The sequence below is a fragment of the Polypterus senegalus genome, chromosome 16, assembly GCF_016835505.1.
Source record: "Polypterus senegalus isolate Bchr_013 chromosome 16, ASM1683550v1, whole genome shotgun sequence".
NCBI classification, from domain to species: Eukaryota; Metazoa; Chordata; class Cladistia; order Polypteriformes; family Polypteridae; genus Polypterus; species Polypterus senegalus.
In genome coordinates this window covers 89,870,687-89,942,775 of record NC_053169.1, presented here as the reverse complement: position 1 = coordinate 89,942,775, position 72,089 = coordinate 89,870,687, and the positions used below count along the sequence as shown (strand labels likewise).

General features: G+C 44.6%; 1 protein-coding gene across 1 annotated transcript; it reads right to left on the bottom strand.

Moving 5' to 3' along the window:
* Nucleotides 1–27,249: 27,249 nt before the first annotated feature.
* On the bottom strand, nt 27,250–51,050 carry pkdcca (protein kinase domain containing, cytoplasmic a). Its single transcript, XM_039738361.1, has 7 exons — nt 49,971–51,050; nt 37,858–37,980; nt 36,533–36,804; nt 36,361–36,440; nt 29,461–29,571; nt 28,665–28,838; nt 27,250–28,165 (listed from the first exon to the last, which is right to left on the bottom strand). Exons 1-7 carry the CDS (start codon nt 50,562–50,564, stop codon nt 28,083–28,085), a joined length of 1,437 nt encoding a protein of 478 aa, XP_039594295.1. The 5' UTR covers nt 50,565–51,050; the 3' UTR covers nt 27,250–28,082.
* Nucleotides 51,051–72,089: the final 21,039 nt, after the last annotated feature.

Here is a 72,089-nt window from a genome sequence, read left to right as displayed (position 1 = left end):
CTGAGAGATAACTGGCCAAGCCTACTCTATGATATAAAGTTCGGACTCAGATCCACACTGCAGGTCCATCCAAATCCTGGTGGCGCAGAGATAGTGCTGCTGCTTTGTAGTAAGGAGATTGTAGGTTTGCTTCCTGGGCCCTCCCTGTGCGGAGAGCACTTTAAGTAATGAAAAAGTGCTATATAAATGTAAAGAATTATTATTATTATTATTAAATCCCGAGGTTTGCAGATTGGTAGACCCATCTTCACCCTCAGTACACTCGTTTCCCTCGAATTGTCACTAAAGTCTAACCATCGCCCTACTTCACTCCACACTAGGAATACCCTGCTGGTTTTTACCATTAGTGAAGCCTCACCATCAATAAGACTGCAGTCTTAACCGACTTTAAGTACTCCGATCCCACCACTGCTGCAAACAAATCCCTGAGCTCTTCCCTGTACATTAAGTCTGCCGACAGCTACCCCATTTTAACCGACCATAGTCACACCTTGAGAGTTCTTCCAAACCTGTAACTTCAGTCTCATCCTCTTCTGCCTGGAATGAGAAGGCAGACAGCAAGCAAAGTGGTACCAGGAAATGAAAGAGAACTCACAGTCAAAACATGCAAAGGGGTCAAAAGCCAGAAGTCGAAATCAAACCAGAGTTACTACAAATGTTGACCGGAAATCGATGTTTTCAAAAAAATCAAGTCCCGAAAGTCTTTTTGAAATAACTACATGCACTAGAAAGGTTAGTTTTGACACTGAAAAATGCTGACACTAAGAGTAGTACTTATATAGACGGCAAGTAATGACGCTACCCGCCCAAGTCATGTGACCGGCAATCCAGCAATGGGAATAGCAACTTTAAAAAAAAACACACACACACACACACACAATGGCAGCACCCGTCATCTAAATTATGAATCACTAGCCAACTCCCGCTGTAGCATACGGCGGTATAAGAATAGGAACGGAAAACGGTGAGAGAGGAATTCGGAAGTCAAGAAGAAAGAAATGCTTCTTGAAAGACACAGTTGTGAATAGGTGTTTTGCTGGAGACGACAGATAATGAGTCGAAAGATCTAACCCTAGAAAAAGCCACGTACAACTGACCGTGGCTGAAGACTGGTTGTTGTAGATTAACGCAAATCTTTGCAACCGTAATGCAAGGCGGGATGTTGGGGTCGTGTTTGAAGTAAATGACAATGGTAGCATGGAGAATCTCGGAAAGAGCTTGAATTTCAGCTTCACCACCATAAACTGTAAATATTGCCATGTATTGATAGTACTCCTGACTTGTTGTGATAACTCAACTTGCGTTGGAAAGAACAACAGGAAGAACGTCTCCAAATCTGTCCTAATGTGATGCAACGAAATCTACTGCCCTATGTCGTAGTGAGAGTGCATTGCCTTCGTCATCCATTTGTGTCAAGAAATAACCCACTGATAGGAACAGGCAGTTGCCGGATCCTGGAATAGAGATGATGATGTACAAAAACCCCTCGACAGAGAAGATACTGTCATTCATGGAGTTTTTTTTGTTTTTTCTGTCCACCCTGGCCATCGGACCTTACTCTTATTCTATGTTAATTAATGTTGACTTATGTTTATCTTTTATTGTGTCTTCTATTTCTCTATTCATTTTGTAAAGCACTTTGAGCTACATTTTTTTGTATGAATATGTGCTATATAAATAAATGTTGATTGATTGATTGATTCATTTTATAACAGAGGCTTAGGAAGCAACCATCGCAGTATAACGAAAATAGCAAGGAGCGAAACCAACAGCAAGGAGCGAAACCAATGGCAATGGTCGAGAGAGTACCTTCCTGTAGCAGGCTACGGAAAAGACTCCCAGGCCCACACATGGCCGAAGTGAAAGGTCACGCAGTCAGGCTAGATATCAGGTGGTGACGTGACACCAATGGGGTCATGAGAGAGGAGTGGGGAATGCGGTAGTCCGAAGGAGGAATAGGAATCGAGAAAAGAGGCGTGGGGGTGTATGGGAGGCTGCAGGCAGCGTGGGGAAGGATTTGAAAGAAGAGGAATAGGAATTGAGAAATGCTGTGTGGGCTGCCTGTGGTGGGGGACCGGTTTTGAAGAGGAAGCAGGACAAACCAGAAGAGAAATATATATATATATATAAGAGATAGTTAAACATACAGCCTGGGGTTTTGATTATTGCAGTCTAACTCTGTCCCCAAGTTGTCACTACAGTCTGGCTCCCCAGCTTGACTCTTCTTAGATGTTTCATGCCATCTGCAGTTGAACTATTCAATGTGATCAAAGTGGCCGGGAGAATGTGGTAGAAATTTAACATCTTATTAAAGAAAGAAAGATCTCCTAATAGACCAAATCAGTTATCAGGCAGGAGAAGAGCTGCTCATCGCATGTTTTAATTACGTCTCAGCAAAATGCCTTGGAGGGAGCATTCATCAAAAGCAGTCTGTTACAGCCTGGTCAGAGAAAACAAAGAATAGAGGGTTCATTTTATAAACTACTGAATTTACATACAGTGTCAATCAATGCATACATTTTACTCTGATTGGTTTGTTGGTTTACACCCAAATGATTTATATCAAATAAAAGTCTGTTATATTATATTCTGGTTCTTCTTACACCTTTGAGTGCATATAACAACTGTCCATTCTTGTTTATAGGGCATCTGCTGATTTCTTAGTCACCTCTTAGTCATCCTTCAGTACATTTTGTATATTATATCAACGTTTATTCTGGTACATTCTTTATTTACTTGACCTTCTCAGTATTTTTCCTAAACCAATTGCTATATTTCAGTGTACATTTTGTTGTTCACTTGACCTTTATCTGGTTTCCTGGTGTGCCTGAACAGGTTTCTGACATTTATTAAGCCTTTATGCTGTTTCTTTAACATGAATGCCATGTTACCCTAAAATTATTCTTCCACAAGAATCAACTTGGTGCTGGGAGGTGTCCAGTCCAGCCTGTCTTCATCAGGTATGGTTATTTCCCACCCAACCTTTCTGTCTGAAAAGTTTCAAAGCATTACAACATCAACTGAGTCTCAGTGTACCTCCATCTTTATTGTCCTTACTGCCATCTGGTCATTCCTCTGAACTTTTAACACCATCTCTCCATTATCGCTCCTCTGTTTATCCCAATAATGTTTCTGCACCCCAACCATCTTGAAAAAAAAGCAACTGTAGTCCACCTGACTCAAAGGAAGCTTTCCAGTCGTCACTACAGGTTATCACCCTTGGGTTGCCTACTGCGTGCTAGCTGTCATCAAAGCCTATGTTCAGTCTGACTTAACTGTTCCAGACATTATGCTTACTGGCTAACTGCTCCAGACACTCAATGTTGTCTTGTCTGAACGGAGAGACCGCCACCGGGACCATACTGCAATCTAACAGCTCTGAAGTATTCCCCACCCTTCATCTCCCTACTCCACTCCACTTCCACATTGTTGCAATCGCTTTAGCTGTCACCACATAGAGCGATTGTGCCTATGGTGGATCCACCCAGAAATTTGTTATGTCAGACGAGCCATCCATCCACAGACCCACTAAATCCAACCCACTGTCACAGTGACCTGGGTCTGTGTTACCAGCACTGGGTGCTAGGAAGGAACAGGCTCACAAAAAGGTGTTGGTCCATTGCACTTCTGTAGTCTAAGGGCTAATTTATACTTCACGCTCAGAACTCTTACGTGAACGCATTATGGCTGCCATGCATTCCAAGCATTCATTTGACACGTCCTCTGAGCACGTCCTCAGAAATGAACGTGACACGTGTGTGAGTTGCAGTACCAGCAAAAAATCAGGGGCAACGCAGCATGATCAAGTCAGAATGTGTCGTCAGAGTCTCTGTTTACTATCCACATGTGACAGAAAGCCGCTTTGCAGATCATACAGTCAACGTAGTGACACGATACATTTTAAAGGTCCCACATACCATCTTTTTTTTTTTTGCACATTCACAACAGCATCAGAATGTCTATTTTGTGATTAAAGTAGAAATTTTGCCTTAAATCTCGAAATGTCCACTTTAATCTCGTAGTTTATCTTACCATTGACGTAGACTGTCGTAAACATCATCTTAAACCCGACCCAGTTGTTCATCGCTCCATGCTTCTGGGGCTTCCTCCTGCATTGACAGCAGTGGCAAGCAGCAATCGCTACACAGAACACATTACATTTATGATAGTCCAGTTCTCTGAACAGATTTATACTTGATATCACTTACATGATGAAATGTGTTAAAGCATGTATGTTACATTTTACAGATAAATCGTTAACTTCATTTAAATAATCAATACTGTTAATAGTTACACATGGTGGTGTGGAGCGATAATGCTGCTGTCTCGCAGTACAGAGTCACGTCCCTGGTGTTCCCTGCCTGGAGTTTGTATGTTTTCCTGGTGGGCTTCCACAGTGTGATTCGACTTCTTTTCAACGACATGCAGGTTTAGGGATTTGGTGACACTAAAATGACGCTAGTGTATGTGTTCATGCTTGTGTTCACCTGGCGACAAGCTGATACCCCGTCCAGGGATTGTTTCTGTCTCCTGCCCAATGCTTGCTGGAATGTGCACATCCCTGGATTAATCATTAAACATCCATCCCTTTCGGAGATATTGTTGCAAGTTGTCCTCGGAATTTATTGGATGTTTCAGACAATTTGCAACACAGGGAAGCTGAATGTGCTGTACCTGTTTTCATAACAATTACCTCACCTTGCAATCTCCTTTCTCCTAATAATCAATCTTTTCATAACAATCATTAGGACTAAAAGGTCGTACTTGCCTCCTGTCACCTAATCATGTTTTACATTCCTCACATTCTCACATTCCTAATCTTGATCTAATAAAAATTGAAATTGATTAGTCCTCATCATTAAGTTGGAGCCAAGGGTGACCCACATATGAGAAACTGAACTGTTCATTTAATAATTGCTTGTTGCACCAGCATCCAGTAAGACTAACATCATAGTGCACTGCACATGGCTTCACTGATAAGGGCTCAGCTGCTGGAGCTGAATGCAGACGACTCTTAAACTCCTGTATGGCTCTATCTTAGCTAACACAATGCGGCTTGCTTTCAACTTGAACATCTCTACACAAGATGTGATCAAAAAATATGGTGAATGTTTTAAAAAAGAAACGTTTATTCCAGTAAAAGATTTACAACTTCTAGTCACCCTCAAAATACTCCCCTCCACCTCGAATGCACTTATCCCAAAGCTCCTGCCACTTTGCGAAGCATTTCTGGAAGTTTTCTTTCGAGAGTGTTTTTAGTTGGGCTGTCGTGGCTGCCTGGATGTCCTCAATGGATTGAAATCGTTTGACTTTCTTGGTCATTTTCAATTTAGGGAACAGCCAGAAGTGGCACATGCCAGATCTGGTGAATAAGGTAGATGCGGACACAGCGTAATGTTTTTATTCAACAGTAATTGTCGTACTAGAAGGGATGTGTGACAAGGAGCGTTGTCATGATGAAGAATGAAACCATTTCAACATTTTCCTCGGTTATTGATGTTGAAGGACGTCCTGATCTTTACGAAATCGATCAAACCACTTGTAAACAGTCTTGATTGTCGGTGCAGTGTCACCATAACCCGATTTTAACATCTGATGGGTTTCCTGAGCTTTTTGCAATCAGCTTTTTGCAATGAGCTTTTTTTGAGCTCATTGCTCGATATCCATTATTAATGACAAAACTTAAAAAACACACTTGAACTCAACTCGTCACAAACTCGGCTCTAGGATGGACCTGTCAGAAGCCGCATTTGCGTTGCTCTTGGATGGTGCTCTGCATCATCATTCACTGTGCTTTTTGATCACACCTCATATATATATATATCCATCCATCCATTATCCAATCCACTGAATCCAAACACAGGGTCACGGGGATCTGCTGGAGCCAATCCCAGCCAACACAGGGCACAAGGAAGGGTGCCAACCCACCGCAGGACACACACAAACACACCCACACACACTAGGGTCAATTTAGAATCACCAATCCACCTAACCTGCATGTCTTTGGACTGTGGGAGGAAACCGGAGCGCCCGGAGGAAACCCACGCAGACACGGGAGAACATGCAAACTCCACGCAGGGAGGACCCGGAAGCGAACCCGGGTCTCCTAACTGCGAGGCAGCAGCGCTACCACTGCGCCACCGTGCCGCCATATATATATATATATATATATATATATGCGCATGGGAGGCAGCTAAAGGAATTGAGTGAAGGCAGTTCGGAGGCATGCCGGGATGTGGCAGAGTACACTGACTCTTTTTCTCCTTTGCCAATAGACCATTCCCGGGGGATTCCACATGGCTCTCCTGACATCACTTCCGGGACCGAGCCAATGGAAGGCGACCACACCAGCTCCGGCCCCTCTGATGTCACAAATTTTTAGGCTACCTGGTGGGTCGGGGTACTGTAAGGCCACAGTGCTCCAAAGTTGATGCCATTTTGAAATGGCACCGTCTGCGAACCAAGCGGCAGGTCCAAGCCTTCCTCGGGTTAGCCGGGTACTACCGCCGGTTTGTACCCCGGTTCTTGGAGAGAGCGGCACCCTTGACTGATTTAACAAAGAAGAGGGCCCCGAACATTGTGGTATGGACTGAGAAGACAGGCGCTGCATTTGGTGACTTAAAGCAGGCCCTTACGTCCGCACCTATTTTAATGGCACCTAACTTTTCTTTGCCTTTCATCCTCCAGACAGACGCTTCGGACACCCCATCATGTTCCTGAGCTGGAAACTGTTGGACCGAGAGACCAGGTATGCAGCGGTGGAAAGGGAGGCTTTGGCAATTAAATGGGAGATTACTCAGCTTAGGTACTACCTGTTTGGCCGGGAATTCACCCTTGTCACGGACCACATCTACAGTGGATGGCCCTGCACAAGGAGTCAAATCCACGGGTCACCCGGTGGTTTCTTGACCTACAGCCATATAAGTTTTCGCTCGTTCATCGTCGGGGCGCTCTCCATGCCAACGCTGATGCTCTTTCTCGGGTTCACGACCTTTCGGTTAGGGTCGTCTGACCCGACGGGTCTGGGCTTGGGGGGCCTTGTCACACACGTGCGCATGGGAGGCAGCTAAAGGGCTTGAGTGAAGGCAGTTCGGAGGCATGCCGGGATGTGGCAGTGTAGCGCTGCCACATAAAGATAATGTTTTCTGCTGTCGATCGGTTGTTGGGGGGGAATAGTCTTCTGACAGAGATTGACAGCGGTACCCCAGAGGTGGAACTTCCGGTTGGTTCAGGGATTCATTTGCATAAAGCGTGCCATCTTAGAGGGAAAAAGTGAGAGAGGAGAAGAAAAAAAAAGAAAGAAGAACATCGGATAACAGAAAAAGGCAAATCAGCTTCTGCTCTGGCCATGGGAAAAGCCTAGGAACTCCTTTCAGTCCTGTATGAAGGTGGATGGTCTTCTCTTTAGTTCCTGGGAATCGATCGTTCCGCTATTACCTATGGACTGAGCTATCGAAACGGATGTACTATACGTTAATCATGGCGCTAGTCTGACTTTATGTCTTTTATGACGAAGAGGAGATTGGTTATATAGTCCACTATTTTCAGGACTCCTCATCAGCTCGCCGGTGGTTGCGGGAGTATTACAGTGGACTATCTACGGATCTATTTATTATCTCTGGAACGGGAATTGGGGGAATAAAAAATGTTAATTTGTAAATACATGTATATGTGTAAGGCGCTGCAAATTAAGGGTTACTTAGGTTCGGGTGGGGCGATCCATGTGGAAGTGTTTTTCTATTTGTTGTTTATTTGATGGACCGCAAGGATAAATATGGTCTATGGTGTGCAGTGACCTATAAATGCATTGATATTGAGGGATTGTATTATTAGAATAAAGGCGAAACAGGAACTTTATTAAGGTGTGATATTGGCCTATCCTTTTATCATCTGCCTTTAGCTAGGTCAGAATAGTGGTAGCATTAATCTCAGGCTAGTGCTCGAGACGAATTGTTACAGCAGAGTACACTGACTCTTTTTCTCCTTTGCCTGTAGACCATTCCCGGGGGATTCCACCTGGCTCTCCTGACATCACTTCCAGGACCGAGCCAATGGAAGTCGACCGCACCAGCTCCGGCCCCTCTGATGTCACGTCTGGCTGTGATCCAATGGTTGAAGACCACGTGCACGATCCTTATGACCTCACTTCCTGTCTTCCCCGTTAAAAACCTGCCCCTTTTCCCTTTTTCCTCAGTCTTGTTTTGGACTCCGTTGTTTGCACTTCAGTGCTGGTTATTTTGACAAAAACGACTTTTGCAGCCAGGAAACCAGATTACACGGGTGGCTGCCCCAAACCTTTATCTGTCTGTGTCTCATTTTTGTGACTATATATATATATATATAGTAAGTTAGTGGAAGCTTGGTGGCACCAAGCCCACCTTTCTCCCAACAGACAGATACAGACACTGTTTAAAAACACTCTGAAGTATTTTAATTTCATCTTTAAAGTGCACAAAGCACCTACTCCACCACAATACACAATAATCAATAATCAATCAATACAATAATCCTCCTCTCCTCCCAGCAGCTCTGTCACACTCCCTCCCAACTCCGGCTCAGTCTGCTGGGTTTCCCACAGTCCTTTTTATATTACTTGACCCGGAAGTGCTTCTCTCCTTCAGTCCATGTGCTTCCATAGCACTTCCGGGTCAGATGAAAACTCTTTTTCTTCAGCCCGGAAGTACTTCAGTTCCTCCGTCCCCGTGAGTTAGAAGTGCCTCTGGGCTATAATAGAAACAGAAGTCTCCATGTCTCCCTGCATCGTCCCCTGGCAGCACTCACGGTACCCAGCAAGGCTGTGAGGCCAAACTCCATTTTCCATGATTCCATGCGGGAATCCGGGGTACCTCTAGGCTGCAGGGAGGACACCACCTAGCGTCCTGGATGTGTCGACCGGGATGAACTGCCGGCCGTCCATCACAATATATTTATATAAAATCCAACGTCTGTCTGTCTGTCTGTCTGTATGTCTGTCCACTTTTCATAAGAGAACTACCGTATATACTTGCGTTCAAGTTCTCCCTTAAATAAATCGAGGCTTGATGCTACCATATACAGTAATTTCCGGTATTTTATAATGTCAGGCATGCAAGTTGAATGCGGAAAACTGCCGCTATTGCTCCAAGATTTTACGATATGCTAACACCCACCTGAGAGAGTCACCACGGAGCACACAGCCTTTTTTTTCTATGTGTTCTGCCTACATGACCACACAGTAATACCCAAACTATTCCGAAACAATGTTTGCACTGTTCTGCATTTTTTTGTATCTGACACTCTCGTACACCTTTATCGTAAGAGCATCCCTTATCTATGACGGAGCGTTCGATTAGAAGAAAATATGAAGCTAGTTTTAAATGAAAAGTCGTTGAAGTGGCGAAAGAAATTGGTAACAATGCTGCTGCAACAAATTTCGATGTGTCTGAGAAACTGATGTGAGATTGGAGAAGGCAAGAAGATGTAAAAAAAAAAATGAAGTGTATTTTTGAACAGGCATATAAGTCAGGGTCTGATTTTATGATCGATTTTTCGGGTTTCAAGACCCGACTTAGATGCGAGTATATACGGTACTTAACGGATTTAGATCTGGGTTTTTTCTATAAATTGCTGGTACATTCTGGTTGATTTTGCAACTCATTGTATTAAGTATTATAGTTCAGCTGAGGCACCAATTTATTGGCGCAAATCTGAGAGACAGGCTGTGGGCCAAGGGGAGTGGGAGGCGGGACCTCAGGAGTAGGGAGCTGGGCGTGGCCATCCTCACTCATGCACCAGCCTCCGTTTGAGTTGCTCCACCTCTCGCCATGTGTTGGAGCGCACCTTGCCTCTGCTTAGCTAGCGATACTTGTTTGTTCAGCAGACAGATTGTTAAGGAGTAACATTTGACATTTTTGAGAGAGAGAGAGAGAGATCATAACTATGTGTGTTTTAGTGGGTACCTACTCATTGGCAGAGATATCACGGCCAAGTGCTCTTCTCCCCACACTTGCGACGCTCTCCCGTTAGAGCCGAACACGATCAGATACAGTGGCGACGTTTCACGATGGAGCATCCCTACCTTCCGCTTGGCCAGAGATACCTTGCCAACTTTTTACATTTTAGGCAAAGAGATCACAGCTATATTCTCGCCCCCTGATAGCAAAACCAAAAATATTGTATATCAAGATGCCCTCGGATACAAAAACTATCAATGAAAATTCTTCTCAATGCAAATTGTTACATTTTTTTTATTATTGATTTTTAAAGTTTGTCCTGTTTCACTACTATGTGGGTGGAGCTGCCAGGGACAGCCCGTTTAGAATATTCATAAGCCCTAATATATAAAATGAAATGCAATTGAAAACGTTTATATGTTGTGGAACTTGGCTTGGACACAGACAGGCAGACACATTTAAATCACCCCACACACATTTATTTACAAGGTGCTCCATATTTACAAAAGTGCTTGAACCTCAAAAGACCCCAAAAGTCCTGGCCACAACTCAATGCCTTCTCTTCAGGCCGCCTCCTCGTCTCTCCTCCCAGACCTCGTCCTTCTTCCACCCGACTCAAGTCATAGTCTGAAGGGAGGTGGCCCCTTTTATATGCACCCGGATGTGCTCCAGGTGCTTCCCGGCAATCTTCCACCGACACTCCCCAGTGTGGTGGAAGTGCCGGCTGCGTAACCGGAAGCACTCCGGTTGTCCCCGCTTTTCTTCACCCCAGCACTTCCGGGTGTGGCGGAAGTGCTGAGGTCCAGGGCTCCCAAGGCATTGGGGCGCCCCCTGGCAGTGACCATGGACACCTACAGGGTTGAGCTTCAAAGCTCTGTACCCGTGGTCCCCATACAAACCAGGGTGGTTGCCCCCATGTAGTCCAAGGTGGGCGTAAGCTCTCTTCCGGTCTTCCAGGGCGTCCCGGCCAGGTCGCCCCCCCCAGCCCCCTGCGACAATGTTGAAAGTGTTTATACGCTAGTTTAAGGGGATTGAAGGTTTGCAGAAACTGTTTAGACTTTGGTGAGTCAAAAAGCTCAGCAGAGCCGCCCTGTCCCAAAACAAAAGATTGTTAACTCAGTTCCCTCAAAAACACAGTGTCCTTGGTTCATAGAGAACAAGGCAAGTGAAAAGCAAGCAGGCCATATTAAAAACAAAAGCAGCGTCCTGTAAACTAATAGTGCCTGTCTAAGCCACTTAAGAAGATGTCAAGCAACTCCTTTAAGCAGTCAATAGTTCTAAAACCAACAGCAAGACATATTGATCCTTGCTTTAAACCTCGACACTGGCAGGAGTTCAGGACCCCTGTTTCAAGGCCCACAGAAGCTGTACTGTGAGCCCTTGCCCCTTTGTGTGTTCATCCCATGGGGGTTTTGTTCAATAAAAACACCATTTTGTACACTTTTGGTCCTTTTGGAAGTATTCTGGAGGCAAAAACCATCCACAAGGGTGTTGCTCCTATTTGTAACCTCCTTACTCTGACAATCGTGGGGCACCAAAACCCATCGTGGAAGCTCTGGTATGACAGGACTGCACAGGGCACCCGTCCACCTCAGAGCACAACACACGTTCACATAAGGCAAATCTGCATGACTTTGGGGATTTGAAAGGGAAACCCCCAGAACCAGCAGGAAAACATGGAAACTCCATTTGAGCAGGGACTACTCATGGGACCCACTTCACCTCCATACCACTCCCTCCTGCAAGAGTTTCCATGTAATTTGTATTAGTGAGGTCAAGCTGCGAGGTACTGTCCATCGGTCAGCAGAGGTGAACCTCCATGACATCAGGCCACTCAGCTACCAACTTGCAATTTCTAACTGACTGAAGTGGTATGTAAACTTTAACCCCGTGGCCACACAGTCTCTGCCTTGGTCAGTACCCAGGGGAGCCTGAGGCCCCCCGTGCAGCTGGTCACTAAGCACTGTTAATTATCTGAGCCACTCTGCTTGCAGTGGGCGGCACACCTTGTCCCTCAGAGAGGGTAACCATGGAAATAAAAGCCTGTTATGAGTGGTCAGTTTGCTGGCATGCCTGGCAAAAGAATGTGCATCACCACCCGTCCGCCCCCCCCAGGAATTCCTAGCAGGCGTAGCTCAGCAAGCATGGCTGCAGCTAAATGAAGACGTCCACTTGGTGGTCTACTTTAGAAAGCATGTCTGGATTGTCCTGCTGTAAATGGGTGGGTAGGATGGGTGGGAGTTTCTGGCAGGGAGTCATATGGAGAATTAGAGAAAAGCAAGTCAAATAACATCAGGGCGAGAAGGAGTGCCCACTCTTGGCTATTAGTTCAACTGTTAATGGCCCCCACTAGTAAATGTGCAAATGGAGAGTTTCTGTCAATTACAGTATGTGGATACCAAGACATACTATTAGTAAATGCCCCCTCAAGCTGGACAAAGTGCCTCTCTGGACAATGGGCTTATATCCATTACAAACAGCAGATGGCAGTGTCACAGCAAAATGGGCAAACTGCATCCACAGTCCAAGCAGATTCTTGCATGCAGAGCAGATGGACATCACTTGTAGGTTGGACATTTTCTTTCAAGTCCCAAATGCCCAACACATCAAAACCAGCAGATCCATTAGAACTCAAAGCCCAACCTGGTCCATGGCTATCATAAAAGTAAGCAGGAGACTTTGGTGTTCTTTGCATGGCGTGATGGACGGCCGGGACGCCCAAAGATCGGAAGGATGAGGGAAGGCATTCCTGCAGCTTAGTGGTACCCTGGATTCCCGCAGGTCACCATGGGATCTGGAGTTCGGCTTCACAGCCCTGCTGGGTACCGTGGAGACACTGCAGGGAGACGGCGAGATTTTTACTTTCCGTATATCCCGGAAGTACTCCCAAGTCACAGGGACAGAAGCCCTGAAGTAATTCCGATCTGAAAGAAAACTGAAGCCCTCCGTTTGACCCGGAAGTCCTGGCAAGTCACGTGAGAGGAAGAACGGAAGCACTTCCGGGTCAAGGACTATTTAAAGGACCGTTGGGTGGTAGTTGACAGAGCTTGCTGGGAGGTGTGGAGGAGAGAATTGCGTTATTTATTGTGTGTTTAGAATTGCTTTTACCTGGTGTCCTGGACGTCTGAGGAGCGACAGCGTCCTCTAGGGTCACAATGGGAAAGCCAGAATAGTTTGAATGGGTTTGAAGGAAGCAAGGCGCAGTGTGGATTTTGAGAAGAGGGCATCGTGAGAGTTCAGATCATTATCTATCAGGCATTGGCACAGCACAGCTGAACAATTTGGAAGGAGCCATGAATCCTCAGCCCTGAGCAAAGGGAAGCCCAACAGATGCACATGCACTTGATTAAGTGGTGACCACAGAGCAGCCCTCGGCCATCCGGCTGCACATCCTGCTGCATGCAAACAGAGCGGAGGTCACTGTGGGAAGGAAGTCAACTTCTGGACAAGACGGTGGCATCCACATGCGGAAAGACATCTGCACTTACAGATGCAGGGCGTGCTGATGAACAATGAGTGGCATTTGACTAGGCCGTGGGTAACACTGGGCTGTCCTCGAGTCAACAGGGGCGAACTGTAAAAGCGCATCTCCAGGTGCTTTTGTTAAGACCATGTCATCTGCGTGGCATATTTGCTCTTGGAATGCCTTCTCAAAAACAGCATCCAGTGAGTAGGCCACAAGTGGTATTCGAGGTCACCAAATGGCTTTGTTTATGCCATGTCCAGTTGACCTGGATGTGTTGATGTCGCTAACTATCATGGGTCAGCTTATAGAAGTTTGAAATGACTCCAGGTGGAAGTGAAGGTGGTTTGGATAGCGTGGTGTGAATCTGTGAAGTACATGGATATGAGCATCTGAGCAAGGCTTTGTGTACGTGTGTGTGTGTGTGTGTATTCTGAACCTGCATGTGTATAACTGTGGCGCCAGACCTCTGTGTGTTGATAGGATTGATCGGATTTGCCCTAAAACTAGGAGAGGCTCAGTGATGGGGACAGAACACACACCCTGGGATAAAACCTCTGTCCTTCTCTGCCCGTTACTTCATGTATCCAATAGTGTATGTGTGCCAGTGTGCTGGTGTGGCTATGGAGGTGAGTCTCTGTGAACATGTGTACAGTTGTGCTTGAAAGTTTGTGATCCCTTTTAGAATTTTCTATATTTCTGCATAAATACGACCTAAAACATCATCAGATTTTCACTCAAGTCCTGAAAGTAGATAAAGAGAAACCAGTTAAACAAATTAGACAAATTATTATACTTGGTTATTTATTTATTAAGGAAAATGATCAGATATTACATATTTGTGAAACTTTGCTTTCAGTATCTGGTGTGACCCCCAATAACTACAACTAAACGTTTCCGGTAACTTTTGATCATTCCTGCACACCGGCTTGGAGTAATTTTAGCCCATTCCTCTGTACAGAACAGCTTCAACTCTGGGATGTTGGTGGGTTTCCTCACATGAGCTGTTCACTTCAGGTCCTTCCACAACATTTCGATTGGATTAAGGTCAGGACTTTGACTTGGCCATTCCAAAACATTCACTTTATTCTTCTTTAACCATTCTTTGGTAGAACGACTTGTGTGCTTAGGGTAGTTGTCGTGCTGTATGACCCACTTTCTCTTGAGATTCAGTTCAGATGTCCTGACATTTTCCTTTAGAATTCTCTGATATCATTCAGAATTCATCCATCCATCCATTTTTCAACCCACTGAATCCAAACACAGGGTCATGGGGTTCTGCTGGAGCCAATCCCAGGGCACAATGCAGGAACCAATCCTGGGCAGGGTGCCAACCCACCACAGGACACACACAAACACACCAAGGCCACCTAACCGGCATGTCTTTGGACTGTGGGAGGAAACCCACGCAGACACGGGGAGAACATGCAAACTCCATGCAGGGAGGACCCGGGAAGCGAACCCAGGTCTCCTTACTGCGAGGCAGCTGCGCTACCACTGCGCCACCGTGCCACCCCATTCAGAATTCATTGTTCCATCAATGAAGACAAGCCATCCTGGCCCAGATGCAGTAAAACAGGCCCAAACCATGATACTACCACCACCATGTTTCACAGATGGGATGAGGTTCTTATGCTGGACTGCAGTGTTTTCCTTTCTCCAAACATAACGCTTTTCATTTAAACCAAAAAGTTCTATTTTGGTCTCATCCGTCCACAAAACATTCTTCCGATAGCCTTCTGGTTTGTCCACGTGATCTTTAGCAAACTGCAGACGAGCAGCAAAGTTTTTTTTGGAGAGCAGTGACTTTCTTCTTGCAACCCTGCCATGTACACCATTGTTGTTCAGTGTTCTCCTGATGGTGGACTCATGAACATGAACATTAGCCAATGTGAGAGAGGCCTTCAGTTGCTTAGAAGTTACCCTGGGGTCCTTTGTGACCTCGCCGACTATTACACGCCTTGCTCTTGGAGTGATCTTTGTTGGTCGACCACTCTTGGGGATGGTAACAATGGTCTTGAATTTCCTCCATTTGTACACAATCTGTCTGACTGTGGATTGGTGGAGTCCAAACTCTTTAGAGATGGTTTTGTAACCTTTTCCAGCCTGATGAGCATCAACAACTCTTTTTGTGAGGTCCTCAGAAATCTCCTTTGTTCGTGCCATGATACACTTCCACAAACATGTGTTGTGAAGAGCAGACTTTGATAGATCCTGTTCTTTAAATAACACAGGGTGCCCACTCACACCTGATTGGCATCCCATTGATTGAAAACACCTGACTCGAATTTCACCTTCAAACTAACTGATCATCCTAGAGGTTCACATACTTTTGCCCCTCACAAATATGTAATATTCGATCATTTTCCACAATAAATAAATGGCCAAGTATAATATTTTTGTCTCATTTGTTTAACTGGTTTCTCTTTATCTACTTTTAGGACTCGAGTGAAAATCTGATGATGTTTTAGGTCATATTTATGCAGAAATACAGAAAATTCTAAAGGGTTCACAAACTTTCAAGCACAACTTGTAGGTGTGATTGAGCAAATACTGTATGTGTGTATACGTGAAAAAGTGGCGAGTGTGTATGGCTGCCTACGTGATTGTGACCCAAAACTCACAACTGATGATCGAAATACAAATTTTTCCACAACTTATTTAACAACTGCCTAGATAGAATACACATACACCAACGATCATTTGTTCATTGAACTGAAATCATCCGTTCCAAATAACAAAGCTTAACATCCAAGTATTATCATTTCAAAATGTCTGTGTGTGATCTAAATATCAATTGATACAACTGCTCTAAATGATAAGTAACGTTTGCATTCCCCTTAAAGCATAGTTTAATGGAAACTGAGGAGCAATACCCCATGTTGACTTCAGGATAACGAGATCCACTGACACCAATTCGTTACTGATGATTGATTTCACCTTGTGGTACGAGTATGAATAAGTAGGAATCCACGCAGGGTCATCTTAACAGCATTATAGGCCCCCGGGCAAAGCAGTGCACTGGGGTCCCTAACCTACACAACCACTCAGCAAGTTACAACATACACAGATTAGCATGGGGCGCCTATGCGCGACTGCCCAGTGTGCCTATGCGTTAAGATGGCCCTGAATCCGAGGAAACTTAACGATACTCTAACATGGAGCCGGCAGGTGGTCAAGCAGGAAAAGAAAGATGTGGCAGTCACCGGGAATGGCAGGGGACAAGCACCACATCCGAGAGGTGATCATGGGCCTCGTCTTAGAGGAGGGCGAGAAGTGGCCATGGGCCCCGTTTGAGAGTTGTGGGGGAACGTGGTCAAGGACAAGGCCACATACCAAGATAACGGCAGCAACAGCAAAGAGTATTTCACAAGATCAGAGCAATGGTTGCAGACCATGCCATAAATCATGGTATGACAATGACTGAGGCAGCTAGAGTGATTCGATCAAACCTCAGAAAAATCAACTGTGCCCTCAGTCGTCAGAACCTTCCACAATGAGAACCGATAAGTCTTCAGCATTCGAGTACCGTAGGCTACTCTTAGACGTCAGATGACTGTACTGTACACTGCATGCCAATGTGTAGCACAGAGTAGGTTATGTAACTACTGTATGGAAATGTGTTCCACAGTATGACATCACGTTTCTCCTGTCATTTTGCCTACAGAATTGAGACCAAACCAAATAGTGGAGGCAGAGGCAGACTCCTGATTGACAAACAAGAGCGGGCTGTGGTCACCTTGGTCAGAAATGACATTCGTCTTATAGAAATCGGACAGCACATCCTGGACAATGAAGACGTCTGCAGTGATGTGGAAGCCATAAGTTTGCCAAGCGTTGCACGCCTGCTGAAACGGCACCGGATGTCCCTAAAATCTGCAACACCGTGTGCCTTTTGAGAGAAATGCAGCTAGAGTGAAGCAACTGAGGACTGAGTATGTTCAGGTATGTTCAGTGTCTTGATGCCTGTTTGTGAAAGATTCCCCATCATTGTGTTGCAATCAGTAATTTGTCTTTTTTCGTAGAAGGTGATGGCCATGGAGGCTGATGAAAACCATCAAAAATTCGTTTTTGTGGATGAGGCAGGCTTCAACCTGGCCAAGACAAGGAGGAGCGGTCAGAATTATGTCGGCCAGCACGCAACCATCAAAGTACGAAGTCTGTCTATTAAGCAGTGAGAACTGATCATGAGCACTTGTCAAGCAGGTTTAAACCTGTCCATACCTGCACGGTAAATGACAAGACTCTCTGCCGTTTAGTTGATTGTCAGTCACCATTTAATGCAGTTGTGGGCCGGAATCACACTAAGTTTAAAAGTTGAGCAAGTTGTCAAATTTGAAATTTTTAGTAAAATTGAACAAAACACCAACGGAATTTGTTTAAATGCTTACTGAGGCTTACGGGGAAGACTGCATGTCTCGTGCGTGTGTGTTTTTCCTAAATTGAAATCGGTGCTTAAAGAAACACATTTTGAGTCAATGGATACAGTAAAGAAGAAAACATCAGATGTCTTGAAAGAAACAAGACTGCAACGGGGCGTAATTGCAAATGGGGAGTATAATGAAGGGGACGGGCATTAGAATTGCTATATAAATAAAGGTGAGTTACTGTGTCAGTCTCATTATTTAATAGGCACACCTCGTGTATGTATATATATATATATATATATATATATTGTGGACGCGGCCCGGACACAGACAGGCGGACATGTTGTTGAACACCACCACACGTTTATTTTACAACTAATATTTACAAGTTAAACTGCACACAAACCCCCAAACACAGTCCTGGCCATACAATGCCTTCTCTTTGGGCCGCCTCCACTCTCTCTTCTCCTGCCTTGTCCTGCCTCCACCCGACTCCAGCCCCCAATGAAGGGGGACGGCCCCTTTTATATCATCCCGGACGAGCTCCAGGTGTGTCCCGGCATTCCTCCCTGGACATGCCCCAGTGTGGCGGAAATGCCGGCTGTTCTCCCGGAAGCTCCAGGGTCCCTCTTCTTCCCCCCAGCACTTCCTGGTGTGGCGGAAGTGCTGAGGTCCAGGGTCCCCAAAGCATTGGGGCGCCCCCTGGCGATGACCACGGGTTCCTACAGGGTTGGGCTTCCAAGCCCCCAAAGCAACCAGGAAGGCAGCCCCCACGTGATCCAGGGTGGGCATTGACCCTCTTCCGGTCCCTCACGGCGTCCCGGCTGGGTCATTGCCCCTGGCATTCCTGACAATATATATATTGTGGAAGTTGACCCGGACACAGATAGGCAGACATGTTCATGTCACCCACAAACACGTTTATTTACAAGTATTTACAACAATTGGTCACTCAGACCCAGTCCAAAATAGTGCACAAACCCCAACACAGTCCTGGTCACAAATGCCTTTCTTCGGGCCGCCTCCACTCTCCACTCTTGCCTCGTCCTCCTTCCACCCGACTCTAGCCTCGAATGAAGGGAGACGGCCCCTTTTATACCTGACCCGAATGAGCTCCAGGTGCTTCCGACGCTCCCCCGTTGGCCACGCCCCAGCATGGCGGAAGTGTCGGCTGTTCTCCCGGCAGCTCTCCGGGTATCCTCCAAAGTCTTCCCCCCAGCACTTCCTGGTGTAGCGGAAGTGCTGGGGTAACAGGTCCCCAAGGCATTGGGGCGCCTCCTGGCAGTGACCACGGGCCCCTACAGGGTGGAGCTTCCATGCCCTGTACCCGTGGCCCCCAGAGCAACCAGGAAGGCGACCCCCACGTGATCCAGGGTGGGCACAGACCCACATCCGGTCCCTCATGACGTCCCGGCCGGGTCATGGCCCCTGGCATCCCTGACAATATATATATATATATATATATATATATATATACATACATATATAATCTTCATTTGGATCTTGATCTTTGTTTGTCCGCAAATGAATTAGAAGAAGAAGCACTAGATGGCAGTAGAGAGACAGCTAAAACAGGCATTGCATTAAGAATCTCCTCCAGGCTTATACTACTGAAGACTGTAGTACGCCAGTCACACCTCAAAACACAGACATTCAAACTAAACAAATTGTTGTGCTTTAAATTAACTAAAGAGATCTTCATTTAGATCTTGATCTTTGTTTGTCCGCGAATTCCACGCATGCGTAGACCACCTTTCAGTTTAGTACGGTGTTGTTACTCACGGATGTCAACAATGTGCCGGAATAACGAAAGGGGTGGTGGACAGTGTTACGCTGGTTAGCTCCTGAGGCCTGGTTAGAGAATGAGATTGCCAATAAAAGGTACGTGCCTACGTAACATATGAATGAAAGAAAGACAGTGGGTAAAATGAATGACAACGTAACAGCACGTTCCAGAAATTATTATTGTTACGTTGTAGCCGGTGAGTGCTGCGCGTCTCACAGTTGTACCGTGGCTTGCTCACGTGTCAGTGAAGTGATCTCTATTTATGCTTTAAAGAACCTGGATACCTACGTGTCCCCCTTTTATAACCATTGCTCCGTGTATATTGCTTTACTCTTTGGATTGCCACAAAGCAACCTGCGAGATTGGAGAAAGGTTGAGAAGAGATCGTGAGAGGAAACGACAGCGTTGTAAAAATGAGACGGACTGTGAACGGACAGAAACAGAAATGCTCCTACACCACCACATAATTACTATTCGGACAGTGATTCCGAGTAGGCCGTTCCTATCGAATCAATGTCCGAGGGTTTTCTTTTGTAATTTTGTTTCCCTTATAAAAAAAAATCATAATGCTGTGTGACGAAGGGCCCAGTTTACAACTGGCAGCCGCGTTTAAACAGGGAGCCCTTCACAGACAACTTTAACACGCGCAACTTAGTTTGGAGCACATGGCTAGTATATATATATTGTGATGGACGGCTATTGTGATGGACGCCACTGCTGCATATGTTCCGGGGCAGCAACCATGGACAGCTCAGTACCTCCCCTTGGTGGTAGCCTCCCGGGCCGACAATGAATCCCCAGCCTCCCGCCTGGCTCCATGGGAGATGGAGTCCTCCACAGCCAGGTTGGGAGCTGGGGTGGTCGCTAGGGGGTGCTGCATGGAGTCAACAGTCCGGCTGGACGAATCTTCAGCCCCACTTGGAAGTGCAATTGGGACCAGGTGGCCAAGCACCTGGAATGCTTCCGGGTTTGCTATAAAAGGGGCCAGCCACCACCACTCAGGAGCCCGAGTTGGGAGGAGGAGGACTAAGCTTGGTGAGGAGGAGTGGTGGATGAAAAGAGTGTTTTGGTGCTGTTTTCCTTTGTGTGTTTTGCTTTGGGACTGTGTTGGGCTGTGTGACATGGGGAAGACGTGACTCACAGCTGAAGAGAATAATAAAGACTGTGTTTATTTTGTGCGTGCATCTGCGTCAGTCTGTGCCGGGTTGGGCACTATACAGCATCCATTTTATGATATATATATACTGTATATAAATATATATATATTGTGGCAGTAGGGCCAGTAGTGCACCCTCGAACCCTCAGGTACAACTCCGGAGACCAGGTAATAGTCCAAGAATCTTTTATTTTCTTCCAGTGCACCAAGCACCTACCACACTCCTCACAAATCTCTTTAAACACGCACAATAACCTCTCCTCCTCGCCCAGACACTTTGCTCCTCTCCCACCCAGCACAGCTCAGTGTCTGGACTGAGGCACCGTCCTTTTATAGCCCCTGACCCGGAGGTGTTCCTGTCCCAGCAGTCCACAGTTCCCTATTCCTTCCGGGTCAGGGCAATCAGTCTTTTACTTCACCCCGAGCACGCCATTCCTTCCGCCACGTGACTGTGACGTACTCCCGGTCATAGGGCACAACAGATCCCACAAGTCCTCCCACAGCGACTCCTGGTGGTCCCCAAGGTATCCAGCAGGGCTGTGTATAAACACTACAAAGTCCATAAGGCCCTGCTGGACCTCGGGGCACGATCCTGGTGTCGGGAGAGCTCCTCCTGTCGGCCTGGGGGTGCGGACCGGCCTGGGAAGCCGGCAGCCTTCCACAATATATATATATCTGCGGGTGGGATGGCGCCCTGCCCAGGGTTTGTTTCCTGCCTTGTGCCCTGTGTTGGCTGAGACTGGCTCCAGCAGACCCCCGTGACCCTGTAGTTAGGATACAGTGGGTTGGATAATGGATGGATGGATGTATATACATATATATATATATATATATATATATATATATATATATATATATATATATATATATATATACATATATATATATATATATATACAATGCATCATCTGTCTGTCTGTCCATCTGTCCCCTTTAAATGAGAGAACTACTTAATGGATTTAGATTGGGTATTATAATTCGGTGGCGTTACTGATTTATTTGCGCAAATCCAAGAGACAAACTGCAGGCTTGGGGGCCCTCCTCACTCACACACCAGCCTCCATTCGAGTCGGTTGGAGTGCACCTTGCCTCTGCTTAGCTAGCGATACCCGTCTGTTCAGCAGACATTATCATCTACAGATTGTTAAAGAGTAACATTTGACGTTTTTGAGAGAGAGATCAGACCCGTGTTTTAGAAGGTAGCTGCTCATTTGCAGAGATATCACGGTCATGTGCTTTTCTCCCCACATGGGGAATGCTTTCCCGTCAAAGCTGAACATGATCAGATACAGTGGCAACATTTGACGTTAGAGAGTAATGACCTTCTGCTGGGCCAGCGATATTTTAGAGATCACAACTACATTCTATAACGAAACCAAAAATATATATCAAGAGGCACTCAGGTACGAAAGCTACTGTATTAATATAAATTTTTCTCAATACAAATTATTATGTTTTTTTATTTTTATTTGATATTTAAAGTTTGTCCTGTTTCACTGCTATGCGGGGGACAGCTAGTATACATACTGTTTATATAAAGTGAGTTATTGTGCCAGTCTCTTTATTTAATAGACAGACCTCGTACCCAGACAATGGTGGGACGCAGACCTTGTATTGGTTCATACAATGCAGGGCTCCTTGTAGCATTCCCTGATGAGCTAGCTCTGGTCTGTAGAGCTGTTGGTGAGACCTACATTATTGTGCGAGACAAGGTCAGGTTCCACCATGGTCATCTGGTGCAGGCATGGTTTCAGGCCCCTCCGCAATTCACCACCATGTACTTGCCTTTCTTAAACTCAAGTGAGGAATTCTTCTCCACATGGAGGTGGAAACTGTATGATAGATGTCCATATCAGCAAGTGACCCTTCACAAGGCCATGGATGAAGCATGCAGCAACATCACAGCAGACCAGTGTCGAGCCTGGATTCGCCATACCCAAAGGTTCTTTCCAAGATGTTTGGCAAGATAGAACATTCATTTGATTGTGGATGAGAACCTGCAGACAGGGTTGATGGAAATGAATGCGAGCCGTAATCCTCTGGTTTGCTTTTTGTAAGGCAGGTGAGGAACACTGCACTTTGAATTTTTATTTCTTTGTAGTACTCCTTTCTTGTAGCTAATTGCTGCTTTCAATTACTGTAAAAAGAACCTACGTTGTGATTTATAGCATTGTAATTGATCGGTACATGTCAGAGAATACTGCTAATGGGCCATTCACAAGCACAGTGGCACAGTGGTAGCGCTGCTGCCTCACAGTTAGGAGGCCCGGGTTCGCTTCCTGGGTCCTCCCTGCGTGGAGTTTGCATGTTCTCCCCGTACCTGCGTGGGTTTCCTCCCACAGTCCAAAGAAATGCAGGTTAGGTGCATTGGCGATCCTAAATTGTCCCAGTGTGTGCTTGGTGTGTGTGTGCCCTGCGGTGGGCTGGCGCCCTGCCCGGGGTTTGTTTCCTTCCTTGCGCCCTGTGTTGGCTGGGATTGGCTCCAGCAGACCTCCGTGACCCTGTAGTTAGGATATAGCGGGTTAAAGGATGGATGGATGGATGGGCCATTTACAGTGATATTACATGTAGTACCAGGATGAAACCTGCATCGCATATTCTGTGCTGCAGTATTTAATGGCTGTATGAACAACTACACAGTGACACTACTGGCATCTTGTGTGTGGGTGATCTAAAGAAATCTCTCCATGATTCTCTAAGTGCAAGGTTTCCGTAACAACATAAATGCAAAATGCAAAGTTTTGAAGGTTGAGTGGCCTGTGTTACAAGTCGTGACCATTTTGAGTTTTGGGTCTAAAGTCTTGAGAAATGACATCAAGGTTCTGAAATTGTAAGCCGATGGGGTTGTGCTTGTATGTTTGTGTGAAAACTTGTTTGTGTAGATGTAATGGTGTACTTTTACACGTAGACGTGGCTGGGTGTCAATATGTCTGTGTCCAGATTTGCATGTGAACTCTGTGTAGATGTGTCTGTCTGGGTATGTCTTTGCATATTTGTGTGTGTATGATGCATGTAGATGTGGTAGAGAGCGTATGCTTGTGTGTACATTTGTTTGTAAGTGAGCTTTGTGTACATTTACATGTAGATGTGGTTTTGTGTCCATATGTGTGTGTGATATTTATGTACATGGTTGTGTGTGTATGCTTGCATGTAAATCTGTTTGTGTAGACATGATTGTGTCTTTGCACATTTTCACACACATGCGCATGGGAGATGGTTTTACAGGACTCATATAGGTGTTTCTCAGATGGGCCAGGGGTTGGCTCTGTCCTCTGATATGTTCTCCCTTTTTTCTCTGTGCCAACCCTCAGAAGAGCCTGCCTCCTAATGATGTCACTGCCAGCTCTCAAGATCGTGCCTCCCAAAGACACCACTTCTGGTTCTGGTCCCCACAAAATCCCTCCTCTTCCTGTCTTCTCGATTTAAGTCCACCATCTTACCTTCGCCCATCAGTTCTGTTTTAAACTACAGTCTGTGAGAACGTTATTTCTTTTTTGCCTGTCTTCTGTTATAGGGGGTGGAATTCCTCGAATCTTTATGTTCTCTATCAAGTATTATTACAGTGGCGTAGTCGGCAGGATTATTAGATCGTGATGCCAGAAGAACAGGACATTAAAACAGTCCTTACTAATAAGGACTGCAGAAGTTTAAGATGGAAGTGGACGAGTACCGGACACAACTTTCTGAGTCTGAGGCGCGGACAGAAACGCGTGTCACTGTCCAACATAATTGTTGGCAAGCTCTCTCCCAGGTACTGATGCTGCTTCAAGACGATGACATAGAGTTGTACAGTGGAACGTTGGGTCACGAATGTCTCGCACAACATACAAATCGGGTTACGACCAAAAAGTTCACCAGACTTTTTCATCTGTTCACGACTACACACTCGGGTGACGAACAAGCCAGTTTCCCTTCCGGTTCGTACGCGCCGATGATTTTCGCACGTGTTCAGTCTCTCCCAGTGCATTCCCTGTGCAGCGAGAGAGAGAGAGAGAGTGCAAGAAAGAGAGAGAGAGCAAGAAGGCAGTTAAAGAATGCACTGGGCTTGTTTTTAAAGAGCCTGATTCGAGCATTCTCTGTTCAAGGTTTTCTCAGTGTTATTCAATATTTTTACATTTAGTTTACTATTACACTGTGCATTCTATGGTATAATTAACTATATGTGTGCTTAAAAACTAAAATAAAATTATATTTACATACAGTTTGTACAGTCAGGAACAGATTAATTGTATTTACATACAGTCCTTTGGGGGAAATTACTTCGGGTCACGACTAAATCGGGTTCTAACCAGAGTTTTGGAAAGAATTACGGTCGTGACCTGAGGTTCCACTGTACTTACTAATATTTGAGTGCACAGGCATCCAACACCATTGGGAGTATGCACAATGTGCCAACATGCTGGTGCCATTCTGAAAGGGCAAGGCACAGAGGGCCTATTATGACCTCGGGGAGCAAGACACCACCAATTACGACACCGCAAAAGCAGAGCTACTCAGGTGCTACGGCGTCTCAGCAGACCAGCAGGCGACGTCATGCAGGGAATGGAGGTTTGACCCGGAATGGCCTTCCTGTCCTCAGGCATTCGATCTTGAAAGCTGGCAGTGAAGTCATTAGGAGGCGGACTCTTCAGAGAGTATTCAGAGGGAAAAAAAGGAGAGAGTATCAGAGGACAGCGCCAACCCCTGGCCCGGCTGAGAAACACCTATAATTGAGCCGGTAAACCGTCTCCCATGTGTGACAACATGTAAATGTGCTCGAGTGTGTAGGGTTATGTGTTACTGTGTGTAAATGCAGTTTTGTGCTTAATGTGTGTGAGGTTTTGTGTAGCTATGATCTGTATGAGTCGATGTGTGTGTCTGTCTATACAGGCTTGTGTGTAAATGTCTGCAGATCTGATTGTGTGTTTGCACAAGTAAACCTGCTTGCATGGGCATTGTTATGTGTTAATATGTGTAGATGCGGTTGTGTGCTTGATTGCGTGTGGGGTTTGTATAGATACGATTGTGCATTTTGTGTTTGTGCATATGACACATGTAGTGGTTACACCATTGGACGTGGGCCTTTAAACCCCGAGGCTGTGGGTTCCAATTGTATTACTGAGACTTTGTGACCATGAGCAAGTCACCTCAACGGCCTGTGCTCCAACTGGAGGAAAAAAAAATAAAAATAATTGCAATCAATAGTATCTCTAATGTAAGTCGCCTTGGATTAAGACCGCAGTCAAATAAGTGAATAAAATGAATAGTAATAATAATAGTAATAGATGTGGGGATGTGTTTGTAAGTACAGGTGTGCCTCTGTTTGCCTTGTGACAATGTGATTGTGCATTTCCACATGTAGGATACGGTGTGTGAGGCTTGTGCTGATGAGACTGCGGGCGAGCGTGTGTTTAGAAGTGCTCTCGCTGGCATGTGTGCCCATGTGTACATGTGCTTTGTGAGTCTGCCTGTCTGTGCACGTGCGTCGGTGTGCGTCTAATGTGGAATTTCTCATCCCCTCGGAAGATGAGCTGCCGACAAGCAGGACTTTGTGTGGGCCAGCGGGGGAGGGGACTTGCAGGAGCAGTAGCAGAGGGGGTGCAGACAGCTGGCAGGCTGGCACGAGCCCTGATGGTGCACTAAGGCATGCTGGCAATGAGGTCAATGGCCATTCAGAAGAGCATGGAAATATAGCAGCAGTGAGCGAGGAAGGAGGCGTAGTCGCTGGGGGACCATACATGTAATGTCCACCTCACCTTTTGGTCATGACTCGGCTGACTGGCTAGCTGGGCATGAAAAGAAAAGACAGCCATGGCACTAGTGGAGAAACTCCCATCAATGTGTCTGCCCTGTCCCTCCATCTAAGAGCAAGAAGTGTGACTCTGATCCAAAAGTCTGAGATGAGTTGGTGACTTGTGTGTGTGTGTGTGTGTGTAAAGTTGAGAACGTGACAACCCACTTGTGGTGGTAGGGAGTTCATCTCAGTGACGGTGGCCAAACGAATGGCTACTGTGGTGGAGGCCCGGCCGAGACGTCCCTGTGATGGAAGGGCCGAGGGAGAGAGGGCATATTCAGGGCCAAACCTGTCCCCGGAATACTAGAGGCTTACAGTGGAGCTTAGAAGCTCAACCCTGCTGGGGTCTGTGGCCACCGCCTGGGGACGCCTGGACAGTCTCTGAGCCCTGGGTTGCAGCACTTTCGCTATACACAGAAGTGCACCCGGAAAAAGATCTGGGAGCACCTGGAACACTTTAAATGGGGGCCACCTCACTCCATTCGAGGAGCTCGAGTCGGGAAGAGGAAGACAAAAGCTTGCTGGGAGACGAGCGGAGGTGGCAGATTGAGAGAGACAGAAGAAAGGACTGTGACTGTGCTTGTGTAGCGCACTCTGTAGTGGGGAGCAAAGGGCAAATTCTGCCCCACTTAAAATACCACCTGTGTGACAGACAATATTTTATGTCTGCCTGTCTGTGTCGGGTAGGACCCCCCTGGTGGTCCACACTACTTAGGAGGTTCAGTTGAAGAGGCTCAAGGCCCACACGCCCAGTCACAAGAACACAAACTGATCAATGTGACGCTCTTTAATATTCATAGAAAAATAAACGGAATCTCATCTTTTTTACAAAGAGCGGTTTGAGAAAAGTACACATGGGGTAACGTTGAGGTCATTTGTGAACCTTACAGCTTTCACTGAAAGCAAACCATTCACTGCGACTGCCATGGCAGAGAGAGAGAGAGAGAGAGAGAGCTGGACACTCTGTGCCATGTCCGGTCCAGTGCAAGCATCCGAGGATGGAAGGTGTCTTCTCCGGGACAGCCATCCAGATTGTCATGGTCAATTTGCTTTGATCTATCCACTGCTTTGAGGTCAGTCTTGGTCAGTTTGAACCCGTCAAGTCCTACCCTGGTCAATATGTGCTTCTACCCTGAAAGTATCTTCAAGTCCCACATGTTTCTCCCCAACCCTGACATCCCGGTCAATGTTTTTGCGCTTGCGGTGGCTTTTTCCTCTGCTCAGAGACACCTTCATGGTCAGTGTGCGTGTGGTTTTTGACTGACACCATGATGTGTGCCGTTCTTCCTTTTCCTCTCGGTGTCCTTCTTTCCCAGCATTTCAGGGTCAGTATGCCTCTACCCATTCCAGGTGTCTGATTTGTGGTCAGTGTGCTTTTGCCCAGTCTGACCCATTGTGTCCAGTCCGGGTATCCAAGGCAGCTTTTAGTTTAGTGCAGTTGTCTAGCAGGAGCTTTGTGTTCTGCAGCAATTCCTGGGTGAAAATGTCTCTTCCAGGGTACCAATACCTTAAAGCAAGGGCTGCAGAAGATGATTTTCCCCACTTGGACCCCACATCAATCACAGCTCCTTCTAATGGAGGACGACTTTCAAATGGCCCCCAGCTTCACTTCACTTGGAGAAATGTCACTTTACTGGCATCGGGTGCCAGTTTTGCCGAGCCCGACTTGAAGAAGACCAGCTGGCGACCTGTAAAGCAGAGCAGAACCCCCGAGTTAGACATCGAGATGCAGTGTTCCCCCACGACTTGAGACCTAGTGACTTGTGAGACAGAGAACAAGGCCTTTGGCTCCCGTGACAAATCTGAGGGCTGAGTGGAGCAAGCGGGCAGACAGGCCTCACGGAGGAATGTGCCAGCAGTTAGGATTCACGCTTGCAGCGATGACATCTGTGTTTCAGCTGCACGCTTGAGCTAATCATCTAGAGCCCGCGCTCCATCAAGTGGAGGAGAAGGACTTTGATGACAGCTGCCTCTCCTGCAGCTACCCAGAGGTGTCCGTGCCTGCTTGCCATTTTCCCCAGTGAGATGGCGCACTGAAAGAAGTCTTGGCATTTAGTTTGAGAGCAGCGAGGAAGACGTCTCAGCTTGTGCGCGGGACATAAGAGGGCATTTTCTCAATCAAACTGTAGCGGGCAAGCCTCACATTGCAAGCACAAATTTGCTCAAAGGTAAAAGCAAGACCCTCACCTGTCCACGTGGTCTGGTTGGTGAGCACGAATGCACGACACTGGCGGTGACTCTCACAGATGGCAATGGCTTCACCGACATTAAAGACAGACAAAAGGCAGCCTTCGTGGTGGTAGGAGGGCCAGCAGCGGTAATTCTCTCCAACGATGGCAGAACCAGTCACTGGCAAGAAATCTGAAAAGAAGTAAATGCCACCATTAATGGTACAAGTGCCTACCTACAAGCTGCCAACTCTTCCCAAGTAATGTTAGTAGAAAACAATCTGCCCTGTCTGGCCAATAAACAAGTGACAGCCGTTCCAAAATAGGACCCCCTCATTTAGGACATTGACACTCAGTGGCTAAACAAACCCCGTCAGTAATTCCAAGAAGTGCCAGTTGTTAGATAAAAAAAAAAAAAAACTCTCCCAGAAGTGCCAACTGAAATAAACAAATTCCACTCCACCCTGGCATGCCAATCCAAATACATCAACTGCCCTCGGCAACTGCAATCCCACTTTGAAAAAAAAAACACCCCCCACCCTCGCCAATCCATGCCAGTGCAAATAAACATACTACCATCTTTATAAAAGTAACCCTAACAGTGCCCATCTCAGCTGAGCAAAATATTAATCTGGGGAAATAAAAAAGCACTTTGTCCAAATAGTACCAGCCTCAAGCTGTGCCAACAGGAATAAACAAAATGCCCACCAGTGAGTGGAAAGAGCAGTCAGTCAGTCTGGAGGGGTGTGGTGAGCAGCAGGACAACGGCACAGCCTACTACTGCAAGTATCAAGCAAATTGGCATGAAAACTCACCTGAGTGGGGCACATCAGGAGTCGAATTGCGTAGGTACTGGCCACTCTGGTACAAAGTCAGGACCTTCTCTAACTGGGCGAGTGTCTGGTCAATCCCCCATCGCAACTCTCCTGAAGAGAACAGAGCAGAGAGGAAGGAGAGAGGGCAGCGTTAGAGAATGAGCTGGCACGGGTGACACTGGCAACACTGGTGGGGAGAATTAGCATGTAGGACTAGCTTCCTAAGGACTGCTACGGGATGGGGGTCTTTAGTGTTAGGATCTGAGCAGTCACCCCAACAATTGAATGGCTTTATACTGGGATCCATAATGTTGTCATCAGGGCTCACGTGCAATGGAAAAACCTAACAACTGCCATTTTTACTTTCTTGTATACGAATACTGGAATCGTCCAAAAATTCTATTTCGAGATTTGGATGAATCTCATCGTTTCAGACCTCCCAGAGTCTGAAAATACCATTTTTGGAATTATGTCTGTGTGTATAAACACGATAACTTGAGTAGGCTTTCACTTCGGTCAACCAAATTTTGCATACAAGTATTAGGTACAAAAAGTAAATTTCTAACAACTTTTCAGCAATTTCATCTTGCCTGAAGAAGGGGCCCGAGTTGCCTCGAAAGCTTGCATATTGTAATCTTTTTTAGTTAGCTAATAAAAGGGGCCATTTTGATTGACTTCTCACAAACTGTTTCTGCTAACCGAAAGTGGTACGTAACCTGAAACGTTTCCTCCAAAAATATTAAAAATTTGCTTTGCATTTTTTTGAAAAACAAGAGTGTCAGGAGTAATTTACGACAGACGGGTATCAGCAGGAGTGAAAGGGAAGGTCTACAGGACGGTAGTGAGACCAGCTATGGTATATGGGCTGGAGACGGTGGCACAGGAGACCGAGCTGGAGGTGGCAGAGTTAAAGATGCTAAGATTTGCATTGGGTGTGACGAGGATGGACAGGATTAGAAATGAGGACATTAGAGGGTCAGCTCAGGTGGGACGGTTGGGAAACAAAGTCAGAGAGGCGAGATTGTGTTGGTTTGGACATGTGCAGAGCAGAGATGCTGGGTATACTGGGAGAAGGGTGCTAAGGATAGAGCTACCAGGTAAGAGGAGAAGAAGAAGGCCTAAGAGGAGGTTTATGGATGCGGTGAGAGAGGACATGCAGGTGATGGGGGTGACAGAACAAGATGACGAGGACAGAAAGATATGAAGAAGATGATCAGCTGTGGAGACACCTAACGGGAGCAGCCGAGAGAAGAAGAAGAAGACCAGTTTTCGAGATAATCGCAATTTTCCATTTGACGTTCGAACATACATACAGTATTTGAGAACATTTTTGCTTTACTTAAACAAATTTTTGTATACGAGTATTACAGGACACACATTACTAAAATCTCTTACAACCTCTGGCCCACTTCTGCTTACTGAAAGTGGTAATTTACCCGAATTGTTTGCCAAAATAAAATTATCATGGCAAACTATTTATTTGTGCAGCTGCAGAGTCCGATTTATTCAACTTTACTTTGACTGGATACTAATTGTTCAATATATTATTAATTTGATTTGATTTGTCGTTGATGGTTCTTTAATGTACATAAGATAAAAAATCTAATCATTGTCTTGTGGTTTACTCCTCAAATATCCATCCCCATATCTGAGTAGATGAGAAAGTCGAGGGGGGACCACTCCCGACTTTTTTCAAAATTGAGTTTTCTTAGTTTTTGGAGTTACTCGGTCTTTCCTGATGTTATAAGGTAGTGGTGATGGCCAAATATGTCTTCATTCCAGTCACAGCACGATGGAAGAAGCTCGTATGTACTCGGTATTTTACATACTGCAAGACAAAAACCTGGCAACTACACTGACCAATGGGGAAAGACCGCCTACCAATGAAAACGTCGGATTACAATCACGTGATTTAAATAGCAGGTGTAGTTGATTCGTGAAAAAAAAAATAAAAAACAATATTGTGTGCATGAAGCTCAGGAAAAACAAAATCTTGAGATCGTAAATTATAGGGGCGACATCATTTTCTCAATTTGCTGAAAACTTGAAGGATGTGACATACGAAGTTTTTCCATAGTGGGTGAGAGGGCCGTATGGCCATCACAGAACTTACCTTGATTTTCACGGGAAAACATATAATCTCCATTATTGATCAGTCTTTATAAAGCACATTTCACAGAGCACTTTACGAAGCAATTACTACCACACATGGCACCTTCATTGGGGAGCAAAAGGTATTTAGGGGCGAATGTCGCCTTGAGCCCAGGATAGGCTGTAGCCCCTTGCAACGTTAGACTGAGTGGACTGCACCGTGTTTGTATGTATTATGACCAAGGTGGAAACTGGCAAGTGAGAAGAATTGTGAACAACAGGAATCGGGAGATAAGCGGAGCTTTTAACAGAGAAGCAAGGTGAGAGTCACTGAACAGAGGCAGAGAGTCGCACCCAGGAGATCCAACAAAGAGACAGGCCAGAGGTCTGAACGTAACTAAATATTCTGGACCTAACTTACCACTAATCTCTTGAAAATTTGCCATCAATTTTTGTGGATTTTTCAAAAACGTTCACGTCACCATGTTTTATATAATGATGGTTTCACATTGTGATTGGCAGCCGTGCATGGTGACAGTAGACATTATGGCGTGACTAAAAGGTCATAAAACACTGCTGTCTACTGTATGATGACTGAAAATGGCAACAAAAACAATTATTAAATTACTAAAATAATAATGAATCGCAACAGTATATATGCCATATGGCTGCGATTCACACTGTCATTAATGGGATCCATGTGGTCTTCACCAGACACCAGACTGAAGTCTGGTATGTAGTCTACCATGACATTCCAAACAGAGTTCATGGTTTTCATCAAAATCCAAACAGTGTGACCTGAAATTAGATACAGTTCACTAGCAGCAGCGCTGTCTAAACTGAAATCGACATTTTCTTCATCAGAAGTCTAATCTAGCGTATGTTCAATCTTCAAAAGCTCTCATTCCATCCAGTTGGGTATGGGACTTTGCCAGGATCTTAACAGATTTTACCAGGGATTGATGCTCCCATATTGTCCACACTGGAATCCAGTTGGTGTTCAGTTGAAATCTGTATGGTCGTCTGTCTTTTTGACAGACCTTCTTTATCTGTTTCAGATAACAAGGAAGGCACCAAGCCACTGCAGGGCCCACTCATGTCCGCACCCATAGTCACTCACATCACGTAGGCCAACTTAGGGTTGCCAACTAGCCTAAAACACACAGATGTAATGTCATCGGTGATAAATTGCTCAGGTCTCCATCCCGTTCCATTTCATGTCCTGGCCAGGAGCTAAGTATGGACTGCCTATCTGTGTGAGCGTAAGGTTTGAGAAAGATCTCCTGAGCAGAGACCAAACGTGTCATGAAATGGATTCATTCGGGTAGGGGTGAGTGTAACGGTAAGAGCCACAGTGCAAGAGTACCCCTGCAGTTAGAAACATGGTGGGCTGTGGAAATCTCCTTCAGTTCAAATGGATAAGACACCATCTTCTGACTTGAAGGCAAAGACACGGCCATCCTCTCCATGTCAGGACATGAATTGGAAAGGAAGGGGGGGCCATGTAACAGTAACACATGGGACAACTGACATGTCATTGTCATTGCTCTGCCACTGGCTTTAGTTTTGCTTCTTTTTGTAAATTCATTTCTTTTATAATTATTTTTTGTTATTACTTTCTTTTATTATGCACTTTGTTGCATTACGTTTTGTCATTTACATTAATCCTTTTGAAATTATCATTGGTTGGTTTCCTTGTCTTGCTTTTCTCCTTTCGCTCTTTCTGTTGAGCCGAGGGGGGTCGGCCCTTTCTGGTGCTAGAGGTGTGTATCTAATGGGCAGGCCCGGTCTTAGGTATTATGGGGCCCCCCTGGAAGCTCTGCGAAATGCGTGAAAATTAGACCAAGGAGACGTCTTCTTGTAACGTTACGAGGTCATCACCCTGCGCCCCTTTTTCGCCCGTTCGACCCATAGTAATCTTGACTCAAACCGCTCCGCTTTTATAGACAGCCGCCCACGCGGACACGCCCGCGTGATTTAAACATGCGAGGGGAGGGGCGGGCCTGGCCGCCGTTGATTGGGGCCCTAGGCGGTCGCCTACTTCGCCTATGCCTAAAGCCGGGCCTGTAATGGGGGCTCCAGCCTGAGGCCTCCTTAAGGCCTGTTCAGGCCCCGATGTTACTGCTGACCACCGAGTCTGCTCCCCATGTCATTGGCTCTCTAGCCACTCATTTCTTGGAATAATTTAATCTTTTTTATATTTGGTTATCCTTGTCCTTTAGTATTTTGACATTTTGTAGCTCTTAGGTTTTTTGCATTCATCCTTTTGTACTTAGTACTTTAAAATTTTTTGGCATTTAGCATTTAGGATTTTTTGAATTCCTGGACTTTAGCAAATCTGAGCCTTTTAATAATTTGGGATTTAGCAATTCCACTTTCACCTGTCAGAATTCTGGACTTTTCTACATTTTTGGCCTTATTGTAATTTTGAAGAATGTGGCTCTCTGAATACATTGCCTATGTTTTATGGATTTATTTAATCACTTGGCCTATCTTCTTTATTTGTATTATTAAAGTAATGTATTAACTAATAAATCAGTTACATTTAAATCAAGCTTGTTTAGGGACTCACAGCTTTCCTCTCATTTCTTCCATCAAATATCATGATAGGAATTTGCAGTGGCTGGGCCAGGATTCACACATCACCTCCTGGAGTTATGGAACAGCTAGCATTTCATCCCTGGCTCAGATGTCTTCTCTTTTTTAATTCTTTAACATATTATTTTGTAATTGAATGTAATTTTGTACTCATTATTTTGCTTAGTAATCGATATATACTGTATATAAAATACTAGGTCTGTCTGTCTGTCATACAATTGCTCACAAACTACTGGAGCTAGAACCTTCATTGAAACCTTATTATATGATATGCACAGGGAATTCAGAAAATTTGAGTTAATGGTAACCTCAGCAAGATGACCCGCACTTTTGGGTTTATAACAACAAAGTGAGAGCCAAATGAAGTGGCAGAGCAGAAAGAAAAATAAAAGAGCAGCAACATCTGCTGAGCATTGAGCCAATCGCAGAGGTCAACAACGAGATGAGAAACACCATAATATTAGGAGGAAGAAAAAGAAGAACAGGAGAAGTACCAGCTGTGGGATACAGAATGTGAGAATTAGAAAGACGGATAAATCCATGGGAGCTGGGGTCCTTGAGCAGCAACTGGAGCTAGACTAATAAGCATCCAACGAGGGATACAAAATGCAAGAATAATAAAGACGGAGAAATGTATGTGGATGGAGGTCTGTGCATTTCACTAGTAATTTTGTATTTCTGCATGAAATGCTATGTTATTTTTATATCGTCTATTATGCATATTTGGCTTATGTTCCTTGTCTTATGTATGTTGAACCCAAAGAGGCGGGGCCCACTAATGTCAGCGCTGAGGGACCACCCCCATTTCATTTAAGGAACTAGCAGGCCATAATTGTACTGACACAGAGGCAGTTGTACCGTTTAATGGAAATGGTCGGGAAAGTTCAGTCAAGTAACATTCCTCAAGTTCAGAACGTTAACCAAAAAGTTCTTGTCCAATTAACAGGGCAGAAAACGCAAAGAATCGCAACACCAACACTTTATATCCGGAAATGCACAGGTGACCTTCATACAGTTGCTCGGGTGACGTCACACACTGCACATTTCTGAGCCATTCTGGGAATGATCACTATGGTAACTATAGATGTGATTACTCTTAAAGTGGCAGCGCCCATAAACAAACAAAATGGCATCAAAGAATAAACGGTTACTTTTTAACAACTTTCTGCATGTGAACTAATGCCAAATTCAGAGTCCATAAGTTAAAAAACCCCAACTACACGCATATATTTGCAGAAGAAACCTCTGGAAAGGAACAAAAAAAATGAAAGAAACGTGCTAATCGTAACAGTAAGCTGGCAACTGTGGCATTAGTTTTCAGCTCTTTTTGTTTGACTCCCAATTTTGGATCAATATTGTGTTCTGGATTACCGTAAATGTAATTCTGATGGATTTTGGACTTTCTTCTCTGGTTTAGGATTTTGATTTTAGTTTTCAGTTTTGAGCGATTTCTGGATGCTTCTTTCTGAATAAAACTCCACCTGCGCAGGATAAAGCTGATTTAGTAAATGGATGGATGAATGGATGGATTATAACAAGAAAGCCAGGTTAAGCATGCATGACATCCTTCTTCTGCAACCCAAACTGGACTGAAACTGATCTTTACTGCAACTCAAGTGGTTGAAATAAGGATTTCAAATAAACACCTAGACCGTAATCCTCATATTTGTAACTGGGATCCAAGTGGTCTCCATCAGGATCTAAATAACGTTAACCTGGGATTTACCAAATCCTCACGATCCCCCATTTTGTTCTCCTAACATGCGACGTTTAGCACTTTCTCAGTCCCATAGACCATGTTCTGGCAGCATGAAGCACAGCTGGGGGCCAGTAGGCTCAGTTGCGACTCACCCTGGCCATGGACACCATATACACCGATGAGGGGGCTGCATCTCATTCCCTGCACCCCCCCACACCGTGGTTGCAGACAATGATTGCCCTGTTGAAGACGAGATAGCATCATGCCCCGTCTTTCCGGCTGAGCTTCACGCACCAGCAACAAGCAGACGAGCTAAAGTGCCGTCTGACATGCCATCTGTCTGATGAGCGCACAGATACTAAGAAAGGCAATGTGGCACCCATCCAAGTCAGGCAGGGGAGAGGACTAGGAGAGCTGCTGCAACACGATCTACCCTGCAGCTAAAGCCATCAAACCCTGGCATAACAAACCAAATGGTGGGCATAACTAGCAGGGCACAGAGTACTTCTCACCTGTGGAATTGACGATTTCGTCCAGCAGCGGTCTCAGGGATGCAGGGGCACTGTGAGGCAAGAGGTACGTAAAAAAGAACCTGCCAAGACAAGTAATTAGAAGAATGAATACCAGTTGAGGGCACATTCTTGCCAAGGCCATGACTCCCAGTAACCTCAGCATGGCACCAACCTGTAAGCATTGTACAAGTTCCTCTTCTCATTCATGCCCTGGCAGTAGCCTTGCCTGGAACAGTTCAGGGTGAAGTTTCGTGCAGGGAACTCCATGAAACAATCTGCGCTTGAGGAACACAGGGTCTCATCTACGCTGGCATCATCGAGATCTGTCACCTTCAGCTCCCCGTCCACAACTACAAACTGCCGTGGGCGGAAATCCAGCAGGGCGATCGAGCCCAATGGGGAGTGGGCCAGGTATTGCAGGAGTCGGACCAGGCTGAGACAGATCTGGGTGAAGGGGAAAGAAACAAGAAGAGAGGCGTCAACTTGGAAGACGGCAGATGTCTGGTGCCCCATCTGACCCTCTGTGTTGAGAAGGGTAAGGCAGAACAAAGAACAAGCAACAACGCTGAGACAATGACGACGCTGAGGGCACTGCTGGTGCCACAGACACAACAATGCCCTCTCTGCAATCTTTGTTTGCAATGAACAATCTCCCATTGTTGTTCTCTAACCAAGATGCCACACGCGTGTTAGCAATACGACAGTAAATAGGAGGCCAGCCAGCTCTTCTATGAATACGCCTGCTGCCCAGCCAGCTGTGGCAGAGAGGCTTTAAGGATCCAGACGTCCAGTCTCACAGGTGGCGTTAGGATCTCCATAGAGCACCACCGTGTCATGGCATCAGTACCCTGACTACTATCTCCTGGCATCAGCAAATGTTCACACTAGAGTATAAGTCTCTCATGGAGTCAGCTGGTGATTTCATCCCAATGTCATGGCATCAGTTGCTGACTACACAGCACCACGACCACTGCATGGATTTGACTGCTGACCACACTACAGAACCACTGTGCCCTGGTATCAGCCTATGCCCACACTACCCTACAGGTCTGTCATGGAGTCAGCTGCTGATTCACCCCAATATCATGGAATCAGCTGCTCACCACACACTTCATGGAGTTGACTGCCGACCACACTAAAGCATCACTGTCTCTCAGCATTGGCCATTGACCAGGCTACAAGCACAAGTTTCTCATGGAGTCACCATCTGAGCAGACTACAGCACAACAAGTTCCAGCCCTTGGCCACTGATCACACTGAGGCACCAGAAACTCATGGCATCATCTGCTGACCACACTAATCCACACCACCACCACCTCTTCATGGCAGTCGTCAGCTTCCACACTACAGCACAAACACCAAAAGGAGCTGGCGACAGACCGCACTATAAATACCAGAAGGGTGTCCACTCCAGTACTTCTACGTCCAAGCATGCCAGGAAGTCTGAGTGGTGGCTACAAATGGTTCAGAAGTCACTGCTGGCCAAACTGTGCTTACCCTGAAGCGCTCCTCCCAAGATGTCTGCAGTAGCTGGATCATTTCCAGAGGTGCTCCCAGTTCAGTTATGGTGGTCAGGGTGTCCTTGATGTCACTGTTATCCTGGTAACAATATCCATAGAGCTACAGGAAAGAGAACATTTGGTTAAGAGTGGTGGGGTGGTGGGGGACATAAGCAAAAGTCCAACATCAGGTATGGTGACCACACTTTTTACTGCCCAGAAAACAGGACACACATCACCACCATATTGACAATGAACTGAAGTCAGGTGAAAATCCTAAACATGGTGGGCACACGGATGCTATTTGTGGCGGTTTACTGCAGGGCAAAGTCGGGCATTGGGCACATTTCAAAAAAATGACAATGACGAATGGAAATCAGAGACCAGCTATGGCTCAGTCATACTAACATGATGTGCTGCGGCTTCCTCAAACACCTAACTGAGAAACTGGCAACCAGCCTAAGGGGTACATAGTTACCCAATACCAATGTCTAGTGATCCCAGACAAGAAAAAAGATGGCGGTAGTTACGTCATATATATATATATATATATATACAAGGGATTCGTAGTCGGAATCACAATCTGACTGTGTGAGTGGTTATCTACCAGGTAACGCTTGTGGTCGGTCAGCAAGTCGGCTAACGTCCGCCACCGAGCCCTCTTTCAGTTGCGAGAAGCAGATCATATAGTTTTTACTGTCAAATAATGCAAAGAGTACACGGCACGTGTTTCGCCCTAATTCTGGGCTCATCAGGTGTACACACTCACTACACTCCCTCTCGGGAATCGAACCTCGGGTGTCAGCGTCAGAGGCGAAGCCTTTCACGTTACGCCATGGCGTGTGGTTCGTCTATTTGACAGTATGTCAAACTATTTCAACGATTCTATGATCTGCTTCTCGCAAATGAAAGAGGGCACCGTGGCAGACATTAGCCAACTTGCTGACCAACCACAAGCATAGATAGATAGATAGAGAAAAGGCACTATATAATAGATAGATAGATAGATAGATAGATAGATAGATAGATAGATAGATAGATAGATAGATAGATAGATAGATAGATAGATAGATAGATAGATATGAAAGGCACTATATAATAGATAGATACACACAAGATACCGGTAGTGTCACTGTGTAGTTGTTCATACAGCCATTAAATACTGTAGCACAGAATATGTGATGCAGGTTTCATCCTGGTACTACACGTAATAGCACTATAAATGGCCCGTCCATCCATCCATCATCCAACCCGCTATATCCTAACTACAGGGTCACAGGGGTCTGTTGGAGCCAATCCCAGCCAACACAGGGCACAAGTCAGGAAACAAATCCTGGGCAAGTCACCAACCCACCGCAGGAGCTTGCTCATATGGAAGTCAATTATGACAGGAAGCTTGTCTTCCTGCAGCGCCCTCTTGTGGCACCCAGTGACCCCAGCAGGGCAGCTTTACCGGACTACATCTCCCTACATGCCCTGCTGGCTTCTCACTGGGGACCCATATCCTGGGCTGCTGCCATCAGGGGGAGGACATCTTCATTCTTCACTGGGCTGTCTGGGCACCCCTTCTGGTCCTTCTTTCCAGGTGTGAACCACTTCTCCTCCCCAGCCGGGATGCCTTTCTACCTACTAGGAGCCTCCTCATCCCCTCTCCTGGCCCATCCAGCCCATGTGGAATCTACAACACATATTAGGAACCCTTTGAAAGCCCAAAGAACCCTTGACAAAATCAAATGACTCTTAGTCAAACAAAAATTCTACAAGGAGCCACACAACACAGTAAATTGCTATTATAGAACAGCTATATTTAAGTGGAAAAATAGTTTAAGATATACAGACACAGCAGCACGGTCGTAGCACTGCTGCCTCGCAGTAGGGAGACCTGGGTTTGCTTCCCGGGTCCTCCCTGCGTGGATTTTCCAAAGACATGCAGGTGAGATGCATTGGCGATCCTAAATTGTGCCTAGTGTGTGCTTGGTGTGTTGGTGTGTGTGTGAGCCCTGTGGTGGGCTGGCACCCTGCCCGGGGTTTGTTTCCTGCCTTGCGCCCTGTGTTGGCTGGGATTGGCTGCAGCAGACCCCCGTGACCCTGTAGTTAGGATATAGCAGGTTGGATAATGGATGGATGGATGGATGCTATCACATAATATGATTTGAATTTGTTTAGAGTCCTGGAGACCTTAGCCATCAAGCTGCCACCCCCTATTGGCCATTCTACAGCTGAAACATTGCTTGGCCAGCCAATCCAATGAAAGGACCCCTCTACCCGACAATTCCTGCGCTCCTGCTTTAGAGATGACTTTATCTTAGGCAGGCAAAACAACTTGGCAGGTGGGCCGTGGCACTTTTCTTTATTTTCAGGTTAGCTGGTCTCGTTTTGTGTCTCCTTATTGTTTGGCTGCTCACTAAGGAAAAAGAAACAACTAAAGGGTCTGAGTCATGTCAATTAAAACGAAGGCAAAAGAAGTGAATCAACAGCAAAAACTGGTCACTAATTAAGAAGATGGTTAGAATGAAAACCTGCAGCCAGGCTGGGAGTTGGACACCCCTGCCATAGGGGAACCACTTCAGTTTCCAGAAGACCCATCCACATGATGGCTCCTGAAAGAACCTTTTTATTTATTTGGATCCATAAAAGGCTTTATACAGTAAGTAACCATGAAGAGGTGGTAACAGATTTGTGAAATTCCAATAAGTCCGGATTTTAAAAGGACTCTGGCTGCCTACAGTAACAAAGACTAAGCCCAGATTTTCATAATCTGTTATGTAGGCTGCCTTACATTAAAAGAGTTCAGTTTCTTTTTTTCAAATATCACAAAGCTCTTCAAAGCACAAAGCGCCAACTTCATATGTAAAGAAACTTTCCCAGAATTAAATGGTGCTCTGTCAAGCAATGGCAGATTCTGAGGAACCACACAAAGAACCCTAAAGCAGGGGTCACCAATTCCTGTCCTGGAGGACCACCATAGCTGCAGGTTTTCATTCTAACCCTTTTCTTAATTTGTTGCCAGTTTTTGCTGCTAATTAACTTCTTTTTAATTCATTTTATTTGATTTGCTATTGAAGACTCAGACTTGTTTCTTTTTCCTCAATTAGCTGTCAAACAATAAAGAGATACAAAATGAGCCAAAACAGGACCAGCAAACTTTCTCCATCATACAATACCTGAAAATAAAGAACGGTGAAGGTCTCAGGAATGTTGATCTGCTCAGGTCCGCAAAAACATTTGACCAGAGCTCTTAGAAAAGAGAAAATCAACAATTTCAGAAATGTCTGCTAATGTACCACGAGAGCAGCAACAAGCCACGAAATTAAAGAACGGGTTTAAATAACGACGAGCCTCAGCGCCTAATGAAGCAACTGGTTGGCCCTGACTTACAGTGGGTGGTCTTCTGTTGGCTCACTCGCTTCACATTTCATTTCTGTTAGGGTGCCATTTAAAGAAAGAAATGAAGCAATTCAGGGGAATACATCTTAAAAGAGAAGTCAATTAAACTGAATTCACAAGAAGTTAATTAGCAGCACAAACAGGGCACTCATTAAAAAAAGGGGTTAGAATGTGTGGTCTATGGCCGGCTAGTCATCCCGGCCAATACCCCCAGGCCGCCAGATGGAGCTCTCCCTGCAGCGTGGAGGTGCCCCGAATACCAGCAGGGAATTATGGACAATGGAGTTTTCATTCTCAGCCCTGCTGGATACCACAGGGGCCACTAAATGGAGCTGCAGGGAGGAGCAAAGAATACGGTGGGTGCGGAAATTATTCAGACCCCCTTCAATTTTTCACTCTTTGTTATAGTGCAGCCATTTGCTAAAATCATTTAAATTAATTTTTTTCCTCATTAATGTACACACAGCACCCCATATTGACAGAAAAAAAGAATTTTTGAAATTGTTGCAGATTTATTAAAAAAGAAAAACTGAAATATCACATGGTCCTAAGTATTCAGACCCTTTGCTGTGACACTCATATATTTAACTCAGGTGCTTTCCATTTCTTCTGATCATCCTTGAGATCACCTTCATTTGAGTCCAGCTGTGTTTGATTATACTGATTGGACTTGATTAGGAAAGCCACACACCTGTCTATATAAGACCTTACAGCTCACAATGCATGTCAGAGCAAATGAGAATCATGAGGTCAAAGGAACTGCCTGAAGAGCTCAGAGACAGAATTGTGGCAAGGCACAGATCTGGCCAAGGTTACAAAAAAATTTCTGCTGCACTTAAGGTTCCCAAGAGCACAGTGGCCTCCATAATCCTTAAATGGAAGACGTTTGGGACGACCAGAACCCTTCCTAGAGCTGGCCGTCCGGCCAAGCTGAGCTACCGGGGGAGAAGAGCCTTGGTGAGAGAGGTAAAGAAGAACCCAAAGATCACTTTGGCTGAGCTCCAGAGATGCAGTCAGGAGATGGGAGAAAGTTGTAGAAAGTCAACCATCACTGCAGCCTCCACCAGTCAGGGCTTTATGGCAGAGTGGCCTGTCGGAAGCCTCTCCTCAGTGCAAGACACATGAGCACCCGCATGGAGTTTGCTAAAAGACACCTGAAGGACTCTGAGATGGTGAGAAATAAGATTCTCTGGTCTGATGAGACCAAGATAGAACTTTTGGCCTTAATTCTAAGCGGTATGTGTGGAGACAACCAGGCACTGCTCATCACTTGTCCAATACAGTCCCCACAGTGAAGCATGGCGGTGGCAGCATCATGCTGTGGGGTGTTTTTCAGCTGCAGGGACAGGACGACTGGTTGCAATCGAGGGAAAGATGAATGCGGCCAAGTACAGGGATATCCTGGACAAAAACCTTCTCCAGAGTGCTAAGGACCTCAGACTGGGCCGAAGGTTTAACTTCCAACAAGACAATGACCCTAAGCACACAGCTAAAATAACGAAGGAGTGGCTTCACAACAACTCTGTGACTGTTCTTGAATGGCCCAGCCAGAGCCCTGACTTAAACCCAATTGAGCATCTCTGGAGAGACCTAAAAATGGCTGTCCACCAACGTTTACCATCCAACCTGACAGAACTGGAGAGGATCTGCAAGGAGGAATGGCAGAGGATCCCCAAATCCAGGTGTGAAAAACTTGTTGCATCTTTCCCAAGAAGACTCATGGCTGTATTAGCTCAAAAGGGGGCTTCTACTAAATACTGAGCAAAGGGTCTGAATACTTAGGACCAGGTGAGATTTCAGTTTTTGTTTTTTAATAAATCTGCAACAATTTCAAAAATTCTTTTTTTGGTCTGTCAATATGGGATGCTGTGTGTACATTAATGAGGAAAATAAATAATTGAAATGATTTTAGCAAATGGCTGCAATATAACAAAGAGTGAAAAATTGAAGGGGGTCTGAATACTTTCCGTGCCCACTGTATTTGCCTTACGCCCCGGAAGTACATCCGAGTCACATGGACAAGAGGAATGATGTGTTTCCGGGGTGAAGAAAAAGGACTTTTTATCTGACCCGGAAGTGTTCCTAATCACATGGACAGAGGGAGTGAAACACTTCCGGGTCAAGGACTATAAAGGATGCGCTGAGCTGGGTGGAAGGGTGGCAACGCGTCTGGGAGTGGTGGAGTGTATTATTATGTAGTTATTGATTATAGTTTGTGAGTATTGTGGAGAGGAGGGTGCATTGTGCACTGTTGTGTATTAATAAAGTCAACATTTGGACTTTTACTGAGTGTCTGGAGTCAAGTCTGAGGGTTCAAGAGGACGAGAGCGTCCTCTATCTGTCACAAATGAAAACCTGCAGTCATGGTGGCCCTCCAGGACTGGAGTTGGAGACCCCTGCCCTAAAGTGCTGTTAAAGAAGCAGCATTTTTAAGATCACGGGTGTCCAACTCCAGTCCTGGTGGGCCGCAGTGGCTGCAGGTTTTCATTCTAACCATCTTCTTAATTAGTGATCAGTTTTTGCTGTTGATTCACTTCTTTTGGCTTTGTTTTAATTGATGTGACTCAGACCCTTTAGTTGTTTCTTTTTCCTTAGTGAGCAGCCAAACAATAATGAGACACAAAACGAGCCGCCACATGACCAAGCTAACCTGAAAATAAGGAAAGGTGAAGGTCTCGGCCATATTGGTCTGTTCAGGTCACCAAAACAAGTTGTGATATTCAGTAACGGCTTTAATTAACAGCAAGAATTGGCTTCTTATTAAGAAACTGGTTGGAGTTTGAAGCCCCAGTTTTGCTGGTCGTCTGTCGGCTCGTTTCACGTCTCATTTCTATTTGGCCGCCATTTCATGCAAAAACAAATCAATTCAGAGAACTGAATCCTTAAAAACTGGGCTATTAAAATGAATATTATTAGAAGCGAAAACTGATCAGGAAAAAGGGTTTGAATGAAAACCTGCAGCCACTGTGGCCCAGAGCTGGGCACCCCGTTTAAGAGGGCACTCCTGCTGAGACTCCCGACGTGATAGAAAGCACGTGAAGCAAATGCCATGCTCATGTACTATTCATTTCGAAAGATTAATAGAGTCGAGTTTTCACTAAAGAATATTTATGTGCGATGAGTGAGGGAAAAAGGTTTTGAAATCATTTTAATAAAGGTGTGACATGGTAACACAGCAAAACGCAAATCACAAGGCGCGGTACCTCACCACAATCCTGCGAAACTGCCAATCGAACTGATCGCCAGGAAAACATTGGGCTCCGGGTTTGAATGGTTTGACTTGCAGGGCCCTAAGCTGAAGAGACAAATTAAAGTATGCCGGACGGACATTTACCACACGGTTCAGCTGTCACTTGGGGTGATGAGCCACTCCTGGACTGACACCGAAGGGGACACGTCGATAAGAAGCTGTGCACTGTGATTTAACTGATACGGTGAGAAAAGCGCTACATAAATCTATCATCTTCTTCTTCGTCATTAGAAAGATGAGCCCTAATGCGTGGATATTGAAAAATGTGGCTAAGATGGGCAGGTGGGGACCACACCACTGGCAGCGGCGGGCAGAACCCCGAGAGCCCATGAATTTCAGAAAACCAAATACTAAATAAAACTCAATTATTGCATTCATGACATTTACTTCTGAATGCCCAGTGACTCACCTGCATGAGAAAAAATGCCCACATGCTGCATGATACCCCATTCAACTCACCTTGAAGTCAACATATACAAGATGAGAGGATTTTTGGGGTGTCCCCCTATTTTTGGTCCTGTGGACATGAACACCTTCATTTTAGACCATTTTTAGTTTTTGGGTAGAAAAGGACACCCTTATAATAAAGAGCAACCCAATAGGTGCCCAGATCAGAAAGGTTTGAAGTTGTGTGCGCCACATCCACTGACCCCAGGGGCTCACCCCCATAAGTGGGGCCAAAACTTCGTACCGGCCTGCGGAGTGGGCTATTCCGAACTTGCTGATATTTGAGTCTTTACTGGTGGTCCTAGTTCTAGAAGAGCCACTCCCAGAATGTTTTAAACGACAAATTGTCTTAATATAATAGTAATAATAATACCTTTTATTTATATAGCGCCTTTCCCTTGCTCAAAGCGTCTTAGGGTCTTGTTCAGAAAGCGGACGCCACTTGAGACGGCCTTCCCCTCACTCAAACACTAGCCTTAAGGTCAATAAAATAGGTCCCTGATGTTAAGTCACTATTTTAGGGCTAAAATGATAACATAAATGTGAAACCTATTTATATCTTAATTATTGTAAAACAACCAAGTGGCGTCCGCTTTCTGAACAAGAGCCGCGTCTTATACCAGTGATTACCAATATATTATTTTTGATTTTAAATCATTTACTGCTAATCTATAGCTCTCTATCAAAGGATGAAAATGACACACTTCTATTAAAATGGAGAATATTTAGACTTAATTGACCCACACATATTAATATTTCAAATATCTGACGCAACTACTTGTATTTATTACGTCCTTCTACCTCATGAAGTAAATCCTTACATTTCTTTCTTAGAACGCGCCAAAACAGGGTGTCTTACGCTATAATTCGGACTTTTGATTTTTATTTAAAATCTGCCGCGACTTTTAGACTGAAACTCTTTCAAATTAACCGCGACAGTTAAAGGTGCTCCTTCTGTACCAGCGAACGGTGCCGAGTAACGGTTAAGGAAGTTGGACCCGAAACAAGAATGTCGTCTCTGCCTGCGTCAGCTCGTCGGCTCCCTTTCGTTGGCGCTCATACTGTAGAGCCTCTCGTACGGTTATTTTCCTGTTAATTTGTTGCAATCGACCGTGATATTTAAATGCATTAGCACATTAGCAAAAAGGAAGAATCCAGATGACGGTTTTTTTTTTTTTACAATTGGCTTAACTGTGACACCCCCTCTCGACAGACCTATACACACCACACGGGATCACAAGCGCTTCATTAGCGGCCGAAGACTTAATCGGATTTGCTAGAAAGAAAGAAAGAAAGAAAGAAAGAAAGAAAGAAAGAAAGAAAGAAAGGGGCCGGTTTTTCGTAGGCGCGTTACATGCTCCCTTGGGTGAATATTCGCATGTTCACACTCAAGATCACAGATTGGCTTTTGTTTAATTCTGCTTTATGTTTTTTTTTTATTTTTATTATTATTATTATTATTATTATTATTATTATTATTATTATTACAATGATGCCTCTATAATGGATACAAGGTTAACAGTTTCGGGTAGGCCCGGGCCGAGCCCCTCTCTCCAGCTCCCGTAGGTCCCGTTCCCCTGAAGGCCTTTTGATTTCTAATTCTCTTTCTAAATCACACTATCTAAAAAATGCACTTTTATCGGACACTACGTGACTCATCTGTTCGTGGGTGGATGGTGAGAAGTGCGAGGAATTTTGTTGTCTGAACGCATTCTTTAATTTGCACATCAGCTACACTGCAAAGTCAACAAGCCGTCCCTCAAATGCCCTCCCACTTACTGTCCGACGAGTAGTCCGAGTCCACCCCTCGCGTGAAAGATAAGGATCGCAACGACTCGATTTTCTGAAATGAACCCAAGCTCCACACACTCACACACACACACTGCGAATGTGTGGCTCCCTGGCTGACAATAAAAACGATGTGAAGTTTTTAAAACGGGTGTTTGCTCTCCCTGACAGAACAAACGAACCTCAAGTTCATACACATGTGGCGACAGACCCGAAACAAGGCAAAGCTGCAGCCTCGTCCACCACCCAGTGCTGCACACAGGACCTGCTGTCTGCTCCTCTTCATCTTCAGGGTTATCAGTGCTGATAAGGACAAATAATAATCCTGCATGCGGAACGCATTCCCAGCAGGGTACGCTAACAAGGAATGATAATTTCGAAATCTGCCGGCTAGAAGTTTAAGCTGTGTTTCGGTTTACCTTGATGAGAAAGAAAGAAAGAAAGAAAGAAAGAAAGAAAGAAAGAAAGAAAGAAAGAAAGTCGCTTGCCGTGTTATATCACAGATGAACCGTGAGTCTAAAGTCTGGGCAGAAATGGCACCGTCTCTTCGTGCGCTCGTGCGCATCTTTAAGTTAAATGACCCCTATAAACCGGGCACAAGAATAATGAATGTGCCAAACTGTTAACAAGCTAACCTGGACCCTACGGACAAATCGCTTAGTAAATTATTTAGTCGTTTGTGCGCCGAATGTAAAATGTAAAAACACGGTCCATGCAAACACACACATCGGTGAGGGTCCTAAACAATCGGATTGCTTATCCATCCATGTTCTATACCTGCTTAGGCGATAGGTCGCTACACTTTTAAAATATTTCAGCTTTTAAACATGAAGGCTGTATGTGCCATTAATCAATAATATTATGTATACAGCGACGGATCAATGGGCGAAAGGCAAGAAGCAGACACGAACTGGGCGCCGAAAACAGACACGCGCATGAAATACACGCAGATCGTGACATCTCACCTAAGAAGACGTCTTGGAACTGATTGACCCAAAGAGACCCGCGTACGACTTTATTATATGTGTTAGTACTAAATGTGTGGTCTGCAACCGTTTTCATAAGATCAACCGCGGGGAAGAATTATCACTGTTGCTTCTGAAAGAAAGAAAGAAAGAAAGAAAGAAAGAAAGAAAGAAAGAAAGAAAGAAAGAAAGAAAAATTCGAATTATTATTCCAAAATAATTTAGCAGCAATTCCGCAATTTTAAAACGCTGAAACGGCTTTGTAATGGGGACATAACGGCTTCTTGTACGGGAAGTCGGTATTACTGCCGTTGTTTCGATTATTGTGAGAATATTGGAGAAAGAAAGAAAGAAAGAAAGAAAGAAAGAAAGAAAGAAAGAAATAAATTATTAATGATTGTATGTGGATTCCCACGCTTACACATTAAAATGTTTTAATAAATGGTGGCATAACAGCGTCTTGGGCGCTACACCAGCATTATTTCGCTTCTTTCTATTGTTGTACAATTGTTAAAAAGAAAGAAAGACAGAATCTCGGATTGGATCATTAGTGATTATAAGTGGATCCACAATCTTAAACAATAAAACGGCTTTCTAAATCTCCAACAATAGACCACAGTTGACCGCATCTGTTAACGATAAATCTCGCGATCGTCTCTCATTATTCGGTAGTCTCGAGGTTTGCCCATCAGTCTAATTCAGGTGTAGACGACGGCCCTCCACGTATAGCGTGGGTTACAATGACAGGTGGGCGCTACGGTGGGGTCTCTTAGGGTCCTGCAGTAGATCCAGTTGTTTAAGCCAACTCAGTCCATCGAGTTTCCAACAGAATCGAAACCCACGGGAGGCTCTGTTCTACGAGGTGTTTATTTGCTTTGGTTAAGTTATACGGCTACCTTCTCTCGAGGGAAATCACGATCGACTGTTGTAAAAGAAGTAGAACCGCTCACAAAACTGCAACTTTCCGTATTTCTCGGCTCCGCCCGCACCACCGGTGTCGCTATGTGAAGTCAGCGAGTCGCATTTTTACAGTACTTGTATATCCTGCCCGTATGCGAATTTATACACACAAGACTGTTCTGGCTGCATAACGTATTAATTCCTCCCAGTGCTGGCACATATCCAGAGCCGCCAACTATAATAATTATCATTATTGTTGCGATTATGGAGATTGGTGAATTGCTCTGTTATGAACCCCCCCACCCCCCGGCGGCACTAGTCTTCGTTTTCTGATCCCCAGCTGCTTTGGGCAGCAATCAAAACTGTGCAAGGTTCACAGTCCTAGAAGAGCCCGCGCTTCTCGTTTCCAAACAAATGTCCGCTTTAATTTGTAGAAGTGGACGTATGATAAGCAGAAACGTCGCGGGCATTGATGGGAGGGCCGGCCTCCTTAACCCGAGGCGACGCACAAAGGGCGCTCGTTTCGGTTAATTCCGAGGGTCAGAGATCTCTTTCATTCTGTGGACATTCGAGGGTGTTTTAAGGTCTCTGCACCAGCGGGGACGCCAAGCTCCACATTTCTTTTATTTCGTTAAACCACGCAGGCCCACGTCGAGCAGACACAGAAGGCAGCCGTCCATTGACAGCATTGAGGGGAGTTGTTAGGATCAAAAAGAAGTCGTGACTTTAAGTTTCCAGTGAAGTCGCGGTTTCTCGTTTCTGTTTACTTTTCTTAATTTTCATATCTGCTAACATGGAGTGCACACCCATGATAAGGCGACCTTTGCTCCTTTTTGTTGTAGAAGTGGGCGCCGAGCGGTGACAAACTGCCCTCTTGCTGTCGGGCTCTAACAGTAGCGGTGATTTAGACGAAGTCTGTAGCGGTTTATTGGGCCTCACTAATAATATATATATATAATATATATTAATATATATAATAATAATAATATATATATATATATATATATATATATATATATATATATATATATATATATATATATATATATATATATATATATATATATATATGCGTGTATCTCTTGCGAGGTAAAACTGCACTGAAGAAGAGACCCCGTTTTAACTGCGACTCTGGGGTTTCGCGTACGGCATCTGCTGGATTAGGTCCCAGAAACCCAAGAGTGCGTGACATTGCTGAGGTTTCATTCAGAAAGATGCCCATATAGTTGACCCAACTATATGTCAAATCTGTTCTCATCGAAGTGAGCCCCAGAACGTCCACAGCCCCGATATTAGCGCCCGGCGCTTCTGCCAATTCTTAGACATTTTTGGCGTTGCCACGCGTGACCGCACCCTGCTACCCGAATCCGCTACCTTGAGTATGTTTGGGTGCTTCAGCCGCTGCAGGAGGATCATTTCCTTGACGATCTTGTAGGATGCCAGTCTGTAGCAGTCTTTAGGAGACGCGTACTTCCTCACACAGCTGTCCATATCGTGGCCCCCAAAGTCAACGGACTTTAAAGCCACAGAGAACGTCGCGTTGAGAGATGCTTTGTATACGGCTTTGGTGTAGCCAGAGCCCAGGTACTGATGGCTGATGACCTTGTCCAGGTCCCTGCATCCCAGCGGCGTGGTCATCTCCCGGGCATGTTCCCGAATCGTCAACCTGTCCGTTGCGGGGCTCCTCAGAGCCAGGTCCATGAGCCGTCGCCCTTCCAGCAGGCGGGTCGGGTTCGCCCGGTGACGCTGGTACCGGACAACCTCGTAGTAGCGCTCCTGGATTTGGCTGTGCAACTCCGCACGCGTATTGGCGACTGGCAGCTCGGTCGCCGCAGATGGGGTGATGTGCCGCTGGCTGCGTCCTTGCTGGTGATGCTCGAATCCGGGGACGAAGAGTAAATTCACCAGAGTGCCCACGAAAAGAGAAAAGCAGAAGCCAGCAGCCACGGCGACCCTACGCCGCTTCATGCTCTGCCAAATGTCGCCAGAATAGATACGGAGCTTGCAAAGAATCCAGCCACTCGAGCCTCACATCGGATCCACCCCTTATAAGGCAGAGAGCGCAGTGTCACCCGCTCGGCCAGGACAGCTACTGATTGCCGGGGTGGCTGCTGCTGTCCCACTCGCCAGGTTCCAGCCCTCTTGTGAGCCCCGGAGCAAGACCCCCGGGCACTCTGGGACATGTAGTCATCATCCCCGCCGGGCAGTACGGCCGGAGGGGCTAGCGGATTATTAGAGAAATACAACTCCCATGCAGCAAAGCACAGGCGCCACCAGCCAGTCACCGAGGAGAAGGGGCGGAGACGCGAGCGAGTAGTGGACGGCGGAGAGTCCTGCCAGTGGCCTGCCGGAGCTCAGGCGACTCGGCGCAGTGACTTTGAAGGGACGAGAGGGAGAAGTCAAGTCAACGGATAACGGAACCGCGTCTACGTCGGCATAAAGAAGAGGGACGACTTTCGCTGTTACATTTACTCAGCTGTATAATAACGATAGAGTATTTGTTAATATTTTATTAGAAATTCAAGATATAAAATGAATATATCTGTGCTTTATGAAAAGGATCCATTCCAAAAACGACATTAATGAAATCTTTTGTAACGAAATGTTTCTTACATTGGTTCCTTCCATCCATCCATCCATTATCCAACTCGCTATATCCTAACTACAGGGTCACGGGGGTCTGCTGGAGCCAATCCCAGCCAACATTGGGCGCAAGGCAGGAAACAAACCCCGGGCAGGACGCCAGCCCACCGCAGATTGGTTCCTTCGTTCTTGTAAAATTTTGCCTGATATTTTGTTCAAATTCCATCGACATTTACTCATCTTTGCTTATTTTATTACTACATACTACATCCAGTACTTTATGTTATGTCTGTTTAGGAAGTATATTATACTACGTTGTAGATTTCTTGATATGAACTGTAATCATCTTCATTTGGATATAAAAATGAACCAATGGACTTGTGTTTCACTGAAGGCTAAGCATGGATTGAGGTGCTTCCTCTCTAAGTGGGTGAAGATTCTCATTTCACAGCACTAACCTTACCACCGACCTGCAGACTCTTGTATACAGTTTGGATGTTCATTTGGGGCATTTTTGTGTAACAAATATGGATCATTGTGCACATTTAAAAGTCTGTACACATAGCCACAATAGAAAAACCCTGTAATTTAATTGTGACTTCAGCTTCCAATCAGTACATCTCTTGTTTTGTGAAAGTCATCACCAGGTATATACAGTCATAATTCTTTGGGTTTTTGTTTCTCATTGGCTGAGCTTTCAAAGTAGCAACGTCCTTTTAATATCTGACATGCCTTATGGAAACAGTAGGATTTCAGCAGTGACGTTAAGTTTATTGGATTAACAGAAAATATGCAATATGCATCATAACAAAATTAGACAGGTGTATAAATGTGGGCACCCAACAGAGATATGACATCAATACTTAGTTGAGCCTCCTTTTGCTCCTATGAGCCTCTAGACGCCTTTATAGCCTTTGATGAGTGTCTTCATTCTGGATGTTGGTATTTCTGACCATTCTTCCATACAAAATCTCTCCAGTTCAGTTAAATTTGATGGCTGCCGAGCAGGGACAGCCTGCTCCAAATCATCCCATAGATTTTCGATGATATTCAAGTCAGGGGACTGTGACGGCCATTCCAGAATATTGTATTTCTTCCTCTGCATGAATGCCTTTGTAGATTTCGAACTGTGTTTTAGGTCATTGTCTTGTTGGAATATCCAACCCCTGCGTAACGTCAACTTTGTGACTGATGCTTGAACATTATCCTGAAGAATTCATTGATATTGAGTTGAATTCATCTGACCCTCGACTTTAACAAGGGCCCCAGTCCCTGAACTAGCCACACAGCCCCACAGGATGATGGAACCACCACAATATTTGACAGTAGGTAGCAGGTGTTTTTCTTGGAATGCGGTGTTCTTCTTCCGCCATGCAAAGCACTTTTTGTAACGACCAAATAACTCAATTTTTGTCTCATCAGTCCAAACCACTTTATTCCAAAATGAATCTGGCTCGTCTAAATGAGCATTTGAATACAACAAGTGACTCTGTTTGTGTCATGAGTGCAGAAAGGGCTTCTTTCTCATCACCCTGCCATACAGATGTTCTTTGTGCAAATTGTGCTGAATTGTAGAACGATGTACAGATACACCATCTGCAGTGAGATGTTCTTGCAGGTCTTTGGAGGTGATCTGTGAGTTGTCTGTAACCATCCTCACAATCCTGCTCATATGCCACTCCTGTATTTTTCTTGACCTGCCAGATCTGCTGGGTTTAGCAGTAACTGTGCCTGTGGCCTTCCTTTTCCTGATCCCATTCCTTACAGTTGAATCTGACAGTTTAAACCTCTGAGATAGCTTTTTGTAGCCTTCCCCCAAACCTGGAGACTCAACAATTTTTGTTTTCAGATCTTTTAAGAGATGCTTTGAGGATCCCATGCTGTCTGTCACTCTTCAGAGGAGAGTCAAAGGGAAGCACAACTTGAAATTGACCTCCTTAAATACCTTTTACCACTCATGATTGGACACTCCTGTCTATGAAGTTCAAGGCTTAGCGAGCTCATCCAGCCAAGTAATCAGCATTGAGCAGCGACAGGCATTCGAATCAGCAAAATGACAAGGGGACCCACATTTTTGCACAGCCAGTTTTCACATTTGATTTAATTTCATACAACTAAATACTGCGTCACTAAAACTCTTTGTTCGGAAATCACCGCAGTACTCCAATATTCCTAGGAAATGTTCTAACAGGAAACTGTTAACGTTTTAATATGAATGGCATATCAAGATCTCCTTTGGTGTCTAATGTTATCCCCTGAAGATTTACGACATTACCTTTCTTGGATACGCCCTTCTTTCAAAGGTAATTTGTGCGGTGGAAGACCAGACGGTGTTAACGGTTGTCGATATTCTTCGGGATATTATAAGTTGATGTTTTCATGTTCCGCACCATCACCACCAACTGTTTCAGCAGCCTATTGATACGCATTTAACCAATTTGCCGTGTAACCGATCAACATTTTTGGCGTTAATTCGTTTGACTTCATTGTTTCTTGACGCTAGGATTGCCCGTGTACTCATTTTTACTGCTGATAACCCTTTGTGATGTAATTCTTCAATAAGATTTGGACATAATACGTCTTCTTTAATTGGGACCATAAAGTGAGGAAAACATAAAAATTTAGAAGACCTGAGAGAGCAAGAGCTGTGTCTGACAAAAGCATTGACACGAATGAGAGGTGAGAGGACCGTGGGCGAGGTTTAAAATGGCTGAGAGGAGGGCGGGACTTGAAAGAATCCATCCATCCATTATTCAACCCCCTATATCCTAACTACAGGGTCACGGGGGTCTGCTGGAGCCAATCCCAGCCAGCAGAGGGTGCAAGGCAGGAAGCAAACCCCAGGCAGGGTGCCAGCCCACCGCAGATATATATATATATATATATATATATATATACACTTTGATAGACCTTTTAATTTAATTATGATTTAACAATTAGTAGGATGGATGTGAACTGTAAAATAAAAAAAAATTATGAATGGGAAAAGTGTACCAATGCACTTTTGGATATGACCTTCGGGTTATTATCCCCTACCTCAACCCTAACCCTAATTATTATTATTATTATTATTATTAATCCATTATCTAACCCGCTATATCCTAACTACAGGGTCACGGGGGTCTGATGGAGCCAATCCCAGCCAACACAGGGCACAAGGCAGGAACCAATCCAGGGCAGGGTGCCAACCCACCGCAGGACACACACAAACACACCCACACCAAGCACACACTAGGGACAATTTAGAAACACCAATCCACCTAACCTGCATGTCTTTGGACTCTGGGAGGAAACCCACGCAGACACGGGGAGAACATGCAGACTCCACGCAGGGCGGACCCGGGAAGTGAACCCAGGTCTCCTAACTGCAAGGCAGCAGCGCTACCCACTGCGCCACCATGCCACCCTACTTGAAAGAATCTCATGGCCAAAGTCTCTACTTGCGGGACTTGAAAAAATCTTCAAAAACGCCTCATTGCAGGATTTTTTCTACATAATAGAGAGATTAGTTCATTTCTGTTTTAACACTGTTGCTTCTGTGTCTCTGTGAGGGAGTGTGTCGAGCCAAGGCTGGGTGCCCAAAAAAATAAATAAATCACCGTCGAAGGCAGTGTGAAACTCATCTGGGTTGTTTAGACAAGTTGCAATGTACAACGACAAAGAACAGCAAAGGTCAGACAAATTTACAATGCAATACAGAAAAAACTGAGACATTGGGGTCCATGCTAGTGTACAACATGACAGGGTTGTGACTACCAGCATGAAGAGTGGGGTCTACTGGAACTTGTAAAGAACAAATAAAAACTGAAAGAGAACAGACTGGTCTTTAGTTTGGATGTGAAGGCAGACGATTTAAGAGAGCAGGGACCACAAAGCTGGAAGTCTTGTGGGACAGCAAGAAGGAGACATCACAACTACACTGAAAAGATGAACAATGTCGCAAGCAGCGTAGGTGAGTATTGTGGAATGCTGCCATGTTGGTGTACACAGCTTTATTCTGGTTTATCCAAGACGACTTTCAAGTCACAAGCGCACAGTTGGGTGGGTGACGGCTTGCCTGGGTCAAAACAGGACCATGAGAAAGCAGGGCGGTAACACTGTCTGCCATGTCTCTCTTAAAAATAAAGATGCCAGCGTGGCCTTTTTAGAGTGATGAAACAGAGTAACCGTTTTTTGGTTCCCAAAAACAACCATCCACTTATGTAGATCTGTAACAGGCTCCATAATGGATAGATGATGGATAGATGATAACAGAGGGATGGATGATAACAGATTTGTCAAAGAGCAGGACTCTTGCTGCCATTCAGTTATGTAGGCTCAGTTCAGGATTTCTTCATCTGTTTCTCTCCCACTCGGTAGCCTGCTATGCACTAAAGATTTGGGTTTTATCCACATATTAAGGTCCCTTTTTGAAGCCTAAAGAACCAACTTCATATGCAAAGAATGAAATGGTGCTGCTCAAGCAATGGTTATGAGTGCGATTTTAAAGAATAGTCCCACCAGTTAGACATCCTGTCTGGCGCAACAGAATACAGAGAATTAAAATTATGTTTGAGTCATTATTTGCGGCCTGATCCTGAGAGTGATCTTTACTAAACCAAGGGTGTCAGTCTGACAGAAGAGCCCCAGAACTCATCAAAGGCCGCTGCTTCTGTTTCCAATGTTGGAGGCCCAGCCTCAATGTCAGTCAAAATTAAAACTTTGAGAATGGTACAATAATAAGACTATCTGCTCCTTTGTTAACAAAAAAAAACAAACAAACTGTAAACTGTGTAACCATTTTCAGGTTAATATATATATTAATATATATATATATATATACATACTGTGCTTTCTAAAGGTCACAAGTAAATGATTGCACACAAGTAAATGTTTAACACGCATGTTACAGTTGTGAGGCTGGATTTCATTCCCACCCTCCGGCCTTTTTGTGGAGCAGATGTGATTATTTTAACGGCGTTGACTGGACTCTCTCTGCGGTGGGCTGGCGCCCTGCCTTGCACCCTGTGTTGACTGGGATTGGCTCCAGCAGACCCCCGTGACCCTGTAGTTAGGATATAGCGGGTTGGATGATGGATGGATGGATGGATGGACTGGACTCTCTCATGTCCGCCATTACTTTGTAAACCTGTGGTACTGAGATGAGGGGGCTGCAGTCATGCAGCAGTGGTGGTGAGCAGATCAGGCTGAATGTTCCCATTCCTGTTATGAACCCACTTCTTCACATAACATGCTGCTGTCCTAACATCTGGACCCTTTTTGATAGCCCTTTTAAAATATGCTCTCAGCTTTGGTACCACAGAATCTGACATCATGTTTGCAGATATCACGACTTGCGTTATGATTTTCAAAAACAAGTCTCACAAATATCCAGTCCAGGGTGAACATCCTGGGGTAAACCTTGGACAGGACGCCAGCTCACCATGGAATACATTCACCTTCATGCCCCTCTAGGACCAATCTAGAATTAGCAATTGATCAAACATCCATCCATCCATGCAAACCACACTTTACATAATGTAGACCCTAACCCTAACCCTGTGTTTCCAATGTCGGACTGTCTTCCCCATTCCTTTCCTGATCCTAACCCCTGTAAGCAGGGCCCTGAGGCTAAAGAAAAAATTACTCGGGTCCCTGATGCCATTGTCTTCCCGTCTCCCTCCCTTTTCAAAATCCCTTTGAGAACAGGGCCCTGAGACTAAGGATAGTATTATCACTCAGGTCCCTGAGATTAAAGTTTTTGTTTTCTTGTCTATTGTGTAGTTGTGATAGTTTGTGGTTGTTGGTGTCATGTGTTTGTTTGTTGTGTAGTATTTAGTGTTTTAGAATTTAGATTTGTATTTTCAACAGGGAACCTATGATGGCCGGCAGGGAAAAGAAGGACAATTATGGTCTGGTTATGGTTTTTAGTATGAATAGTATTGTAATTTTAAGGATTTACTGTATCTAGTCTGTTTTTAGTGTTCTTTTTATATCAATTTTAAAAAAAATGTATTTAAAGGTCCTTATTTATTACTGTTTTTAAATATGTTTTATATTTTAATTTTGATTGATGGGGGGTATTTATATTTTTAAACCCTCTATTCAACAACAGAAATATTTAAATATTTTAATAGTAATTTATTGGACATTTTATAAATTATTATATGGATATTTTAGGACACTTTGATAGACCTTTTAATTAAATTATAATTTAACAATTAGTAGGATGGATGGGAACTGTAAAATAAAAAAATTATGAATGGGAATAGTGTACCAATGTAATTTTTGGATATGACCTTCGGGTTATTATCCCCTACCCCAACCCTAACCCTAATTATTATTATTATCCATCCATCCATCCATTATCCAACCCGCTGAATCCGAATACAGGGTCACGGGGGTCTGCCGGAGCCAATCCCAGCCAACACAGGGCACAAGGCAGGAACCAATCCAGGGCAGGGTGCCAACCCACCGCAGGACACACACAAACACACCCACACCAAGCACACACTAGGGACAATTTAGAAACACCAATCCACCTAACCTGCATGTCTTTGGACTCTGGGAGGAAACCCACGCAGACACGGGGAGAACATGCAAACTCCACGCAGGGAGGACCCGGGAAGCGAACCCAGACGGGTCTCCTAACTGCGAGGCAGCAGCGCTACCACTGCGCCACTGTGCCGTCCATTATTATTATTATTATTATTATTATTATTATTATTATTATTATTATTATTCATCCATCCATCCATCCATCCATCCATTATCTAACCCGCTATATCCTAACTACAGGGTCACGGGGGTCTGCTGGAGCCAATCCCAGCCAAAACAGGGTGCAAGGCAGGAAACAAACCCCGGGCAGGGTGCCAGCCCACCACAGGGCACACACACACACCAAGCACACACTAGGGACAATTTAGGATCACCAATGCACCTAACCTGCATGTCTTTGGACTGTGGGAGGAAACCCACGCAGACACGGGGAGAACATGCAGACTCCACGCAGGGAGGACCCGGGAAGCGAACCCGGGTCTCCTAACTGTGAGGCAGTTACATTTACGTAGCGCTTTTCACACTACTCAAAGCACTTTACATAGTGAGTGGGGGGCTACTTCAGCAACAACAACAGCAACAACATTTATTTCTAGAACACATTTTCATACAAATGATGTAGCTCAAAGTGCTTTACAAGATGAAGAAAGAAAAGTTATTAAAAAATAGAAATATAAAAATAAGGAGGAAAGAAAAAACAAAATCTGCAGGGGTTCCAAGGCCACGAGAAAACTCAGCCTCCCCACTGGGCATTCTACCTGACATCAATGATCTCAATCAGTCCTCATATTTTTCAGGCTTCACATGGAAGAGTTAGATGATGATGGTCATGTGGACCTCACGCCTTAAGTCCATTAATGTAGCGACTGCGTGGTGCCCTGATCAGGTGGTGGTGGTGCATATCGCCAGAAACATGATATTTTTATATAAAATGAGTGAAACTTTTTCATTCTCTGTTAAATTAATTATATTTTGTTAAACAAACATGTCAAAAAAACATTTATTTTTTTAACAATTGTTTTATAAACTTTTTTAAAAAATGCACCTCACCGAGTTACTTAGTTATAACCGTTTTAGGTTGTCAATTATACTTGTTCCAGTATCTTTAGCTCACTGGTTCAATTCCAGCTCAAAGGACGTGCTTTTGTGCTCTAAAACATCTCTGTTCAGGTTCTGTGAAGCTGCCTGGAAAAGTTACATCCCTTAACCTAACCACACTCTGTTCCCTTACTACATATCTCTCTCTCTCTCCACTCCCTCACATCTCAAATGTATTTTGCCATGCCCCCTATAGGACAAAACAAAATCTGCAGGGGTTCCAAGGCCACGAGACAACCGAGCCTCCCCACTGGGCATTCTACCTGACATCAATGATCTCAATCAGTCCTCATATTTTTCAGGCTTCACGTGGAAAAATTAGATGATGATGTTCACATGGACCTCAAGCCTTTAGTCCATTAATGTAGCGACTGCATGGTGCCCTGATCAGGTGGTGGTGGTGCAAATCACCACCACAGAAAACCAGAAAAAGAACAGCAGAGAAACAAGTGGTTAGTGCGGATTGCGGAGCCATGCTAGATATCATAATTAATTACGTTAAAATAATGGGGTTTTAGCAGTGTTTAAAGTGCCTGGTGAATTTCTGTCAATAAGCTATTCCAAAGTTTAGGTGCACAACAGCAGAAGGCCGCCTCACCACTTCTCAACCACCACCCACCTGAATGATGTGATGACAGCCATTTTTCTGCTGGTATGCCCACCACACATTAGCCGTTAGGTGGCTAAGGAGTAAAAGAGATATGCAATTAGAACCAGGAGATGATTAGGGGGTCAGAATGACCAAGCCGTGGTGTGCAATTTAGTCAGGACATTGGGGGTACACCCTACCTTTTTTGAAAGATGCCCAGGGATCTTTTATGACCGCAGAGAGTCAGGACCTTGGTTTTACGTAAGGATAGCACAATTTTCTTTCAGCTTGGCACTGGGGTATTGGGATCCACACACCTCTTCCAGCAGTAGCCCAAATTTTTCCCAGCTGGTTTCCCATCCAAGTACTGGCCGGGCCCAAACATGCTTAGCTTCACATGGATGAGCTGTTTTGCAGAGCAGGTGGTATGGCTGCTCACATGCTAAGAGAGGAGGCAACACTCTTAAACATAGCATTGCCGAAGAGGGTCTTCAAGGGGAAGGCATTTTTAGTTTCCAGAGAACTACCCACCAGAAGGTTCCAGAAAGAGAATTTATTTATTTAGATCTGTGACCAACGTACTAAATCACCAAGACAAGATGGTAACAGATTTGTGCAATACCAATGAGTTTCTGTTCAGATTTACTCTACCTGTCGGAATCCTGCAAGGTAACTGACTACACATTAAAGATGTCTCTTTTGTCCACATATCTGAGAGCTTTTCAAAGCCCAAAGCCCCAACTTCATATGAAAAGACCCCCTAAACAAAGTGAAATGGTTCTTGTCAACCAATGAAAACCAATCAACCCAGTGAAGTGACATTTTAGAACCCCAAGAGTGTTTGCTCATAAAAAAATAAAATGATCCACAGTGGTTCTTCAGAGCAACACCAGGAGGGAAAACTCCCAAATCCACATGAAAGTTCTTGAAAGAACCCTTTACTTTGACAGGTTCCGTATATATATATATTATATTTTCCGCAATACCATGAGCTCCAAATGACTTTTGCTGCCTGCAGCAACTCAGGATTAAGATTGGGTTTTCTTGATCTGTCAGTATCTTTTTGATTTGATTTACTTTATTGGTTCCCAAGAGGAAATTGTCCTTTTCATGTGACCTTTGAGGGGGGTCAGAGTACCCCTGGAGCTATTGCAAACTTCTGATTTGTCCACATATTAGAAACCTTTGCAAAGCCCAGTGAGCCAATTGCATATGCATAGAACCCTTGCCAGAATAAAATGATTGTTTATCAAACAATGGTTCTCTGATTAACCACAGAATGCAGTGAAAAGCCATTTTAGAAGATCAGAACACTCCAGGCGAGAGCAGGCCATTCAAACCAACAAAGCTTGCCAGTCCTATCCACTTATTTCTTCCAAAAATACATCAAGTTGAGTTTTGAAAGACCCTAACATCTTACTGTCTACCACACTACTTGGTCTCTTATTCCAAGCATTTTCCAACTGTGTCCCCGTGTTCTTGATGAACTCATTTTAAAATACAAGTCTCGATACACTGTACTAATTCCCTTCATAATTTTAAACACTTCAATCATGTCACCTCTTAATCTTCTTTTGCTTAAACTGTAAAGGCTCAGCTCTTTTATCTTTCCTCATAACTCATCCCCTGATCCTGGACTCAGCCTAGTCGCCCTTCTCTGGACCTTTTCTTGTGCTGCTATGTCCTTTTTGTAGCCTGGAGACCACAACTGCACACAGTACTCCAGATGAGGCCTCACCAGTGCGTTATGAAGGTTGAGCAGAACCTCCTGTGACTTGTACTCCACACACCAAGGCGCTATATAACCTGACATTCTGTTAGCCTTCTTAATGGCTTCTGAACACTGTCTGGAAGTCGATAGCTTAGAGTCCTTTTAGGGTTAGGTTTAGGGTAGGGGATATTGCCCGAAGGCACGCATGGGTCCACAGTTCCATTTATAAAAAAATCTTTATTTTTAAAGGTATATACACCCATTCCACAGAATATCCTATAAATCATAAGCAGTCCACTTAATCCTGTCCTTTTCACAGCCCTTCTCTAATAGGGTTAGGATTAGGGTAGGGGATATGGCCATCACAGCACGCCCAGGTACAACGATTCCTGATATTAAACTTTTTTAATTTTTTATTTTCGTTTTAGTCTACCCCCCACTTTAAAGGAGGAATAAGTAAATAAATAAATAATTCCTTGTTTAGAATAAAAATTCTTTAATGTTAAAAGTTATATAGTTCAATAAAAAATAGTTATCCCCTTAAGCTTTAATAATATTAATCATCATAGAAAATATTTATATCAATAAAATCAGATAATTCCATCCAACCCCAAATTTTATAAAAATACACTTATATAAGTTTTCAGAAACCGTTCCCACCCCTTAAAATCTTTTTGGTCTAAAATTCCCCCTTAAATTTAAAATTCCCCCTTAAAAATTCCCAAATCTATCCCTATCCCATTAAATAATAAGTACCTAAAAACATACATAAATAAATAAAATAATGGTTTAAATACATAAATACCTAGATACTAAGCCTATACATACATACATACATACATACATACATACATAAATAAATAAATACTTACTTGCTTATTTACTTACTTACTTATTTTTCGTTCAGTCCCAATGGGACTCAGGTATTCAAAGCTTCAATCCATTTTCGTTTTACCTTCAACCGTCTGGTCTTATTCCAGTTACCTTGCTGCTCCAGGCCAAACATCACCGGTCCATGACCCTCCATCTTGAAGTGTGAGTACAGCACCATTTGTTTCCTCTGGTTGCTGATGAGTCTGAGGTGCTGTACAAATCGGTCCCTCAGGGTGTTCTTTGTCTCCCCAATATACAGTAGATTAGTCCACAGGTGGAGCACTGGATCCCATACACACAATTTTTGTAGCTGACTTGAAATCTTTGAAAAATTGGTTTATCCACCTTTGCCAGTCTATTATAAATGTGTTTCTTCCTGGCAAAGGGGATTTTCCGGGCAGTTTTATTGCGTTGTTTTTTGTTTGGACATCTTGCATGAACCAAGATGTCCTTTAGATTTTTATTTCTTCTGTAAGCGGCAATAAGTTGGTATTGTTTTAATGGTGGATGGGTGCCCTGCGTCCCCATAAAATTTGAACACAGGACACCCATAACAGTCCTGGCATGGTGTGAAAATGTAATAACAACCGGAATTTTATGATTGGGATCCATACTCGGTACATGCCCCACTTGCAAGCCCCCTGGGTTAGAGTGATACCATAGGATGAAACAAGCTTGGTTCCCTAATGAAAGTTCCAGAAAGAACCTTTCCATAACAGGTTCCCAATATAACCCTGAATAATAATACCAGGGGGACCCCAATATGTAGAAAGACTCTAGCAGCATACGCCAATGCAGGGTAAGTTCAGGTGTTCTGGATCTGTTTGTATCCTGTAGGTCGCTGACTGCACATTAAAGATTTAGGATCAGAATCAGAATATCTTTATTGTCATTGTAACAAATACAATGAAATTAGGTGCAGTCCCTGCGGTGTCAAAATATAAATAAATATCATTACAAAAGGACAGGAAAGGATAAGAAGAAATAAGGTAGAACACAGCCCTTAATTGCACATGAAACACTATTGTACAAGATGTCATCTTCTGCGCTGCTGCATATTGCCCACATATTGGGAACCAATCAAAGCTGAACCCCATATGAATCCTTAATGGAATTAAATCTCTCTTTGTCAAGCAATGGCTCTGCGGAGAACCAACCATCCCAGTTAAGAGCCATTTTAGGAGCATTGTTTTTAGCAGTGCCCTGATTTCTGTGGAGGCAGCTGTGCCCTCATGCCAAACTGCTGCTCACTTGCCCCGCGCATCATGTTAGGCAATGTAGACTCCCTAGAGCTTCCCTAAAACAAAATAATATAGATTGGCAAAAATGGGGATCTGTTTGCTGACCATTTAGCATTCCCTTCATAAGTGCTTTCTTTTCTCTTTCTCTCTCTCTTGCTTTACTGATTCCTATGCATCAGGCTGCTGATAGAAGAGACGGACAAAGGGGGGCCTTTAGAGGCCATGAACATCTTTTTATTGCAACCGAAGAAGCAGGAGTGACATGAAAAGAAATGAACTGGACAAGCATATTTGACCACCTCACATGTCATTGAGAAATATTAGAAAGATAACCTTTATGTGCCCAAGACTATAGAATAAACCTGCTAGTGTCATGTTTTAAATGTCTGGTATATAAACACACAAGCGACACAAATCACTGGCTCTGTATGGGGCCTCCAGCTTGCTGAGCGTGTGAATTGGAGAGCCCAGCGAGCCAATGGTGCGGTGATCCATCAAGTCCACATTACGAGGCAGTTAGCAACTAATTAACAAACTCAATCAACGAGGAAACTTTACAAACAAAGCGAGCCGCCATGGGAAAGCAATGAAAGGAGAGGTGATGAAGGAGGGAGGGCAGGCAGCTTTATAATGGCGCTCCAACACCCCCTAAGTAGCGCTAATTAAAGCGAACAGCAGTTTATCCTAATAAACAATGTGCCTCCAAAGTCAGCCCGGGGCTGTTTAGGGAGGGCGGGACTGTTTGCTGTGATCCCTTCGCTACGATGGAGTCCGCATGTGCTCCTGTTGTGTATCATTTAGATAATGTGATTTAGCGCTAATAGCAGGAGAAATCCTGGCCGTAATGCTTTGCTCTTTTGATGTAATGGCACAAAATATGAGGAAATGGATATCAATTCACAAAGCGCACTATCAAATGAATAGGCTTGTGCCGTGATTATGGCTTTAGCAGCACGCCCCCCAGCACTCCCCATACCGGTTACAGACCGTTCAATCCGTGCTTGCGTATGTCTGCTACTCCCGCGAGCCCCCCCAAGGCGTGGAAGTACAATCGAGTGTTTTCACCCGTCTTTCCATTTGTGGGGGGGATTTTAATGAACTACTTCGGGCACCTTGCACGCTTACGGGTTAAGGTCGGCGGCTGCTCATAATCGGAGGTGGTCTGCATGTGTTGTCCCTAAAAGCTCAGTACATGTCCATCCATCCATTATCCAACCCGCTATATCCTAACTACAGGGCCACGGGGGTCTGCTGGAGCCAATCCCAGCCAAAACAGGGCGCAAGGCAGGAATCAAACCCGGGCAGGGTGTCAGCCCACCGCAGGGCGCACACACACAAACCCACATAGCAAGCACACACCAGGGTTCAAGAATCGCCAATGCATCTAACCTGCATGTCTTTGGACTGTGGGAGACACCGGGAGAACATGCAAACTCCACGCAGGGAGGACCCGTGGCCGCCCCCATATGAGTAATATGTTATTTAAAATGTATGAATCCATCCACAGCAATACTACAGGGTCACGGGGTTCTGCTGGAGCCAATCCCAGCCAACACAGGGCGCAAGGCAGGAAACAAACCCCGGGCAGGGCGCCAGCCCACCGTAGGCAGAACATGTCTAAAATCTTAAATCGAAGCTCCCGCCGAACTCAAAGCTGCGTAGGACTTCAGCAGGAGACTCCACACCGCGAAGTGTGTTCGTGAAGGGGGCCGCCTTGACGGTCTTCCTAATGGCTCTCCCTTCTCGTTTCGTTTATCTTGGGGGCTGCAGTTAAGGCAAGATGACGAGCGCGAAAGACAAACATCGCCTTGTAAATCAGCAGACGCGAGGTGTCATTGTGTGCACGTCCAGTGTCAGGACGCAGTCGCATTTCACTCCCCTTCCTGTTAATGACAAACTCGTGGCCGCTTTTACACCTCATGGTGCGCTGCAACACCAGCCCCGCTCATCTTTATTTTTGTGCCCTAAGTGCCAGTCAGTTCTTGCGTGTGGCATACTTAACTTCTTGTTCTTCTTTCGGCTGCTCCCGTTAGGGGTTGTCATAGCGGATCATCTTCTTCCATATCTTCCTGTCCTCTGCATACTCAACAAAGCCGTTTAAATCTTCAGTAATGTACTCCGTCGTGGCTGCCTCAATACCCAGAGTCGTGGGTTCGAATTCTACACCCGGTCCTCTGCAGGGTGGCCTTTGAATGTTCTCGCTGTCCTCCTCACATCCTCGAAGGCGTGCTGCTTAGGAGATCCCGTGTCCGAGTGGGCCACAAGGTGCTGTCCCAGCCTTACTTGACCCTGAACTGACTTGAATGAAATGATGTAAATACCAAACGACGCCGTACCTGACAACACTACGTTATCAGAATTCCTCTTTTAGTAAACCCACGTTCTTCTGTGGCATAAACAATGACCATGGAGTCTCCTATTTCTAGTTTTGAGTGGGCACTGCCCGTGTGGGGTCTGCGTGTTCTCCCTGCGTGTTTCCTCCCTCAGCCTGTTCCCACTAACTAATGGAGGTTAAGCTTCAGGACCCCTAATCCCAGAGGGGCCCCAGAAGTGATTTTAGTTCACATTGCCTAAAACATTTGGGTGTCTACTGTATGAGAAGTGGGCTGTAAAAAGTATTAATATTAATAACAGTGTAGTGTAATTGGATACAAAATAATAGCTAAAATAAAGATGAAAAGTTTGCTAGAGTAGGCTAGCCTTACCGCTTTTTAATGTAATATAACGCCATTCAAGGGAAATACTTTTATAATATGCACTCCTATAATGAGGAGACCCTTACTTGGCTCTTAGTTTTATTGTTAGAGTCATACACTGCAATCAGGGAATGAGCATAAACTAGAAATGGAGATATCAGAGAATTTCAAATCCATTGATGGCTGCTGGGTTTGAACCTGCCACTTAGCTGCTCACCTTTGTGGCTGCTATAATAATAAGACTGTTGGAAAGAATTAAGATGGAGAACACGGAGAAGTAAACTCTGGGACTCCACGCAAACCAGACTTTACATAATGTAGTCTATTATTATTATTATTTTTATTATTATTATTATTATCCATCCATCCATTATTCAACCCTCTATCCTAACTACAGGATCATGGGGGTCTGCTGGAGCCAATCCTAGTCAACACAGGGCGTAAGGCAGGAAACAAACCCCGGGCAGGGAGCCAGCCCACCGCATTATTATTATTATTATTATTATTATTATTATTATTATTATTATTATTATTATTATAATGATGATCATAAGTTCTTGTACAAGAGTGACCGCCTCCACCTCTCCATCTTCTACACCCGACTGTAATAGCTCAATAAGGGATGAATGTTTTCTTTATGAATATAATTTAATGTTATTTAACTAAAAATAATCATATTTGCTGGTATTACTTTGCTTTTTCTAGCTATATTGAGAAAAATCTCTCACATGTCAACTGATGTTGAAACAAAAAATATTACGCTCTTTTAACAGAAGCATAAGCAGCCTCAGGGACTGTTGTCATTACTCACCTATTTTATGTTAATCTTACTCAAAAGTAACACTTTTTCAATACTCATAGCGTGGTATTCCTGTTTTTTCCAATACGCAGTTGATTGAACTTAAAATAAACTAATTTTATGTCAATGACATTGCATACAGTATGATATTTTGCATGAAGCTCTGCCATTTTGTTGCATTGTGGTCCAAGGGATCCACACACCTTTTTGCATTTGGAAAGAAAGGCAAAGGCTTTTAGTAGAGTGATTATTATTATCTTATGGGTTGGCACCCTGCCCAGGATTGGTTCCTGCCTTGTGCCCTATGTATTACGGATTGGCTCCAGCAGACCCCGCTGACCCTGCTTGATTCAGCGGGTTAGAAATGGATGGATGGAATCATGGATTATTACGTCTCTATTATTACATACGTTATTATTATTTCTCTTGCCTGGCAGCATGCTTCTCTCAATATACCCAGCATCTCTCCTCTGCGCATGTCCAAACCAACACAATCTCGCCTCTCTGACTTTGTCTCCAAGCCGTCCCACCTGAGCTGACCCTCTAATGTCCTCATTTCTAATCCTGTCCATCCTCGTCACACCCAATGCAAATCTTAGCAGTTTTAAATAATAGCATCATATAAAATACAATAAATATACTTAGTAACAACATAAAATGTATTATTATTACTTAATTTATATAGATGGTGTAACTTCACATAAAAATTATTTAAACCCAAAGATTGATTTTTGTTTGAGTAAGTTACGATTATGAAACAAACTGTCCCAAACTCCACTCAAAATAGTTGAGGTGATTCTACAAAAAAACAACTGGCATATAAAACGTGATTATAAAAAAAAATAATAATTTTAAAACAGCCAATTTTTTTCAATGTGGAAACCGAGCATCCCGACAGTAATGCAGGGACTGAGTAACCCGACGCACCGTCAGGAGGAAACCTACACGGAGAACATGAGGGGCGGGGCTCGGCTCCCTGGAGGCGTGGCCGGGCCAACAGCTTTAACCCCCAGTTGTTTACTTGTGTGTGAAACGGGACCACAGGCAGGTCAAGTGGCTCGATCGGGGTCACACCGCCATGCCGCGGATGGAGCCGTTAATCTTGCAGCGTCACTGATGGGCACACTTCCGATGAGAACACACAAATGTTTGGCAGACACCCCGTGTTAGACGCTTCGACACACGTTAACAGCCGGGCTCGCATGCATTTCGAGAAGAAAGACAAAAAGACGTTTGTAAATATAACGTGACATTCTCCAGCCCACTTAATCCGATTCAGGGTCGCAGTGGTCAAGCCTGTCACATCTATCATCGGACATGGCGGCCCGGACACAGCTACGCGGTCACGGCCTCTGTTTGAAATCGTCAGTCATGTTTTTTGGGGGTGGAACCGGGAGATCGTGCAACGGTCACACTCAACAATCGAGTCGTGGAATTTAAACCTCAAATGAAAAAGAAGGCCACCCGTATGTAAGGTGTATTAACGTTCTCCGCCATTGACTAAGGAACACGGCTTGCTTCGGGGCACAGGGATGGCGGGGTTAGACTTTTATTTTTTTACTTTTAATTATTGACCATTACTTCTTATCTAGGAAGCTCGGCGTTTAACAGATCGATTTATCGAGTTACTCTTTAACTTCCTCTTCGTCTTTGTGGTTACAGACATGCTTGATTTGCACAGCCCCCCTGGATACGAACTCAACGCTGCATTTCACTATTTGCCGTTTTCTCTTGATTGTTCTGCTCAGCTTGTACATTTTGGATTGTTTCATGTCGTGCTTACCCTGTAAAACACCCCGTGCTGTCTGTTCATAGTTCATTATTCGTTTCAAAAGTCGCCTATTCTATTCTGGGTCGCCGGGCCTGCATTTATTTTTTTAAATAACGGTTCTAAAAAGAGACTTTGCTGGGTTGTGTAGTTTTTAGTACAATCAAGCTGCGCCAGTCGAAGCTTATTTGGGTCCCTGAGCCATAGGAGGACTGCGCCTTTTGATGTCCATAACGTGTAGTCCAGTATTAGACTTCGACGACCCTTTCGGGGGGGTTGGGGTCCGGAGCGCGCGCCCCCTAATGGATGGACCGGCTCAGACTGTAATCGCCATTCCGAATTTGTGGGCGCGGACACCCCGTGCCACCCTGGTCAGCTGCCCATGTCGCCAACACCTAAATTCGCCACCACTGACGTAGCTGGGCGTCGGGCGATCCGCCCCGGGTAGCACTATTTTTTAGGGGTGGCACTTTTTAATTAACGGTAGACCTTTTTTGACAATTTTGTTTGATAGGGTCCTGGCAAGGTAATGTATGTTTGCCTCTGTCAAAATTACACCATTTTTAATGTTTAAAAACTGTTAGAAATTCTTATGTTGCAAAGGTTTTACAAACGCGGACCGAAAGGAACGAACCCTTAAAATCTCATTATTAATATTTAATTATTCTCTCTATCTCAAGATGAAGCGAACAAAAGATAGCGGAAATGCTTTTAGAAAAGAAAAAAAAGGCGAGCAAAGGAATATTTAAAAAGAATGAAGGGGCGTTATTGAAATATCTCAGTAGTAATTAATAAGTAAAATGTAGATTAAACGTTCGTTGTTTGCATCTTTTTTATGATATAACGTTTTATTTTTTAGGGGGCGGGGCGGCAACTCAATGATCCCCTCGGGCGACAAAAACTCTTAACTGCGCCACTGTGCCACAAAGCACAGTTTCATGTTGTGAATTGTTCTTTTCATGTTACATTTGGTTCTTTTCAAAGGTTCACAATATTTAAACATAACAGAAATTTTTAAGCGACCAGGAAGAAAACCCGAAGTTAGCCGTCATTGTGCAGCAAGGGGTCTTTTCAAATCAGGAACCTCTTTGTATTTGACACATCTGTTATCGTCTATTCGTTGTTATTTTTGGAACCGGACAGGCACCAACACAGGGGGCACCTTCATGTGATTTGGTTCTTTTGGGGATCGAAGATAGCTCCCATATTGCATCGCTCTGAAGAAGCACTTCGGTACGTTTATTTTTAAGAGTGTAGAACAGATTAGGGTCCAAAGCAGGTACGAAGGCCCTGGACTGGACTCCTGTTTACCGCGGAGCACACTGGCGTTGTCCCCGCATAACCTGACATGCCAGTCTTTGAGAGGTGCGGGCGAGGAACCGCCAGGCTATGGGGAGAACGCGAGAACTGCGCATGCGCCGTACTGGCCCCCAGCCCCACTCGTTTTGTGCCCGGGGATCCGAGGTTGCCCTCTGGAACTGCCGCCCTAACACGTGCATAAGTGGCGCGATATCTCCCGAGACCTTCAAATTGAATACACGGGTTCAGAAAATTAAAGGCGAAAATGTAATTGCAGGCAAGTGTCCAATTTACTGTTTTAACATATTTGTTCTGTGTTAACTGAGACGTTTCACAACAGATGTGCAGAATTCTAAGCAATTTAAATGTCGACGATAGCCGTCTCTTCAACTTGAAGTTCATAATTTGGGGGGAAGTACAGAGTGTAAATTGCCGATGACCAGTTGTAGATAAGAATGGTGACTTGTTGGAAGAGTTTCCTGTGACTGCTCCGTGGAGACCCTCGCCGGCTGCTTTAATCAGACGGGGCGTCTTCAGTTTTAAAGCAGTTGTTCATGTTAGAAATCTGAAATGTCCTTCTTTAACTCAAGTAATAGGAGACGTGTGCTCCTCCCATTCTCTCGGGGCTTCTTGCTGAGGTTTTCAGTTAAATGCAACACTCGAATTCTTCAAGTTGTACCTTTTCTTAAGTTGGCATCAATCGCATTTGTACCATGTCTGTCAGTTAGTGTCGGGAGTTAACTGGCATCAACTTTTTTTTACTTGTTCTAAACGCTATGAAAGACGAGAACCCTTTCCGGAGGGCAGCACGGTGGCGCAGTGGTAGGAGACCTGCGTTCGCTTCCTGGGTCCTCCTTACGTGGTGTCTGCATGTTCTCCCCGTGCGTGGGTTTCCTCCCACAGTCCAAAGACATGCAGGTTAGGTGCATTGGCGATTCTAAATTGTCCCTAGTGTGTGTGCCCTGTGGTGGGCTGGCGCCCTGCCTGAGGTTTGTTTCCTGCCTTGCGCCATGTGTTGGCTGGTATTGGCTCTAGCAGACCCCCGTGACTGACTGACTGACCCTTTCCGGATTGCCCAGAAAATGTCGATGAAATCATTTCTCAATATAAAAGAGGGAGACGGCAGATCAGTAGCTTTAGTCTGCCCGATTCTAAACAGTTTCAGTTTATTCACCGGGGGTTGATGCTCTTTAACTATGGGGTGTGCTCTTCGTTACAATACGTTCTGTGGATCAGACTGGGCTAATGGCCGTCATATCTCACAAGTCCCTTTAAAAAAAAGGCTATTAAAGTATTCAGGATCATTCACAGTCGCAAATTGGAATCGGTAGTCATATGCAGTAGCTTTTCATTTACAATTTGCAGTTAAATGGAGTCCGTTATTCGCCTGGAGCGTTGTGAAAAAGAGCGAAAATGAAACGAGACTCGTTGAGAATGAATACAATTGTGCTCAGTATAGAAGCGTTAATAGTAGGGGGGGGCGTGGCTACACGTGGGCGGGGCTGAACACTGACCACCCAATGGAAATACATCAGAAATAAAAGTCAAGGTCTAGCTTGTTTGAGCATTTAGTTGCGTTCTCTACACTCTTAAAAATAAAAGGTGACAGAGCAGTTCTGAAGAGCCATAATAATAATAATAATAATACATTTTATTTGAAAGCGCCTTTCAAAACACTCAAGGACACTGTACACAGTAAAAAAATAATAATAAAAGTAAGAAAATAAAAAGCAGGCAAAAGAGCAGGTAATTTACAAGATCATAAAACCATAAAACATAAAACAGTTCCAAGATAGGAAAATGGAGAAAGTTATGTGGGATAAGCTATTTTGAATAGGTGAGTTTTTAGTCTAGACTTAAAAAGAGAGAAAGAGGTGATGTTTCTTATTTCAGGAGGTAGGGAATTCCAAAGTCGAGGAGCAGAGCAACTGAAAGCCCTGCTCCCCATAGTGGCGAGACGGGGGACAGGGACAGAGAGAGAAAGAGAAGAAGAGGATCTGCGACACCGAGATGGGATGATGATCTGTACCAAATCAGAGAGATATGGAGGAGAGAGACGATGAATAGCCTTAAATGTATACAGAAGTATTTTAAAATCAATGCGATATTTGACCGGAAGCCAATGGAGCTGCTGGAGAACAGGGGTGATGTGGTGAATAGAAGGGGTCCTGGTGATAATACGGGCAGCAGAGTTCTGAACACGTTGAAGCTTATGAATTGATTTTTGAGAAAGACCACAAAGAAGTGAATTACAATAATCAAGCCGAGAAGTAACAAAAGAATGGCAGTGACCTGTGGA

Excerpts from the sequence above, each read along its gene's own strand:
- pkdcca (XM_039738361.1), bottom strand. The coding sequence starts at position 50,564 with ATGAAGCGGCGTAGGGTCGCCGTGGCTGCTGGCTTCTGCTTTTCTCTT. Across the intron at positions 36,441-36,532 it reads AACTTGTACAATGCTTACAG|GTTCTTTTTTACGTACCTCT; the intron begins GTTGGTGCCATG and ends TTGTCTTGGCAG. Across the intron at positions 28,839-29,460 it reads TCCTGATGTGCCCCACTCAG|ATTTCTTGCCAGTGACTGGT; the intron begins GTGAGTTTTCAT and ends ACTTCTTTTCAG.